This window comes from Erinaceus europaeus, chromosome 1 (genome assembly GCF_950295315.1).
Source record: "Erinaceus europaeus chromosome 1, mEriEur2.1, whole genome shotgun sequence".
Taxonomy (NCBI): domain Eukaryota; kingdom Metazoa; phylum Chordata; class Mammalia; order Eulipotyphla; family Erinaceidae; genus Erinaceus; species Erinaceus europaeus.
In genome coordinates this window covers 210304610-210376698 of record NC_080162.1, presented here as the reverse complement: position 1 = coordinate 210376698, position 72089 = coordinate 210304610, and the positions used below count along the sequence as shown (strand labels likewise).

Here is a 72089-nt window from a genome sequence, read left to right as displayed (position 1 = left end):
TGACCATAATTGACCAGAGGTGCCCAAAGGAGACCATAGGTGACCAGAGGAGACCAGAAGTGACCAGAGGTGACCAGAGAAAACCAGAGGAGACCAGAAGTGACCAGAGGAGACCAGAAGTGACCAGAGGTGACTAGAGGCGACTAGAGGAGACCAATGGTTGCCAGAGGAGACCAGAAGTGACCATAATTGACCAGAGGTGCCCAAAGGAGACCATAGGTGACCAGAGGAGACCAGAAGTGACCAGAGGTGACCAGAGAAAACCAGAGGAGACCAGAAGTGACCAGAGGAGACCAGAAGTGACCAGAGGTGACTAGAGGCGACTAGAGGAGACCAATGGTTGCCAGAGGAGACCAGAAGTGACCAGAGGTGACCAGAGGTAACCAGAGGTGACCAGAGGAGACTAGAGGTGACCAGAGGAGACCAGAAGTGACCAGAGGAGATTAGAGGAAACCAGAGGAGACCAATGGTGGCCAGAGGAGACCAGTGGAGACCAATGGTGGCCAGAGGAGACCAGAAGTGACTAGAGGAGACTAGAGGAGACCAATGGTGACCAGAGGAGTCCAGAGGTGACCAGAGGTGACCAGAGGAGACCAGAGGAGTCCAGTGGTGACCAGAGGAGACCAGAGGAGACCAGTGGTGACCAGAGGAGACTAGAGGAGACCAGTGGTGACCAGAGGAGTCCAGAGGTGACCAGAGGAGACCAGAGGAGTCCAGTGGTGACCAGAGGAGACCAGAGGAGACCAGTGGTGACCAGAGGAGACTAGAGGAGACCAGAAGTGACCAGAGGAGACTAGAGGAGACCAATGGTGGCCAGAGGAGACCAGTGGTGACCAGAGGAGACTAGAGGAGACCAGTGGTGACCAGAGGAGACCAGAAGTGACTAGAGGAGACTAGAGGAGACCAGTGGTGACCAGAGGAGACCAGAGGTGACTAGAGGTGACCAGAGGAGACCAGAGGTGACCAGAGGAGACCAAGATGCACACACAGACTCTGACAAAGAGCAGATTCCAGGCATCAAAGTGTGAGCTCTCCTTGGGGGTCACTCCACGTGTGCACATAACTTGCAGAAACGATTTTCAACAGCACCTTTCACAGAGAGGCAGAATGCACTTGCCCAGCCCGTGATACCAGGGCCTCCTTCTCTCTGTGGAAGTAGACATGGTAGATGTGGCACTTGGTGGGTCCTGAGCTTCAGCTGCCAGACGTCCTACAGGCTCTACTCTGTTGTCTACAGAGCCCTGGATTGCTTCTGACTGCTCCCATCTCCCCCAGTGGATGGTCCGAGACTCTGCCCCACCTGGTCACACGGTCCTGGGATTCCATAGATGGGCCCAGACCTCTCACAGACCCCTCTCTCCACCATCGCTGGTCACTTCCACCAGGAACATCAGCACAAGCCCTCCTGGGGCCTCCCCAGGCCCTGCCCTCACTGCAGAGCAGCCATGGGGGGGACTCCCCACTCTCTGAAGGGAGGCTGATCAGCCTGCTCTGGCCCTCGAGGAAGACGGGTCCTGCCGGGCTGAGCTTCATTGACGGGAGACAGACGACCCGGGACTCATGGTTGAGCTGTACGCAGTATCTCTTTATTCATGCAGGACACAGCACCATCTAAGCTGAGCTAAGCTAAACTAAAACTAAACTAAAACGAACAATGTTGTCTTTATATATACTTCCCAAGTAGGGTGTGAACAGGATGTGACATAGAGAGGGTGGAGAGAAAAGTGACTGGTGAAAATCAGGGTGTGACAAGGAGAGGGGGTGGAGCAGGTGAGAATTCTACTACTGAACCACCAATGCCCTGGAGGGAAGGTGGTGCTTTATGTAAATGTAAAAGTGATTTATGTAAATAGACCGCAGCTTTGAGTGGGATCAAACTAATCTCATACAGACATACTGGTGTTTAAGCTGGGGGGAGCTGGCATACTATCCAACAGGGTCCTGACATGGTGCAGCCTAGAACGTTCCAGCTGTGACCATGGACTGTGAGCTCAGACTGACAGGGACTCAGAGGCCACACAGGCTCCTGTGGTGAATGTGAACAGACATGGCCCTGGGTCAGGTGGAAGTAAATAGTTAAATATGTATATATGTATTTGAGAGAACTATAGTGGCTATCACGGGGGTAGGAGTTGGGACACAGACCTTTGGTGATGGGAGTGGTGAAAAAAAACTAATTAAAAAGAAGAGCTTGTTGGTGGGTGCGGTGTGGAGGTATAGATTTGCTCTTACATTCCCCACCCCAAAATGGAAGCCACTCTGCCCTAACCCAGCTCTCAAGTTCCACTGTGCTCTCTGACAGCATCCTCCCAGACAGTGTTTCCAGGCCACTTTCATATTTTCTACTAAGTCCAAACAAAGATGGCAGAAGCCCTGGGCTCCTAGGAACATAGCTTAACAGATTTTCTAGCTTCTTCCCCCCACAGGGTTCCTACTCTCACTGGCCCTAATTCTACATTTTGGCTCCTGTTTACTAAACATTTTGTCCTGCTTTATATATTTTTTTGTTCTGCTTTATATCTTACTGTCCTTCAGCCACCAAGTTGCAGGTGTTACCATGACGCCATCCTGACTTCCCTGGGCAGACAGACGCCCTCACCCCTGTGTCCTGGAGCCTCCCCTCCCCAGATCCCTGCCCCACTAGGGAAAGAGAGAGACAGGCTGGGGGTGTGGGTCCACCTGCCAACACCCATGTCCAGTGGAGAAGCAGTGACAGAAGCCACAACTCCTGCCTTCTGCTCCCCATAAAGAATTTGGGTCCCTGCTCCCAGAAGGGGAGAAATGTCAGGGGAAGATGACCAGAGGGCTCTGAGCTCCAATTCCACCAGGATCCAGGAAACTGTGTGATCAGGAACCTTTGTTTTTGCCCCATCACTGAAAGGGAAGAAAATTTGGATAACACTTGAGGATGCCAGGCCTTTCCCTCCCCTGAGAAGGCAGAAGAAAAAGGAAGCACACCCAGAAGTCATCATAAGTGCAGGCGTTACAGAAAGGACGTGGGGTGGAGCCTTGAAAGTGAGGAATAACAGCTTCCACACGGCTCAGCCGGCTTTGCTGAAGGGACCACGTACTCTTCTGGAGTGCTGGTGTGTGCCTTTTCATTTCCTTGATTAAAAGCTCAAAATATCTTTAAAGGAGAGAAAGAAAAAAAAAAGATAGAAACACCCTACGAGGGATACTTAGAGTTGGAGCAAAAGTTCTTTAAAATATTTATTTATTTATTCCCTTTTGTTGCCCTTGTTGTTTTATTGTTGTAGTTATTGTTGTTGTCGTCGTTGTTGGATAGGACAGAGTGAAATGGAGAGAGGAGGGGAAGACAGAGAGGGGGAGAGAAAGACAGACACCTGCAGACCTGCTTCACCGCCTGTGAAGTGACTCCCCTACAGGCGGGGAGCCGGGGGCTCGAACCCGGATCCTTATGCTGCCGGTCCCTGCGCTTTGTGTCGCGTGTGATTAGCCTGCTGTGCTACGGCCCAACTCCCTAAAGTTTTAAAAAGCCTTCAACAATAGAATGAAAATCACCCATCTGAGTCTTATAGATACAAAAAGGGGAAGAAGCCATGGAACTTATACTCAGTGGGGTGCTACTCAGCAGTACCAGAAGACCAGTTGTGCCTCTTGGGCCAAAATGAATGAAACGGCAGCGAGGAAGAGAGGAGGGAGAGAGCACAGCTGCAGCTGCCTGTGGAGGGAATGGGACAGAGCCTGGGGGTGGGGTGTCGTGGAGTCATCCCTGTGGTCTTGTAATTTTATAAATCTATATTAAGTCACTAATAAAAAGATAAATACATAAAAAGGAAGGAAGGAAGTCAGGGATAGCTACTGGTAGTCACAGAGCTGAAACAAATGGACTTGGCGTGAAAACCTGGAAGCAACCCAGGTGTCCAACAACAGATGAGTGGCTGAGCAAGTTGTGGTCTATATACACAATGGAATACTACTCAGCTATAAAAAATGGTGACTTCACCGTTTTCAGCCGATCTTGGATGGACCTTGAAAAAATCATGTTGAGTGAAATAAGTCAGAAACAGAAGGATGAATATGGGATGATCTCACTCTCAGGCCGAAGATCAGAAACGAAAACACAAGTAGAACCTGAAATGGAATTGGAGTATCGTACCAAAGTAAAAGACTCTGGGGTGGGTGGGTGGGGAGAATACAGGTCCATGAAGGATGATAAATGACATAGTGGGGGTTGTATTGTTAAATGGGAAACTGGGGAATGTTATGCATGTACAAACTATTGTATTTACTGTTGAATGTAAAACATTATTTCCCCAATAAAGAAATAAATAAAAAAAACAACGGACTTGGCATGATCTGGGTGCTCACCGTACCTCTGCACAGTGCAGCACATGCCACACGCAGATACGCTGGCTATGAATGTCAGGAAGGAAGGAAGTCAGGGATAGCTCCTGGTAGTCGCAGAGCTGAAACAAACGGACTTGGAAAGATCTGGGTGCTCACCATACCTCTGCACAGTGTGTGAGTGCAGCACATGCCACACGCAGACACGCTGGCCATGCATGTCAGGAAGGAAGGAAGTCAGGGATAGCTCCTGGTAGTCGCAGAGAGCTGAAACAAACGGACTTGGAAAGATCTGGGTGCTCACCATACCTCTGCACAGTGTGTGAGTGCAGCACATGCCACACGCAGACACGCTGGCCATGCATGTCAGGAAGGAAGGAAGTCAGGGATAGCTCCTGGTAGTCGCAGAGCTGAAACAAATGGACTTGGCATGATCTGGGTGCTCACCATACCTCTGCACAGTGTGTGAGTGCAGCACATGCCACACACAGACATGCTGGCCATGCATGTCAGGAAGGAAGGAAGTCAGGGATAGCTCCTGGTAGTTGCAGAGCTGAAACAAACGGACTTGGCATGATCTGGGTGCTCACCGTACCTCTGCACAGTGCAGCACATGCCACACGCAGGCACGCTGGCCATGCATGTCCCCTCAGCTGTGGCCTTGGGAGGGCTCTGACGCTGAGCTTTGGGGGCTTGGGGCTGGGTGCACAGGACTCTGCTGGTGCAAACAGTGTATAATGACAGCCCTGTCATGATCATGCAAGCCACCATTAGATCACGAATAGAAATAGCATTGAGGAATAAAAGCCTCTACCCCAGCTTCTCAGTCACCCGGCAACACCTAGTTCACACCCTGACTCAGAGCCGCCTAGCCAGCCCTGGGCACAGAAGTCAGCAGAAGGTCCAGGGAGCCCTGCCCAGATGACTGACCCCCTGAATCACTCGGGCAGGGCTCCCTGGGACCTTCTTCTGCTCAAACCCTTGTTGACTGAAGCCACCTGGCTTTGGGCGGGCTTACACGCAGTCAGAACGTCCTTGTGACTGAGGAGGGGAAGCTGAACCTCCCCGGCTAACCAGGCTGAAGTCTGAGCAACCATAGGCCAGGGCTGTCTGTCAGAACAGGAGGTGAGTCATAGGTGTGAGCAGGGCTGAGTGGAGAGCAGCCGCCTAGTCGTTTCTCTATAAAGGAGAAGGAAATGGGGAGGCGAGAGCATTACTCACTTTAGTTTTAGTTACATGAAAGTGTATTCACCCAGGCTTGGGGAGAAGGCTCCCAGCAGAGCCTGTGCTCTGTGTTGGGTCCCCAGCAGTGCTGCAGAGAAAGCTGGAGTGTCCTGCAGCACAGTCCAGCAAGAGGCACTGGGCTGGCTAGCAGGACGACCGGGCACTAGGCCCTGGCACACGTGTGCCAGGGTGACGCTACCATATCCTTCTCCCTCTTAAAATCTGTGCTTAGTCAAGTGGGCTGACAGCCACAGAATCGTGGCAAAGGTGGGTCATGAGACAGAAGACTGGCTTGAATAGCATATTTAGCCCAGTCCAGCACCGGAGCTGGTAACATTTCAACACCTGATCAATACTAAAACTACTAGGCATCTTGTGCTCTGTCTTCCACATAAGTCTTCGAAATTCAGTGTACACGTCATTGCCAGGGCCCCTGACCTCTAGCAGGTCACGGGACAGGAGGAGACTGGCTTGAGTAGCACACTGAATCCCAGCCAGCATGCCCCACAGTGAGCGTGTGGCTCAGCTCAGACGCACGGCATTGCCAGGGCCCTGAAGCCCAGGCCACCTCATCACGGAGTGGGGTCCCCCCACACAGGTGTCCTGCTCTGAGCAAGCACTGCCAGAGTGGGGAGAGCACCTGCCAGTCTGGAACCACGCGTCTCTTCTGCAAACACCACGCACCATCAATGCTCTCAGTCTCTGTCATCTGGAAGGCACCTGCCTCTCAGCCCTGTGTGGCGGCCGTCCGCTTCCCTAGTCCTCTCTCCTGCACCAAAGGAGCAACTTCAAGCTTCTGGGGCTCGGAACGGCCTCACCCTGCTTCCTGGCTTCATCAACCCTGCCATGCGTGGTACGTGGAGAGAGCTGAGGGCCCCCTCTGGGTGCCCCTGGATGCTGGGCACAGGCCCTCTGGCTCCCTTCTGTCTGCTCTCAGCTGGGTGGGGCTCAGCCTCCTGCTACGGGAAAGAGCCCAGGATGTCCCCAGAGCCCCTTGTCCTCAGCTCTGCCAGCTCCACTGGAACTGTTCACACGTGTTCAAGGCAGGAATGGCGACAGTGGGTCCCCGTCAGCCTTGTGTTTCCTGAGCCGGGCCGGGGCCCCCTGAGTCACCTGCAGGGGCAGTTCCAGAGGAGCTGCAGCCACTCCTGTAGTGCACTCAGACCCCACGTCCTGGCTTTGCGGGTGACACTGGCCGCACAGGCCCTAGAGGGGCCCGGACCCCGCGTCCTGGCTTTGTGGGTGACACTGGCTGCACAGGCCCTAGAGGGGCCCGGACCCCGCGTCCTGGCTTTGTGGGTGACACTGGCCGCACAGGCCCTAGAGGGGCCCGGACCCCGCGTCCTGGCTTTGTGGGTGACACTGGCCGCACAGGCCCTAGAGGGGCCCGGACCCCGCGTCCTGGCTTTGTGGGTGACACTGGCCGCACAGGCCCTAGAGGGGCCCAGACCTCTTCTTCTATTCTCCTATCCACATTGCCTCTCAATTTCTGTCGCAGTCAAATAAATAAGTAAATCTTGAGGGAGAGAGGGGAGAGAGAGAGAGAGAGAGAGAAATGACTGATGGGGCCAGGAGGTAGCTTACTGAGTAAAACACACGTTTCGACACCATCGAGATCCAGGGTTCAAGCCCCTGAAATCACAGGGGAACACCACTCACAGCACCAAGGAGAACCCCTCACCTGAACATGCTGTCCGCAGACAACCTTCCAGAGGGCGGGGTTAGGAAGGACCCTTGGTGGGGCACTGGGGTCAGCCCTCACAGGGTCAGAGCTGCTGTCCCTCTGCCGTGTCGTCTCCGGGGCAGTGACTCACAGCAATTACCACACTCTGACCCGTGCGTCTTCATCTTCCTTTCGCCACTGGCCGGGTGCTTCCCGGTTTGAGGTCATGCTTCTTGGGAGTAACTGCTGGAGCTGAGGTGTGGCTCCGTGGAGGCAACACCTTAACTCACAGGAGGGGTCGGAGGGTGGCTGGAGGCCAGGGGCTATTCAGGGCAGCCCTACTCTGCCTCCCTCCTCTCTGCAAAGCCTGCGCAGTCTGTGGAGAGCCTTCTGTACACTGCGGGACGCCCCCAGTCTGGTCTCTGCAGGCCTTTCCTCCTTGTTCTGCCGTTAGCACAGAGATGAGTGACTAGCACACCCCAAGCACTGGCCCTAGCCCAGGCCCACACTGACAGCCTCACCTGCGCCAGACAGCATCCTCCTCACAGCAAGGCGGTAGGCGGTGTTTTAAATAGAACTCTCCATCAAGACGTATAACAATGGGTCTGGGTAACGATTTCAGTAAAAATATTTACTTGCAAGGTTTGTGGGTCAGCGAGAGCTCACAGGTAGGGCACATACCTTGTCTCGTGTGTGGCCTGGGTACGAGTCCCAGCACCACATGCAGCTTACGGCACCAGATGAAACACCAGTGCCGGAGGGTGTGTGCCTCTTTCATTATTATTATTATTATTTTGTGTCCAGGGTTACCACTGGGGCTCGGTGCCAGTACCTTGAATCCACTGCCCCTGGCAGTCATTTACCCCCTTTTATTGGACAGGACAGAGAGACATTGAGAGAGGAGGGGAGGGAGAGAGGGAGAGAGAAAGCTAGACACCTGCAGACCTGCTTCACTGCTTGTGACATGTCCCCCAAGCAGGTGGGGAGCGGAGGCTCGAACACATATCCTTGCATGAGTACTTGTACTTAGTACTCTGTGCATATAACCAGGTGTGGCACTGCCTGCCCCCCTCTCTCTGTCTCTCTCTCTGAATATAAACTCAGTCTGGTGTGGGGAAATAGTGTATGAGTGAGGCCGGGTCTGCAAAAAAACCAAAAAAAGTTAAGAGTATTTTACATGAGTTTATAGGATTAATTTTTATAACAAATGTAGTATTTACTCTCTACTACACGAAGCGAGAGAGAGCCCAGTGCCTCTCCTGCTCGGCCCCCGACAGAGTGTGTCCAGTGCTTGTGTGACAGAGAAGTGAAGGGACCTCCCAGATGCTGCACAACCTTGGTCTGCAGTGGGGTCAGACTAGCCCCAGGCTCCTTCTCTGGTTCTCTCCTCGAAGTCTCTGAGCCCTCTCAGCATCACCCACTCTCCGGACCCAGCTGTGGAAAGACGAGCCTTTGTAAGCAGAGACTTCAGCTGGCCCCTGCAGCCTTGACAAGACTTCAGGATGGGACAGCCAGCCCCCGGGAGGAGTCAGGCCCGTGGCTGGATCTGGTCCTGACTGGGTGCTCAGCCTGCTGGGCCTCGATCTGGCGCTGGGGTGAGTCTGGGCTTCCTGCTGCAGCTGCCAAATCACCACCATCCATCAATTTCTCAGGGATGTGAGGGTTTTGCAATCAATGATTGCGTCAGGAGGCCCTCTGAATGTTCAATCCTGTCCTCCTCCAGGTGCTGGCTCAGGGCACAGGAGACCGTGCGCCGAGAGACTTGGCCCTGGCCCCCTCACCCTCCAGGAAAGCGCTAGGCCTGGGGGTCCTGGAAGCAAAAGGCAGGCTGCGGAGGGGGCTGGGTGTCTGAGCGGATTGGGAACCCTGCTGCAGCACACGTCTGCTGGAACAAGGGTACTCTGCTCTCGCCCTCAGCCTGGGGGCTCTGATCCACCCAGCTCCTGGGGGCCTCACTGTTTCTGGCCTCAGCAAGTCAGCCACAATCTCTGTTGTTATTCCTTGGTGACTCTCCAGCCTATTTGACCCCGAAGAGAGACAGAGATGGAGAGAGACAGAGAGAGACACCAAGAGAGAGGGAGACAGAGTGAGGATGAGGGAGAGGAGGGATAGGTAGTGGGGGAGAGAGAAAGAGGCACCAACAGCCCTGCTCTACCAGTAGTGAAGCTCCCCACCCAGAGCTGGGCTGAGACTTGGACCCGGGTCCTTGTGCTCAGTGACGTGTGCCCAGCTGGCCTCACCGCTCCTGTCCGTGAAAACGAGTGGTGGAGCATGTCTGCAGGTGTCTCTCCTGCTCGATCCATCTCTGTCTCCCCATCCCCTCTCAATTTCTCTCTGTCCTAGCAAAAAAAAAAAAAGGAAAAATGTCTGCTGGGGTTGTGGATTTACAATTAGCCCCAGTGATAACCCTGGAGGCAAAAGAAAGAAAGGAAGAAAGGAAGGGAGGGAGGGAGAGAGGAAGGAAGGAAGGAAGGAAGGAAGGAAGGAAGGAAGGAAGGAAGGAAGGAAGGAAGGAGGAAAGGAACTGTATAGCTGACAAAGTGACTCAGCTGCATACGTCCATCTGCGGCCTTCCACGCCCTACCCGGTTTCAGGTGGTCTTGGTGGGGTCAGCTCATGCCAGGACAATAGTGAAGGGCTGAGCCACGAGAACGGGGGACTCCCCAGAAAAAGGTGGACACAGTGCTTGCTTCCTTCCTGTAGAATTCAGGGTGACGGAGCTGCTGGACACTGTGCACTCGGTCATGGGGTGCGGGCTGGAGGCCTGGTGGCTCTGTGGTGTCCCTGCATGTGAGAGGAGATGTCCCTGCATGTGAGAGGGGGTGTCCCTGCATGTGAGAGGAGATGTCCCTGCATGTGAGAGGGGGTGTCCCTGCATGTGAGAGGGGGTGTCCCTGCATGTGAGAGGGGTGTCCCTGCATGTGAGAGAGGGTGTCCCTTATGTGAGAGGGGGTGCCCCTGCATGTGAGAGGGTTGTCCCTTATGTGAGAGGGGGTGTCCCTACATGTGAGAGGGGGTGTCCCTGCATGTGAGAGAGGCTGTCCCTGCATGTGAGCGGGGTGTCCCTGCATGTGAGAGAGGGTGTCCCTACATGTGAGAGGGGTGTCCCTGCATGTGAGAGGGGTGTCCCTGCATGTGAGAGGGGTGTCCCTGCATGTGAGAAGGGGTGTCCCTGCATGTTAGAGGGGGTGTCCCTGCATGTGAGAGGGTTGTCCCTGCATGTGAGAAGGGGTGTCCCTGCATGTGAGAGGGGGTGTCCCTGCATGTGAGAGAGGGTGTCCCTGCATGTGAGAAGGGGGTGTCCCTGCATGTGAGAGGCGGTGTCCCTGCATGTGACATGGGTGTCCCTGCATGTGAGAGGGGGTGTCCCTGCATGTGAGAGTGGGTGTCCCTGCATGTGAGAGGGGGTGTCCCTGCATGTGAGAGAGGCTGTCCCTGCATGTGAGCGGGGTGTCCCTGCATGTGAGAGAGGGTGTCCCTGCATGTGAGAGGGGTGTCCCTGCATGTGAGAAGGGTGTCCCTGCATGTGAGAGGGGTGTCCCTGCATGTGAGAGGGGTGTCCCTGCATGTGAGAGGGGGTGTCCCTGCATGTGAGAGAGGGTGTCCCTGCATGTGAGAGGGGTGTCCCTGCATGTGAGAGGAGGTGCCCCTGCATGTGAGAGAGGGTGTCCCTGCATGTGAAAGGGGGTGTCCCTGCATGTGAGGGGTTGTCCCTGCATGTGAGAGGGGTTGTCCCTGCATGTGAGAGGGGGTGTCCCTGCATCTTAGAGGGGGTGTCCCTGCATGTGAGAGGGGGTGTCCCTGCATCTTAGATGGGGTGTCCTGCATGTGAGAGGGGTTCGCTGCATGTTAGGGGGGGTGTCCCTGCACGTGAGAGGAGGTGTCCCTGCATGTGAGAGGAGGTGTCCCTGCATGTGAGAGGGGGTGTCCCTGCATCTTAGAGGGGGTGTCCCTGCATGTGAGAGAGGGTGTCCCTGCATGTGAGAAGGGGGTGTCCCTGCATGTGAGAGGCGGTGTCCCTGCATGTGACATGGGTGTCCCTGCATGTGAGAGGGGGTGTCCCTGCATGTGAGAGCGGGTGTCCCTGCATGTGAGAGGGGTGTCCCTGCATGTGAGAGAGGCTGTCCCTGCATGTGAGCGGGGTGTCCCTGCATGTGAGAGAGGGTGTCCCTGCATGTGAGAAGGGGTGTCCCTGCATGTGAGAGGGGGTGTCCCTGCATGTGAGAGGGGGTGTCCCTGCATGTGAGAGGGGGTGTCCCTGCATGTTAGAGGGGTGTCCCTGCATGTGAGAGGGGTGTCCCTGCATGTGAGAGGGGTGTCCCTGCATGTGAGAGGAGGTGTCCCTGCATGTTAGAGGGGGTGTCCCTGCATGTGAGAGGGTTGTCCCTGCATGTGAGAAGGGGTGTCCCTGCATGTGAGAGGGGGTGTCCCTGCATGTGAGAGAGGGTGTCCCTGCATGTGAGAGGGGTGTCCCTGAATGTGAGAGGAGGTGCCCCTGCATGTGAGAGAGGGTGTCCCTGCATGTGAAAGGGGGTGTCCCTGCATGTGAGGGGTTGTCCCTGCATGTGAGAGGAGTTGTCCCTGCATGTGAGAGGGGGTGTCCCTGCATGTGAGAGGGGGTGTCCCTGCATCTTAGAGGGGGCGTCCCTGAATGTGAGAGAGGGTGTCCCTGCATGTGAGAAGGGGGTGTCCCTGCATGTGAGAGAGGGTGTCCCTGCATGTGAGAGAGGGTGTCCCTGCATGTGAGAGCGGGTGTCCCTGCATGTGAGAGGGGGTGTCCCTGCATGTGAGAGGGGTGTCCCTGCATGTGAGAGGGGGTGTCCCTGCATGTGAGAGGGGTGTCCCTGCATGTGAGAGGAGGTGTCCCTGCATGTGAGAGGGGTGTCCCTGCATGTGAGAGGGTTGTCCCTGCATGTGAGAAGGGGTGTCACTGCATGTGAGAGGGGGGTGTCCCTGCATGTGAGAGAGGGTGTCCCTGCATGTGAGAAGGGGTGTCCCTGCATGTGAGAGGGTTGTCCCTGCATGTGAGAGGGGGTGTCCCTGCATGTGAGAGGGTTGTCCCTGCATGTGAGAGAGGGTGTCCCCGCATGTGAGAGGGGGTGCCCCTGCATCTTAGAGGGGGTGTCCCTGCATGTGAGAGGGGTGTCCCTGCATGTGAGAGGGGTGTCCCTGCATGTAAGAGGGAGTGTCCCTGCATGTTAGAGGGGGTGTCCCTGCATGTGAGAGGGGGTGTCCCTGCATGTGAGAGGGGTGTCCCTGCATGTTAGAGGGGGTGTCCCTGCATGTGAGAGGGGTGTCCCTGCATGTGAGAGGGGTGTCCCTGCATGTGAGAGGGGGTGTCCCTGCATCTTAGAAGTGGTGTCCCTGCATGTGAGAGGGGGTGTCCCTGCATGTTAGAGGGGGTGTCCCTGCATGTGAGAGGGGTGTCCCTGCATGTGAGAGGGGGTGTCCCTGCATGTTAGAGGGGTGTCCCTGCATCTTAGAGGGGGTGTCCCTGCATGTGAGAGGGGTGTCCCTGCATGTGAGAGGGGGTGTCCCTGCATGTGAGAGGGGGTGTCCCTGCATGTGAGAGGAGGTGTCCCTGCATGTGAGAGGGGTGTCCCTGCATGTGAGAGGGGTGTCCCTGCATGTGATAGGGGTGTCCCTGCATGTGAGAGGGTGCTCTGGCCATTTTCCTTTGCTTCACTTACTCCAGCTTTGCATAATTAGCAGTGTCTGAGTTCACCTGCTGTCCCACCGTGTCTGGAAAAGTTAATACAGGTTTCCTCATTATATGCTATTTAGGAGGTCTTGTAAGGTAGGAAAAAAATAGATATTTTACTCAATTCAGCATCATGTGGCCTCCATTGTTAGCTGAGCATCATGCTGAGGACACAGCACACACGCGGATGAACACACACTCACTCACACACACTCAGACACACTCAGACACACACTCACACACTCACTCACTCACACACACACACTCAGACACACACACTCACTCACTCAATCACTCACTCACTCACAGACACTCACACATCCACTCACTCACTCACACTCAGACACACTCCCTCACACACACACTCACTACTCACACACACACTCATACACACTCAGACACACACACACTCACACACAATCAGACGCACACACTCACTCACACACTCAGACACGCACATACACACACTCACTCACTCACACTCAGACACACTCACACACACACACACTCACACACACACTCACTCACACCACACTCATACACACACACTCAGACACACACACATTCACACACCCACTCACTCACACAGACACTCAGACACACACACTCACTCACTCACAGACACACTCACACACTCACTCACTTACTCACACTCAGATACACTCCCTCACACACACACTCACTACTCACACACACACTCATACACACTCAGACACACACACACACACAATCAGACGCACACACTCACACACTCAGACACGCACATACACACACTCACTCACTCACACTCAGACACACACACTCAGACACACATACTCACAGACACTCTCACACACTCACACACGCACACACACACTCACATACTCTCACACTCACACACACAGAGACACACACATACACACTCTCACACGTACTCACACACACACTCACATACACTCAGAGACACACACTCACAGACACACACACTCACATACACTCACACACACATACACTCACACACACATACACACACACTTACAGATGCACACACTCACACACAGACACACACACGCACACTCACACACAGACGCACACACTCACACACACACTCACACACTCACAGACACACATTCACACACACACTCACACACACACTCACACACACACTCGCACACACACACTCACAGACACACACACTCATTCTTACACACACACTCACAGACACACACACTCACTCTCACACACTCACACTCTCACACACACACTCACACATACTCACACACACACACTCACACATACTCACACACACACACTCACACACACACACTCATACTCACACACACTCACACTCACACACACTCACATACACATACTCACACACACACACTCACATACACACACTCACATACACACATACTCACACACACACACTCACATACACACACACTCATATACACACACACACTCACATACATACTCAGACACACACACTCACACACACACACACACACACACTCACACTCACAGTTGTGTGTGACCAGCATTGATTGTTTATTTTTAGCAGCCACATGGGAAGTGCACTGTTGGAGTAAACAAGGAATCATATTTACTGAAAGAAAAATACATTATATATATATATATATATATATATATATATATATATATATATATATATTACATTGTGTGTGTGTGTGTGTGATTATTTATTTACTTCTTTTTTCCCCAGAGCACTGCTCAGCTCTGCCTTATTATGGTGATGCTGGGGTTGAACCTGGGAACTGAGTTTTGGGCAGGAAAATCTTTTGGATAAGTCTTATGCCATCTCCCTTGCCCTGCAGAGAACCCTTTAACATGGAGAGTCAATGGTAATGAACACCTTAGTGGGCATCTGCCTGTGTCTTCATGGCTTGCACGGGAGACACCTTCTTCAGTTCTGGCTTACGCAGTGGTTTAAGATCAAGGCGTATCCACGGCTGACTGCCACGTGGCTTCATTTATGTGTTCGCAGAGCGCGGCTCAGCTCTGGGTGCTGAGGACTGAGCCCGGGTGTCTGAAAGTGTGTTGTAGTGCTGGTGGTGCTTCTCCCCAGCCCGAGGAAGCCTCCGCTGTGCTCACGTCACAGGCAAGGCAACAAGCTGCGGCCAGACAGCTGTCCTCAGGCCAGTGCAAGTGGTGTGTGACGCAGCCCACTCCGAGTACTGGAGCCAAGACTACAAAGGAACCGACTTGCCCTCCGTTTCCAGCGTTTTGGAACCGGAGGGGTGCGGGCTCCCACCGCTGCGTGCGTGCAAGGCTCACCACCCAAGTCCGTGCCCTTACAGCAGGGCTGGCACCATAGGTCCCTACCACTGGGGCCGGCAGTGGGGCTTCTGAGGCCATGAAGTCAAGACAGGTTGGGTCAGCTTGCCCCTTTCCTGACCTGCTCTCGGGATCCACCAGGGTGGGAGTCCGCTCTCCTAGGCCTCCAGACTGTGCCCCCGCCAAAGACTGGACCTATTTTTCTCCCCAACAATGCCTTCCAGGCTGGGCCATCAGACTCAAGTCTATGCCCTGCTCCCCCTCTCCCTGCCCGTGCCCCAGCCCCTCTCTCTCCCTGTCTCTCAGCTCAAGTTCCTTCCCAGCGACCCCTGACTCCACGTGCTGAGTCCTTCATAAAAAACTCTGCGGGAGGCACCAGACTCACTGCAGCTAAGTCAGGCCTGCTGTGGAAGCCTTACTTACACACCCAGTCAAGAGCATTGGTTAAGCGCATACAGTACCACACGGAGCCCAGTGAGAGCCCTGGAGGCAAAGAACACCAAGAAAAGCAAAAGATGGCGGGGTGGGCGTGGACAGGCAGTGGCGCATCTGGCTGAGCACTCACAGCACAGTGCACAAGGACCAGGGTTCAAGCACCCTGGCACCCCTGCAGGGGGGAAGCTTCACGAGTGGAGAAGCAGGGCTGCAGGTGTCTCTCTGTCTCTCTCTCCCTTTCTATCTTCCTTTCCCCTCTCAATTTCTCTGTCTCTATCTGATAATAAATAAATAACATATTTTTAAAGGGACATGGCTCCAGCTTTCTGGGAACACATCTGTCTTTATTATTTTTATTCAAAAATTACCGTGATTTAATAGTGGTTCACAAGACTGTAAGATCACAGGAGCTGGGTCCACACCACTGCCGCCATCCGAGTTCTGCGCCCCAGCCCCATAGCAGCAGCTATCCTGTCTGAGATGCTTAGCTGCCCTCCAGCTAAGCATCTCAGATGGACTGCACGGGAGCCAGCGGGACCGCTGCTGGCTGGCACTCACCAGTGGAGTGGAGGTGCAGGGGGGACCCGGGCAGAGTGGAGGTGCAGGGGGGACCCGGGCGGAGTGGGGGTGCAGGGGGGACCCGGGCGGAGTGGGGGTGCAGGGGGGACCCGGGCGGAGTGGGGGTGCAGGGGGGACCGGGGCGGAGTGGAGGTGCAGGGGGGACCCGGGCGGAGTGGAGGTGCAGGGGGGACCCGGGCGGAGTGGGGGTGCAGGGGGGACCCGGGCGGAGTGGGGGTGCAGGGGGGACCCGGGCGGAGTGGAGGTGCAGGGGGGACCCGGGCGGAGTGGAGGTGCAGGGGGGACCCGGGCGGAGTGGAGGTGCAGAGGGGACCCGGGCGGAGTGGGGGTGCAGAGGGGACCCGGGCGGAGTGGAGGTGCAGGGGGGACCCGGGCGGAGTGGAGGTGCAGGGGGGACCCGGGCGGAGTGGAGGTGCAGGGGGGACTCGGGCGGAGTGGGGGTGCAGGGGGGACCCGGGGCGGAGTGGAGGTGCAGAGGGGACCCGGGCGGAGTGGGGGTGCAGGGGGGACCCGGGCGGAGTGGAGGTGCAGGGGGGACCTGGGCGGAGTGGAGGTGCAGGGGGGACCCGGGGCGGAGTGGAGGTGCAGGGGGGACTCGGGCGGAGTGGGGGTGCAGGGGGGACCCGGGCAGAGTGGGGGTGCAGGGGGGTGGGACCCGGGCGGAGTGGAGGTGCAGGGGGGTGGGACCCGGGCGGAGTGGGGGTGCTGGGGGGACCCGGGCGGAGTGGGGGTGCAGGGGGGACCCGGGCAGAGTGGGGGTGCAGGGGGGTGGGACCCGGGCGGAGTGGAGGTGCAGGGGGGTGGGACCCGGGCGGAGTGGGGGTGCAGGGGGGACCCGGGCGGAGTGGAGGTGCAGGGGGGACTCGGGCGGAGTGGGGGTGCAGGGGGGACCCGGGCAGAGTGGGGGTGCAGGGGGGTGGGACCCGGGCGGAGTGGGGGTGCTGGGGGGACCCGGGCGGAGTGGAGGTGCAGGGGGGACCCGGGCGGAGTGGGGGTGCAGGGGGGACCCGGGAGGAGTGGAGGTGCAGGGGGGACCTGGGCGGAGTGGAGGTGCAGGGGGGACCCGGGCGGAGTGGAGGTGCAGGGGGGACCCGGGGCGGAGTGGAGGTGCAGAGGGGACCCGGGCGGAGTGGGGGTGCAGGGGGGACCCGGGGCGGAGTGGAGGTGCAGAGGCGACCCGGGCAGAGTGGAGGTGCAGGGGGGACCCGGGGCGGAGTGGAGGTGCAGGGGGGACTCGGGCGGAGTGGGGGTGCAGGGGGGACCCGGGCGGAGTGGAGGTGCAGAGGGGACCCGGGCGGAGTGGGGGTGCAGAGGGGACCCGGGCGGAGTGGAGGTGCAGGGGGGACCCGGGGCGGAGTGGGGGTGCAGAGGGGACCCGGGCGGAGTGGAGGTGCAGGGGGGACCCGGGCGGAGTGGAGGTGCAGGGGGGACCCGGGCGGAGTGGAGGTGCAGGGGGGACCCGGGGCGGAGTGGGGGTGCAGGGTGGACCCGGGAGGAGTGGGTGTGCAGGGGGGACCCGGGCGGAGTGGGGGTGCAGGGGGGACCCGGGCGGAGTGGAGGTGCAGGGGGGACCCGGGCGGAGTGGAGGTGCAGGGGGGACCCGGGCGGAGTGGAGGTGCAGGGGGGACCCGGGCGGAGTGGAGGTGCAGGGGGGACCCGGGCGGAGTGGGGGTGCAGGGGGGACCCGGGCGGAGTGGGGGTGCAGGGGGGACCCGGGCGGAGTGGAGGTGCAGGGGGGACCCGGGCGGAGTGGGGGTGCAGGGGGGACCCGGGCGGAGTGGGGGTGCAGGGGGGACCCGGGCGGAGTGGAGGTGCAGGGGGGACCCGGGCGGAGTGGGGGTGCAGGGGGGACCCGGGCGGAGTGGGGGTGCAGGGGGGACCCGGGCGGAGTGGGGGTGCAGAGGGGACCCGGGCGGAGTGGGGGTGCAGGGGGGACCCGGGCGGAGTGGGGGTGCAGGGGGGACCCGGGCGGAGTGGGGGTGCAGAGGGGACCCGGGCGGAGTGGGGGTGCAGGGGGGACCCGTGCGGAGTGGGGGTGCAGGGGGGACCCGGGCGGAGTGGGGGTGCAGGGGGGACCCGGGCGGAGTGGAGGTGCAGGGGGGACCCGGGCGGAGTGGGGGTGCAGGGGGGACCCGGGCGGAGTGGGGGTGCAGGGGGGACCCGGGCGGAGTGGAGGTGCAGGGGGGACCCGGGCGGAGTGGGGGTGCAGGGGGCACCCGGGCGGAGTGGGGGTGCAGGGGGGACCCGGGCGGAGTGGGGGTGCAGAGGGGACCCGGGCGGAGTGGGGGTGCAGGGGGGACCCGGGCGGAGTGGAGGTGCAAGGGGGACCCGGGCGGAGTGGGGGTGCAGGGGGGACCCGGGCGGAGTGGGGGTGCAGGGGGGACCCGGGCGGAGTGGAGGTGCAGGGACCCCGCACTGCGGGAGTAGCGGCCGGCTCAGGGCCCAAGCGCGCGCCCGCAGCCCATTGTGCTAGGAGTGAATGGGGAGCGCGCACCAATGGGCGTCCACTATCCCAGCGCACCAATCAGCGCCTGCTACCCGCTCACCAATCAGCGCCTGTGTCCCCGCGCACCAATCATTGCCCGCTTCCAGGCCCCGCCCCGTCTTGACGTCACGACCTTCCCGCCCCGGCTGCGCCGCCCCCCCTCCGGGTGTCCGGGCCCGGCCCGCCCCTCCTTCTCCCGCCCGCCGGGTGCCCGCCCGCCCGGCTCCTCGGCCGCCTCGTTGCACAACCCGCTTCCATGTGTTTACACAGGCGGCCGGCGAGTGAGCGCTCGGCGTGAGTCACCGGGCGGCGGGGCGGGGCGGGGCGGGGCGGGGCGGGGCGGCCGGGTGCTCCGCTCAGTCTCCCCGGGTGGCGCTCGCACCCGGAGCTCCGAGCCTGGGCCGTCCGCGCTGCGGAGAGTCGCTGTGACCTGCCTCCAAGGGGCGCGCTAGCTCGGGTGCCCTCGCCGCCTGGACCCGGAGCCGCCGGGACCCGGAGCCGCCTGGAATTCTTAGCCGCCTGGCCCTGGGGACCCGGAGCCATTGGAACTCTTAGCCGCCTGGAACCCAGTGCCACTTGGAACCCGGGACCCGGTGCCGCCTGGACCCGGAGCCGCCGGGACCCGGAGCCGCCTGGAACCCGGTGCCACTTGGAACCCGGGACCCGGTGCAGCCTGGACCCGGAGCCGCCTGGAATTCTTAGCCGCCTGGACCCGGAGCCGCCTGGAATTCTTAGCCGCCTGGAACCCGGTGTCACTTGGAACCCGGGACCCGGTGCCGCTTGGACCCGGAGCCGCCTGGAATTCTTAGCCGCCTGGAACCCAGTGCCACTTGGAACCCAGGACCCGGTGCCGCCTGGAATTCTTAGCCGCCTGGAACCCGGTGCCACTTGGAACCCGGGACCCGGTGCCGCCTGAAACTCCTAGCCGGCCTGGACCCGAGACCCGGGGCCCGCAGACGTCGTGCCCGCTCCGCCGGCTGCGGCGACCACAGCGGCCGTGCCCGCGGGCACCTGGCCCCGCAGCCCCTCGGACCCCGGCCGGCGAGTCTCCGTGCGGCCCCGGCTCCTGCGACGCGCGCCCCGCGGGACTAGTGGCTCCGGCGCGGACCCGGGGCCGCCCCGCCCCAGGCCGGGATGCGCTCCACCGGGAGCGGCGCCTCGCAGCCCCGCGGCCCTGCCCTGCTGCTCCCGGCCGCCCGGGCCGCCCCGGCCAAGCGCCTGCTGGACCCCGACGACGCGGGGGCGCCGGCGGCCAAGTGCCCGCGCCTGTCCGAGTGCGCCGCGCCCCCCGACTGCCTGAGCCCCCCCGGCTCGCCCTGCGGCCCGCCGCCCCCTCCCGCCGCCCCCGCCGCCCCCGCCGCCGGCCGCGCCTCCGGGAGCGCGCCCGGGCCCTGCCGCCTGGCCGGCTACCTGCTGCTGCCCCTGGCCGAGCGCGACCATGTGTCCCGGGCGCTGTGCATCCACACGGGCCGCGAGCTGCGCTGCAAGGTGGGCGCGGGCGCCGGGGCGGCGGCGGCGGCAGGGGCGCAGGTGCCCCGCACGGCTTTGTCTGCCGAGCTCACCTTGGGGGCACTGGCCGAGCTCACCCTTGGGTGCCGGTGTCTGCCGAGCTCACCTTGGGGGCACTGGCCGAGCTCACCCCTGGGTGCCGGTGTCTGCCGAGCTCACCTTGGGGGCACTGGCCGAGCTCACCCTTGGGTGCTGGTGTCTGCCGAGTTCACCTTGGGGGCACTGGCCGAGCTCACCCCTGGGTGCCGGTGTCTGCGGAGCTCACCTTGGGGGGTTTTCTCTGAGCTCACCCTTGGGTGCCGGTGTCCGACCGAGATCGCCTTTGAGGGATTTGTCTGAACGAGCTCACCTTTGGGTGTGTGACCAAGCTCACCCTTGGGGGGCCAGTCTCTGACCAAGGTCACCCTTGGGGGCTGGTCTCTGATAGGTTTGGGATAGGATGGCCTGGGGGGTTTGGGCCGAGGGACTTGGCGTTCGGCTCACAGGGAAGGCACCTCCTGGAGGCCCACTCCCGTCCCCGGCTCCCCACAGGCTTTGCAGGAGCTTGTCCTGGGCACCCCAAGGCAGGGCCCCCAGCGGACTCCTTGTTTCACCCGGTGGCTGTGTGGCACGTAGGTTGCCTTGGGCCGGGTCCCAGCCCCTGCTCTCTCTTCGCCCCTCCTCTGGTCCCAGAATGGGGCGACCCCTTTGGGCCCTGGAGCAGCTGGCAGACTCGCTGGACTTTCAAGGCTGCGGCTGGGCCCCAGGTGGAGACCCCTGGAGCTGGGATGTCAGGGTGACTGCTGGGACTGGAGCAGGGAGAACCCCGCCAGGGAGGGGGCTCTGTCCGCCGGGGGTGTGGCAGATCCCTTGCTCCATTCTTGCTTTTCCAGCCACTTTCTCCTAAAGCGTGGGGGATTCCACCGGGAGGGGAAGGCGCCTCTTGGAGGCCGACTCCTGTGTCCCCCGGCTTCCCCCAGGCCTCCTAGCAGTCTGTCGGCACCCCAAGGCAGGGCTTCCCGCCCCCCAGGGCTTGGGGTCGCCTTGTGGCCCCGAGCCCCCTCCCAGCCTCCAGCCTGCTGCTGGTTGCTGCCACCTACTGTCCCGTCTGAAGGAGCTAGAGCCCAAGTACTGGCTTTCACAGTTGAGGAGAAAGTCTTTGTCAGGAGTCTGGGAGCTTTGGAGGGAAGAGGTTGTGTGGGTTGTGGAACGGGGTGAGAGGAGGGGACCAGCGGAGAACTTATCTTTTCTGTGTTTGTTTGTTGGGTGCCAGAGCCTCAGAGGTGGGGTGGGTCTGGCCATTGTGCAACCTGGTCCAGTGCCTCCGGCAGATAATAGCTGAATCCAGATGTGACAGCCGTGTGTCACCGTTTCCAGTTGAGTCTAGGATATGAGTAACCGACTAAACAAGAGGTCTTTCAGGAGACCAGCCAGCTTCTTCGAGGTCACAGCACCCATTTCTCAAGCCGGGTGGGGATGGGGGTGGAGGGAGGGTTGAAAAAGAAAGAAAAAAAGACAGAAAGAAAAGCAAGCCCAGAGAGGACCTCAGCCCATCTGTGAGAATGTGAGCTCCAGGCTGCCTCCACCCGAGTCAGGCTTGCAGGTCGCTCAAGTCTGAGCTGTTCCGGCCTCCATCACTAATGCCCCTGACTAATGCCGAGGTCGGCTGCTCTCTGGCCTCTGCCTGGGAATGAGCGTGTCCTGTGTTCTCGCCTGCCAAGCATGCGGGTCTGCGGGAAGTCATGTGCTTCCAGGAGGAGGGGGAACCTTTTACGACAAAGGCGGGGGTGGGGAGCACTTGGGGGCTCAGCTCTGGGGCTGGGGCCCTTGTGGACCCGGGGTATAAATGCACGCCCGGCTCAGTCTGTGCGTGTGAGTGTGTATGTGTGTGTGAGTGTGTGTGTGAGTGTGCATGAGTGTGTGCATGTGTGTGAGTGTGCATCTGTGTGTGAGTGTGTGTGCGTGTGAGAGTGTGTGTGCGTTTGTGTCAGTGCGTGCATATGAGTATATGTGAGTGTGCGTGTGTGAGTGTATGTGAGTGTGTGTGAGTGTGCGTGTATGAGTGTCCATGTGTGCGCATGTGTGAGTGTATATGAGTGTGTGTGTGTGTGTGTGTGTGTGTGTAGACAAGAGGTGAGGAGACCAGAGATGGGGTGGGTGAGCAGCACTTGGCAAACCATTTGTATGTCAACCCTGGGGTACTCATTATCCCAGAGCCCCTGGTGCTGCTGTTCTGGGGTACAGGCGACTGCCAGGATGCATAACGTGGGGCGGCAGAGATAGCAGGGTGGACGGTGGATGAAGGAACTTAGCGGCACGGCGGCTCCGTGGCCCAGAAGCTTAGCCGGTGGGGCGTCTGGGTGGCAGCCTCTGCTCCGGCCGCCTCAACTTGCCTTGTCTCTGCAGGTGTTCCCCATTAAGCACTACCAGGACAGGATCCGGCCCTACGCCCAGCTGCCCTCACACAGGAACATCACTGGCATCGTGGAGGTGATCCTTGGGGACGCCAAGGCCTACGTCTTCTTTGAGAGGGACTTTGGGGACATGCACTCCTATGTGCGAAGCCGCAAGAGGCTGCGTGAGGAAGAGGCTGCCCGGCTCTTCAAGCAGATTGTGTCTGCCGTGGCCCACTGCCACCAGTCGGCCGTGGTGCTGGGGGACCTGAAGCTCAGGAAGTTCGTCTTCTCCACGGAGGAGAGGTGAGCCAGGCCGCCGTCACTGGGCCTCAGTGGCCTCTGCGACCAAAGCAGAGGTGCACATTGAGCAGCTGGGCTCGGTGTGTGGGCGCAAAATGAAACTGGGGCTCATTGCCCAAGACTTGCAGTTTAGACGTCCTGTCCTGGGGGCCACAGCCAAGGTGGCTTTGCTCTTGCATCTCTGCATGTGGCTGGGGACACTGGCCGCACACCATGAGGTGTCCTTTCAAGACAAGTGCAGGAGGTGTCCCTGTCTTCCCTGCTCCCTCCCCTGCGGAGGCCTGTTTCCTGAGGGGTCCTCTCAGAAGGCCTGGCTCTCCAGAGTCTCCCCTGAAGACGCTGCTGGAAGCTGCTGGCGCTCGCTGGGTCTCTGTGCTGTCTGCTTCAGAGGTGCCACGCAGCCTGGACTCAGCAGATTCTCGCCCGCCCCACTGTGCGGAGCTTCTCCCGCACGGGCCTCTTCCCCCTCCACACCCTTCCTCTACATTCCAGTGTGACTTGGGGAGCACATCTTCAGAAAATAGCCACATAATAAATAGAAGTCGGTTGGAGCTGCTTGCTAAATATAGATCCCGGCTTACCTCAGAGGAGAAGATGGGCCTGATAAGAGGCCGAGGGATGAAGACAGTAGCGCTCAGGGCTGAGGTTTCAGAAAAGACCACTCAGAAAGCTGCAGGACAGATAGACCGGGCCTGGTGGAGGCTCTTTAATTGCCACCAGGCATTTCTGGAACTTGGTACCCACAGGACAGATCTGACGGCTCCTTTCCTCTGCTTTTCCTTTCTTGATAGAGACAGTGAAGAACTGAGAGAAGAGAGGGAGGGGGGAGGGGGGAGAGGGGAGGGAGAGGGAGAGGGGGGAAGAGGGGAGAGGGAAAGGGATGGAGAGGGGAGGGAGGGAGGGGGAGAGGGAGGGAGAGGAGAGGGGAAAGGGGGAGGGAGGGAGAGGGGAGAGGGAGGGAGAGAGGAGAGGGCAAGGGAGGGAGAGAGGAGGGGGGAGGGAGGGGGAGGCAGAGACCTGCAACTTTACTGCGCAGCTTGTCAAACAAAGCAGTAGGGGCTTGAACCTGGGTCCTCATGCCTGAGATAAAGTCTGCACATCTGCCGACTGTGCGGCCACTGGGTCCCTCACCTGACCTGAGTTTGCGAGGCTTGAGAGCAGAGCTGGAGTGGCAGGGGCGCCCCAGTGTGTTGTGGGGCTGCATGCAGGGCTACCCCAGCTGTATTTTCGTCACCTCCCCAGTTCTGTGAGAGCGGGTGGGATCAGCCTGTGACAGAGCAGGCTCTGCGTCTGATCGCGCAACGGCTGTTGGAACACACTGATTAGCAAAGACAATGTTTGCAATGAAGAGGTTTCCAATTCCTGGAACATGCTTCTCTGCTGGGTGTTGTGTTTTCTGAAACACGCCTTACACACCCCTGCGAGCTTTTGAAACGTGCGTTGCACAGGAGAGTCTCGTGTGCGTGGAGTTTGGCAACCCAGGGGTTAAGTAAGCAGTGGCTGGCTGACGCATCAGTCGTCCAGGCACAGGTGCAGGGTTTTAGTGCCTCAGTGGCCAATCGGGTTGGTCGTGTGGGTTGAGTCATATTTTCCGTTTACAGAACCAATGGGCATTTTACATAACGACAGGGAGGTCACGCTGAGGACATACTGAAGTTAGCACATGCATCCTACACTCCCGGGGACAGGAAGGCAGGAGGAGGGGTGGAGGGGAGGAGGCAGCAGCAGGCAGACCTCTGGGGCAGTGGCTGAGCAGGGAGGGGTGCTCGCAGCTGCTGGGGGCTGGAGTGCTGGGTTCTGAGCTATCCTGGTGACTGAAGATTGGGCCTCGGTGGAGCACTTGCCCTCCACTGAGGAGACTAGACTTGTAACCTGAGGAAACGTGCGCAGGTGTCACTGGCTCCCCCCCCAATAGCTGCTGCTGTGGCCTCACCCAGTCTCTCTCTCCCCCAGGCTGAGGGTTCTCCGTGGCCAGAGGGATGGACGTCTCTCAGCCCTCTCCCACCTGGGTTCCACTGCCAGGGCCCATGCAGACGGCTCCCTCTGTGCCGTCACAGTGACGCCGGGTCCATATTGCATGACTGTGTGGGTTCAAAGGGGCCAGGAGACCCATGTATGAGGATCTGGGTCCCGCCCCCGCCCTCACCTGCAGGGGTGCTTCATGAGCTGTCTTTCTCCCTCCCTATCTCCCCCTTCTTTCTTGATTCCTCTCTGTCCTGTCAAAAAAAATAAAGTAGAAAGAAAAAGAATATGGGTTCCGGTAGCCCAGAGAGCTACTGCCAGAGGCTGGGCTTCACTTGCAGGGCGACAAGCCTGTCCTGACAGCTTTCACGGACGCGACCACAGGTCCCTGGAGACAGGCTCCCACTTCTGCAATGTGCACGTTGTCAGTTGTGTAATTCTTGTTGGGCTCTTTCTCATGAGTTGTGTTTGGAGCTTTGCATCATACCCTCCACCCCAGATGTGCTCCTGATGCTTTGCAAATGCTGATTACAGTTTGTGAAATGCCCAGAGCTGGGAGGGGACAGGGCACTGCTCAGCGGACCGCGGGGTAGCCAACCTTCCCTGCCTTGGCTGTCCCTGCCACAGCTGCCACTTCCGGGACGGCCTCACGCCGCTCACCACAGCTGCTCCGAAGTTACTGAAGTAACGAAGTAACGGTGGCTTCCCTCCCTCCCTCTCTCTCTCTCTCCTGCGCAGGAACCAGCTGCGGCTGGAGAGTCTGGAAGACACACACATTGTCAAGGGGGAGGACGACGCCCTATCGGACAAGCATGGCTGCCCAGCCTACGTGAGCCCCGAGATCCTCAACACCACGGGCTCCTACTCGGGGAGGGCGGCGGACGTCTGGAGCCTGGGGGTCATGCTGTACACCCTCTTGGTGGGGCGCTACCCTTTCCATGACTCGGACCCTAGCACCCTCTTCTCCAAAATCCGGCGCGGACAGTTCTGTGTCCCTGACCACGTGTCCCCCAAAGCCAGGTGCCTGATCCGCAGCCTCCTGAGGCGGGAACCTGCCGAGAGGCTCACAGCCCCGGAGATCTTGCTGCATCCCTGGTTTGAGTCTGTCCTGGAACCTGGCTACAGCGACTCAGAAATAGGGACTTTTGACCAGGTTGTTCCAGAGTACCGGGAGGACGGTGACGTCAGTTCCTTCTTCTGCTGATCCCAGAACCTCAGGAACCTCATCTTTCTCACACAGGCACTGCTGTTTCTGAAGGGCAGGCTGTTGTGTGGCACCAGCCACGGGGGCGGCGTGAAGGCTGTCACTGGGGAGCTCAGCACGGTGCCCCTCCTGCTTGTTGTGAAGACCGGCCTTCTCGGTCTCAACGGCCTGGAATCCTTGGCAGGTGGCAGTCTGGACCCCCCAATGCACACAGCCAGGAGCAGCGAGCTGGAATGTTCTGAAGGGTAGAGGAAGGGAACCATACCGTGGCATTGTGGGCAGTGACCCTGCTTATTGGCCCTGAATAACCCAGGCCGTAAACCTGCCCTTACCAGACTCCTCTTGGGCAGCTGGCTTCTGCCGGTTCAGCTTCCCTGACCAGGAAGTCCTTCCATCCCCCGGTTTGGTTTAAGCCTCAGCCGGTCTTCACACCCACATCTGCCAATGATTCTGCCCCGTCTGTGCAGCAGTAGTCTGGGAGCAGACGCCCGCGTAAACCCAGAACTTCTTCCTTTGCCTGCCAAGCTCTCATGGACTGACGGCTTCTTTCTGACCTTGGAATGTTCCCCAGCTCCTTAACGTAAAAAGCGTTCACCATGGAACAGTGTGGGGCGATTCTCACAGAGGAGCTGAACTCTTGGGCCTTGCAGAGCTCAGAGAACTCAAGGGCCCCCCTGCCCCCCGTGTCAGTGTTCACCCTCTTCACTCCTTTCCTCCTCCGAGACCTTCTCAGGGTGAAGCCTTCTGTCTAGGAGGAGAAAGGTGAAGAGACCCTCCCCTCTGCCAGGAGCAGGTGTGCTTGAGGAGTGGGGGCCTGTGGACGTCTGCAGGACTCCCAGACCGGCTTCCCAGGCGTTAGTTGTCGGTCTGGCTAGTCTGTGTGTCTGCAGTTTTGCATGATGGCTTGTTTGTTTTACAAATGCGTTGCTTAGGAATCCACCTGGGCCATCAGCACCTGGAGTGAATGGCCCCAGGTCTCTGCAGCCAGAGGGGACTCTGAAAGCTGCCTATCCCAAGTCTCCCCATCTGCCCCTCCCAAGGCAGAGTCATGCCCCCCTCCAGTCTCCTTCACAAGTGGGATTCCAGCCTCTGCTTGAATGTCCCAGAGATGGGAGCTCGCTACCTACGAGAGATGGGGCTTGTCAGAGAAACCACTATCTCCAAACAAAACAAGCAGGGATGGAAATCCCGGTGAATGTCGTGGACAGCACTGAAACCAGGTGGTCAGACGGGTAAACCAAAATGCTGTATTTTTGAGAAACGGCACAAAACCAGGCACTCATCCTCAAGGGTTACGCCTTGGCACACTGCTGGCGCACGTGAGAACGCCGTGGATACCTCATGGACTGTGGACCTTGTACATAGATTTACCTTTTCTACTGATGTCTGATGTTTTCTTGTTTTTGGCTTGGAGGCTTGCTGTGTTGTCTGTGTCTGTCTGTCTGAATAACCTGCATGTCTGAGACCACGTGAATGTGAATGACTGTCGGCAGTCTTTTGGATGGAGTCACGGGACCCGCTCGTGGAGAGGGAGGACAAGAAGCTATGGCTGCCGGCGACCGTATCTGTGAGACACTACCCAGCTGGGGCTCTGGCGGGAAATCTCGGGACACTTCCCGTACATGTGTGAGCATGTGAACAGCGGGACGGCTGTTTGTGGCTTGTAGAGACATTTTAATAAATCTGGTTTTGTAAATAGGCACAGTGAACTTCTTTCCAGCCCAGTGGCTGGAGATGCAGAGGTCTCGGGCCTGGGCCCTTGGCGTCTCCCGGGACGGGGGTCAGCAGCGTGGTCAGCACGTGACCTGTGGCAGGTCGCAGCCCTTGACGTTTCCCACTGAAGTGGGCACGTAGTTCTGATGGGTGAGGTCAGCTTGGCAGCGTCAAGCTGAAGAAGAGGTAACGTGTGGAGGAATATGAGTGAGCAGGACAGGGGTCCGGGAATCTCTCTAGCCCTGGGTGCTTTGGGGCCCCCATGGAGACAGTGCAGGGAAAACACGCACGAGCCTCTTGTACCTGGAGGGGCCCAGGCGTTCCTGTCAGAGCTGCCACCCTCCACTGGGCCTGATTCCGATGACTGACTGAGGCATTTCCTTTCTTCCTGTAAGTGTGAAAACGGAGATGAAGGAAAAGCCTAAGTGACAGAGGAAGCTAGTGGTTTTGATTTAATTAGGCCTGGAGATTCTCGCAGCAGAATCTTCTGCATGAAGTGAGGAGCTACTGTTGAAAACACCCGTCCCTAGAACTGCTGGTGGCTCCCCAGCAGTCTCACGTCAGCTCACACAGGCACCTGCGTCCACGCCTCTGACTCCCACCCAGAGCAGGGAAGCTTCACAGTGGTGGAGCAGTGTCGCCCACGACTGTCCCCTCTGTCAAAAATGGATTCCAGGAACGGTGGAGTCGTGCAGGTAGCTCTGGCAAGCGATAGCAGCAACAACCAGAAAGACCCCTTATTTTGTGAGTATAACAACAGCAGAAACGTGTGCAGACTGGCGTGTAGCTCGGGATTTTCAGAAATGAAACACTTGTGTAGCCAACAGCCAGGCCAAGAAACCCAAGCTTGGCCAGGACTCGGTGTCTCATGGGTGGCCCTGTATGGCGACACCACGGGACGGAACCTGTAACTCGTCATGGTTGGGGTTAGTATAGTGACTAGGCCATGAACTCCAGGCTAGCATGAAGAGCCATGTAGACTTTGCAGGGGCCGGGCGGTGGCCACCTGGCTAAGCACATCACAGTGCACAAGGATCCGGGTTTAAGCCTCCCTGTTCCCCACCTGCAGGGGGAAAGCTTCAGGAGTGGTGAAGCAGGGCTGCAGGTATCTCTCTCTGTCTCTTCCTCTATATCTCTCTTTTCCTCTCAATTTCTGGTTGTCTCTGTTAAATAAATAAAGATAATGAAAAACATTTTTTAAAAGGGCTAAAAAAAAATTGGAATTGCAGATGACACAATTGGCTTTTTCTACAACCCAGGCTGAGGCCGTTCAGGAAAACGGACCTCTAGCACCAAAGCCAGTGCCGCTGAGGCCGTGGCCCTGGAATTAAGCAAAGAGACGGAGAAAGCACATTGGCGGCTTTGTGGCTGGAGGCCAGGTGCCCAGGCTGCTTAGGAGCGCAGGGTTATTAGGCTGTCCCCTGAGTAGTGTCTCTGCGGCCTCAGAACGTTGGACTTTCTCTGGACTCTGAGGAGCTCAGAGAGGTTCAGCATGCCTCCCAGGGCATTATAGTAAGGGTAATACTTTGGACAAGCCATTAATCTGAGGATTTCAAAATGTCACGAGCAATTAGTGTTACAACACCTCTTTGTACTGTTGTTACATGCACCAGGCAAAGAGAAATGTGGGTCAGGATTGGCTGGGCAGCATGTGATACCACAATTCCATGCGTTTAGTCTCTTTGGAGGTGGGACAGATCTGGGGCAGCTGCGCCTGGTGGCGTTCTGAGCTCTGGAGCGGAGTGGGTCACTTGTTTGCCTTTGTTTCCCATGTGGCTTCATTTGGAGAAGTCGTCGCCGGCTGTAACATCTCAGGGACCTCTTACTCCTGATGCTCGAGGAGCCAGACTCTTCTTCTTCCTCCCTCTTCAGTATCTTACACACACCTCCTCTCCTTTGACATTTAGACTAGTCAAGTGAAAAACAAGACAAGACAAATCCTGTTTGCTCCCTGTCACACAGGAGAAAACAGGTTCAAGTGTCCTTCTGCGGCCTCTCGGGAATAAGCACTTCAGAGCTGGGCCATGAACTTGGGTCTCTGGACTGTGATGTTGTTGTCAGCACAGAGACACACCAAGTCCTCTGGCAAGCATAGTAATTTAAGATGATCAGGACAGATACAAGGACTGATTCTCTCATCTCCTCGATCACTGTGAAACAAAACCGGTTATCAGTTCATGAAGGTGGGAACATCACTGAAGGACACAGACGCATTGCCTAACCACCTCTACTGTGTGCCGACTACCGTGTGCCTGGCGCTGGGCAGCAGGCGGCTGAAAGCCAGTGGGAGCTCAGTGTAGGGCGCTCCATGAGGCCAGAGTCCGTGAGCAGCTGTTATTCCTCCCCCCGGCCCAGCACTCGGGACAGAGCCTACAGCAAGGACAGGGCCCTGTGCCGACGTGGGTGCGTGGATGGATGGGTGTGTCTGGGCGGTAGGGGAGTGTGGCCATGGACGCAAGGACGGCTGACTGTGGGGCACGACGGGTGGTGTGAGGGGCTGGCTGGCTGAAGACCCTCTAGAGGCTGCGGCCCTAAGATTCCCGCGGTCAGAGAGCCACGAGCACAGGCGTGGAGATGTTGCGCCTGGCACGAACAAGCACGCCTGCCCCGGGGCCTCTGATCACCTCGGGACGGAGCGATGCTGTTGACCCCCGTGTCTGCAGACAGCAGCTCCGACGACCGGCTTTGTCAGGCTAACTACAGTAGTGACTCTGTGTTTCCTGTGAAAACTGGGCTCAGGCCACTGACCAGCTGCCTTGGTCATCCTCCTTGTAAAAGGCATTGTGGCGGAGGCCGGGCGGTGGCACAGCGGGTTAAGTGCACCTAGTACTAAGCACAAGGACCGGCGCGAGGATCCCGGTTCGAGCCCCTGCTCCTCACCTGTGAGAGGGTTGCTTCACAAGTGGTGAAGCAGGTCTGCAGGTGTCTGTCTTTCTCTCCCTCTGTCTGTCTTCCCCTCCTCTCCGATTTCTCTCTGTCCTGTCCAACAACAATAGCAGCAGCAACAACAACAATGGGAAAAGATACCCTCCAGGAGCAGTGGATTGGTAGTGCAGGTCCTGAGCCCCAGCCATAACCCTGGAGGCAGAAAACAAAGGCTCTGTGGTAGCAGGTGATGGGCCGGTCTTGCAACATGACTTGGGCTCGGTGAAGGTAGGCAGGTTTGTAGTGAGTCATCAGCCTTCCTCCTTGAAAAACAGAAAGGTGCCGTATCTTCACCAGCCCGTCTGGCTCCCCAGGAGAGAGGTGAGAGAAGAGAGAGATGTAGTGATTGATTTTATTTTATTGCCACCAGGGTTGTCATTGGGGCACTACTATTTATCCACTGCTCCGGGCAGCCACTTTTTCCTCTTTTTTTTTCCTGTTTAATCTTTATTAGGACAGAGAGAACTTGAGAGAGGAGGGGGAGGTAGAGAGGGAGAGAGAAAGAGAGACACCTGCAGACCTGCTTCACTGCCTGCAGGTGGGGAGCCAGGGCTTGAACTGGGGTCCTTATGCTTGGTGGTATGTGCGCTTAACTGGTCGCGCCACCGCCTGGCCCCAGCACATCTTCATTGTGCCTGTCATGCTGGAACCGCAGGGTTCTCACTGGGGCTTGGTGCCAGCATCATGAATCCACTGCTCCTGTGGCCATTTTTCCTATTTTCTGGACAGGAAGGAGAGATATTGAGAGGGGAGGGGGAGACAGAGAGACATCTGCAGCCCTGCTTCACCACTTGTGAAGCGACCCCCCTATAGGTGAGGAGTGGGGGCTCGAACCTGGGTCCCTTTGTGGTTTCTCGTGCGTAGTGCTACATGGGTTTGACTAGGTGCCCCACCGCCCGGCCCCCGTTGGGTTCTTGGCAGGTCTGCGTGGTGGGCGGTGTCCCTGTCTCTCAGGTGAGGATGCTCAGGCAGGATGACCACCTGCTCAGTGACGCGGGGAGAGTGACGGCATCCCTCATGGCGTGGTTCTCCTCGTTGTCTCCCTGTCTGTGCTCTCACTCTGGTCAGACGCAGACCATGGAGGCTTCTTTCTGCAGTCGCTCTTGTTGGGAGGCCCCTTGCTGTGTGTCTGTGTTTGCCAGGAAGCCTATGATTGCTGGTTACCCGAGGTTTCAGCCCATGGTTTCCACAGCCTAAACTTGCCAGCGAAGTGTTGTGGGCACTGAGTCTGTTGTGGGCACTGAGCCTGTGCCCATCTCCGATGGTGTAGCCTGTGTCTGTCTCTGTGGTGTGGCCTGTGCCCGTCTCTGATGGTGTAGCCAGTGCCCGTCTCTGTGGTGTGGCCTGTGCCCATATCTGATGGTGTAGCCTGTGTCTGTCTCTGTGGTGTGGCCTGTGCCCGTCTCTGATGGTGTGAGAGGGAGAAAGGGAGAGAGAGGGAGAGGGAGAGAGGCCTGCACATTGCTCCACCACTCAGGGAGCTCCCCTGCAGGTGGGGAGTTTGATCCTAGCCCCTTGTGTGGTGTTGTGTGCACTCTGCCAGCTGTGCCACTGTCTGACTTGTTTATATCTTTAAAATAAACCCTATCTAATAGTTTTTTCTCCCTTTATAGTTCAGGTATTTTTCTGTTATAAAAAAATTTTGGTCTAACCCAGGGTGACAGGCTATGTCCTATATGCATTTTCTTAATCTTTTAGGCTTTTTAGTCAGTGGTCTATTTTAAGAATTTAACTTGGCGTGGAGGTAGATGGCATAATGGTTATGCAAAGAGACTCTCATGCCTGAGTCTCCAGTGTCCTGGGTTCAATCATCTGTGCCAACATCAGCCAGAACAGTGCTCTGGTAAAAAAAAAAAAAAAAAAGAAAGAAAAGAACAGAAAAATGAAAGAAATAAAGAAAGAGAGGAAGGAAGGAAGGAAGGAAGGAAGGAAGGAAGGAAGGAAGGAAGGAAATCAGCTCTGAAATGTGATCTGAGTAATAGTCAAGGTTGCTTGGAGTCGATCATCATTCTGGTACCATTTGTTGCCAAATTCTGCTTCCTGATTGCAAGACAGGACAGCGGGGACCTTCCCCACCCACTCCACGCAGAATAGAATGTCTAGTTCAGCCTGATCAATGGCGGAGAACCGGGGGACTGTTCCCAGGAGGGGCACCCCATGACCCCCACAAGGGGCCTGTATGGTAACGAGCAGTGCACACCTCCTCCAAGAAGCCTGCCCGGCTGTGGGTGCAGGGTGCACGCAGGTGGCCAGGGAGGTGCCTGCCAGGGGCGTTTCTCCTGGTGTGCACAGGTTGGACCTCACCTGGCATAATCCGCAGGTGAGAAAAACATTAGGGCAGGAGAGGGTGGCTGCAGAGTATTACTCAGGGCCTGGCGCTGGCCCCGGAATGCAGCCTGCGGGGTTGGTCTTGCCCAGCAAGTCCCATGAGCTGCAGCCAGGATGCCCCCCCAGCAGCCAGAGGGGCGATTCTGTAACCCAGCCGGCCCTGCCGCCTCCCCAGTGTCTCAGCCCTGCAGGTGCAGAAGCAGGTGCAGTCCTGGTGCCCAGAGAGGAGGCAACAGCGAGATACTCCTCACACCTGTGAGAATGCCAGAAAAGACTGAAACAGCCATGCTGGCGAGGCCATGGGGACAGAGGAACCTCCTCACTGCTGGGGGGAATGCCAGTGGGTTCACCTCCTGTGGAGAGCAGTCTGGAGAACTCTCAGAGGCTAGAAGTGGACCTGCCCTGTGACCCTGTAATTCCTCTCCTGGGGACAGATCCGAAGGAACCCAACACACCCATCCAAAAAGATCTGTGGTCATATATGTTCTTAGCAGCACAATTTGTAATAGCCACAACCTGGAAGCAACCCAGGTGTCCAACAACAGACAAGTGGCTGAGCAAGTTGTGGTCTGTATACAGAGTGGAACACTATGCAGCTGTTAAAAATGGTGAGGTCACCTCCTTTGCTACGTCTTGGGCAGAACTGAAAGGAATCACACCGAATGCGACAAGTCTGAGAGAGCAGGACCAGTAGTGAGTGGCCTCACTCATAGGTGGTAGTTAAGCACAGGCAGCAGGGAAGCATGAGATAAAAAGTGGACAGTGTGGGGTATGGCACTGAAGCAAAGGCCTCTGGGGAAGGAGGGAGAGAGAGAGAGGGGTGGGGTGGAGGGGTGGTAGGGCACGAGGGTGGGAAAGGACCCAGGCTGGGGGAAGGGGAGGTGAGAGGCCGCACTTGTGTGTCGACAACTATACTGTGAACTAGCACCCCCATAGGATGGGGGTGTGACAGAGTTGGGTCCAGAGAAAAGTTATCAGTAATATGAATTGATTCTGGGCCTCATGCTGGCCTCAGTCTCTGAGCTGGGGCCATGTCTTCTCCACACCCTCCCCACCCTGAGCCAGGGGTCCGGCATGAGCCTGCAGATGCCCTCTCCTTACAAAGCAGCCCTGTTGTGGCTCAGTTACAGAAGCCAGAACTTCCACCTTCCGCATCCCACAAGGAATTCGTCTATACTCCCGGAGGGGAAAATGTTAGGGGAAGATGAGGAGAGGGCTCTGAACTCCAGCTCCATCAGGACCGGAGAGAGGAGAGGAGAAACGAGGGACACTGGGGAGTAGTAACAGGTGTGGGTGTGGCTGGGAAAGGAGAGCAGGTGGGGCCGTAGCAAAGAGGGCGCCCTAGACAGATCCAGACAGATCGCCAGAGAGAGGCCAGTCACCCCACCTTTGTGACCTCGGGAGAAGCACTGGAGCTTCTGCAGGGTGGGGACACAGGCTCTGGTGGTGAGAACGGGCAGAGTTATAGCCCTGTTACCTCATGATTTATTTATTTATTTATTTATTTATTTTTGCCTCTGGGGTTATTGCCGGGGCTCTCTGCCTACACCACGAATCCACTGCTCCTGGAGACCATTTTTTCCCCTTTTGTTGGCCTTGTTGTTCCATCATTGTTGTTATTATTATTATTTATGTTATTATTATTATATAGTTATTATTATTATTGTTGTTGCTGTCGTTGGATGGCACAGAGAGAAATGGAGAGAGGAGGGGAAGACAGAGAGGGGGAGAGAAAGCCAGACACCTGCAGACCCGCTTCACCGCCTGTGAAGTGACTCCCCTGCAGGTGGGGAGCCGGGGGCTCGAACCAGTATCCTTACGCCAGTCCTTGCACTTTGCACCACATGAGCTTAATCCATTGCGCTACCACCCAACTCCCTAAAACTTACTTATTAATTTAAAAAAATATTTATTTTCTCTTTTGTTGCCCTTGTTGTTTTATTGTTGTGGTTATTATTACTATTGTTGTTGCTGTTGTTGGATAGGACAGAGAGAAATGGAGAGAGGAGGGGAAGACAGAGGGGGAGAGACAGACACCTGCAGACCTGCTTCTCCGCCTGTGAAGCGACTCCCCTGCAGGTGGGAGCCAGGGGCTCGAACCGGGATCCTGACTCTGGTCCTTGCGCTTTGCGCCACCTGCGCTTAATCGGCTGCACTACCGCCTGGCCCCCTACCTCATGAGTTTGAGGGTCGCTGATAATTCACTAATACAGTGAAGGCCAACAGATACCCACTGAGTGCCTGCTATACCCTGCAGGGTCTCGCTGGGTCTGTCCCTGCAGCTCCTTTGTGCTCACGCTGGGGAGGATGAGGGTAAGAGGTGGGCAGGAAGCTGCGTTCGACTGGGCCTCTCCTGGGCTGCAGAGGGTGACAGGGGCCATGGCGGTGGGTCCACGTCCTCACTCCCAAGGTGGCATGGCCTGAACTTGCACTGTTGGGCAGGGGCCCGGCGGGGGCGGGGCTCAGGTGGACCTTTACTGCCTGCCCTGGAGCGAGAACTCTCTTGGGGCTGGCGGGTGGAGTGGTCACAGAGGGGCGTGGGGCCACAGGGTCTCACCACAGCTTCTGGCACCTGCTGCAGGGTGGCCAGAAAGGCCCAGAATTCCCAGGTGCTGCAGGGGCCACTCTGCAAATGTGGGGGCTGGGGGCTGAAACAGGACAGCCCGCTGGTGGTGTGCGGGGGGCCACACTGCTCTGCAGACAAGGCTCACTGCACCCTGACAGCAGCCCTAGGGAGATGGGTCATCACCGTCGCCATCTAGACAGAGACAGAGAGGAAGGGAGACGCTGAGAGAGAAGGAGAGAAGGAGGGAGGTGGAGAGAGAGAGATTGAGACACTGAGAGAAGGATTGAGAGAAAGGAGAGGGAAACAGAGATTTGGAAAGACTGAGAGATATTGAACGTGACTGAGACAGAGAGAGATCGAGGCCACAGAGCTGAGGCTTTCTCAGTGTGGTAGGGACCCGGCTTGAACCTGGGTGTCACCCATGACAGAGCAGCACCCACCCAGTGAGAGCAGCTCCCCAGAAAGCCCCATATGGAGGCGGGGGTGACGTCACCTGCCCAGACCCCATGACTGGCAGGCTAGTCAGTGGCTGCCGGAGTTGTGGGGGTGGGCAGCAGGGAGGGGCCGAGATGAGGAGGCGCCTGGTGTTTCTCACTGAGAGGCACACGCCAGGCTGGGAGCCCAGCCTCGGTCTGGTGGTGAAGAGAGAGCGGCTTTGAGAAGACATGTGGCCCCAGCCCGGGACCCTGCGCCCTGACCCCAGTCTGCAGCGTGCATGCAGGCTTTCCGAGGTGGGCCAGGGTGGGTCACAGGAGCTGGCTCTGGCCGGGGGAGGAGGCCAGAAGGCTCGACCCAGAGGTGCCGTCTGCCCATGAAGATGCCCGGGAGAGTCAGGGAGTGTGCACCGCTGCCCTGAGCAGCACCCAGGTGCCCCCACCCCACTGGGTGCTGCGTTCCATCACTTCCCTGTCCCCGTCTGTCTTCCTCAGTCTTCAGACAGACAGACAGACAGACAGACGGGAGTCAGCTGAGCCCTCCAGGACAAGCACAGAGTTTAAAGGAATGGAAATGCACTGTGCAGGAACACAGATGTTTGTTCAGTGCAAAGCAGGTGGCTGGAGGCCAGGAGGCGCACAGCCGGACCAGGACACACAGCACTAAGTGCAGGGACCTCCCCAAGATCTGGGTTTGAGCCCCCGTCCCCCACCTGCAGGGGGGTGCACGTCACAAGCCGTGGAGCAGATCTCACGTCTCCCTCCCTCCCTCTGCTCTTTCAATTTCTGTCTGTCCTATACAGCACCAAACAGTAGATTCATAGTGCCAGCACCGAGCCCAGCGATAATCCCAGAAGGAAAAACAAGCAGCTCTCTCATGCACAGGCCGGTGAGGGTGCTGAGAAGAAGAGCCTCTGCCAGATCTCCCCTGCCTCTGCCCCTCACCTAATCCCAGCTGGACAGGACTCACACCCTCTCCTGGTATTTCCGGACTCTGTCCTGCTGGGCCCCAGTGCCCAAGGAGCTTGCTCTTTTTAAAAGTCCTCCCACTTTTATCCCTTAATACTTATTTCCTTCTTAGGAACTCCTCCTTCCCTATCCCCTTGTGCTGAAACCAGAAACAAAAAGACCCCAGTCCCATGGCCTTCCTGTGGCTGCCATGAGGGGATCACATGCCTGAACCCTTGCAGGCATCCCTGCCCTAAAATCTCCCCAGCAAGGGATTGAGGATAATCACACAACAGGAAAATACAAATACGAGTAGGAAATTCTCACAAATAATTAAACAGCTCACGAATGATTACACAGCTACGTCCTGACACATTTTGTGAGCTAAGACCTGCATAATTAGCACAGGACATCAGAATGGGAAGCCAGACTGCAGCAGGGCAGAGAGCAGGTCCCAGACACGAGAAGAACACAGACACCATGACTGTGAACCCCACATACCAGGAGAGCACAGAATACATGACTGTGAACCCCACACACCAGGAGGAGAGCACGGACACCATGACTGTGAACCCCACACAAGAGGAGAGCACAGACACCATGACTGTGAACCCCACACACCAGGAGAGCACAGAATCCAAGACTGTGAACCCCACAAACCAGGAGAGCACAGAATCCAAGACTGTGAACCCCACACACCAGGAGAGCACAGACACCATGACTGTGAACCCCACACACCAGGAGAGCACAGACACCATGACTGTGAACCCCACAAACCAGGAGGAGAGCACAGACACCATGACTGTGAACCCCACACACCAGGAGAGCACAGACTCCATGACTGTGAACCCCACACACCAGGAGAGCACAGACACCATGACTGTGAACCCCACACACCAGGAGAGCACAGACACCATGACTGTGAACCCCACACACCAGGAGGAGAGCACAGACTCCATGACTGTGAACCCCACACACCAGGAGAGCACAGACACAATGACTGTGAACCCCACACACCAGGAGAGCACAGACTCCATGACTGTGAACCCCACACACCAGGAGGAGAGCACAGACTCCATGACTGTGAACCCCACACACCGGGAGAGCACAGACTCCATGACTGTGAACCCCACACACCAGGAGGAGAGCACAGACACCATGACTGTGAACCCCACACACCAGGAAAGCACAGACACCATGACTGTGAACCCCACACACCAGGAGGAGAGCACAGACTCCATGACTGTGAACCCCACACACCAGGAGAGCACAGACACAATGACTGTGAACCGCACACACCAGGAGAGCACAGACTCCATGACTGTGAACCCCATGCACCAGAAGGAGAGCACAGACACCATGACTGTGAACCTGACACACCAGGAGAGCACAGACACCATGACTGTGAACCTCACACACCAGGAGAGCACAGACACCATGACTGTGAACACCACACACCAGGAGAGCACAGACTCCATGAATGTGAACCCCACGCACCAGGAGGAGAGCACAGACTCCATGACTGTGAACCCCACACACCAGGAGAGCACAGACACCATGACTGTGAACCCCACAGACCAGGAGAGCACAGACACCATGACTGTGAACCCCACACACCAGGAGAGCACAGAATCCATGACTATGAACCCCACACACCAGGAGGAGAGCACAGACACCATGACTGTGAACCCCACACTCCAGGGGGAGAGCACAGACACCATGACTGTGAAACCCCACACACCAGGGGAGCACAGACACCTTGACTGTGAACCTCACACACCAGGAGAGCACAGAATCCATGACTGTGAACCCCACACACCAGGAGAGCACAGACTCCATGACTGTGAACCCCACACACCATGAGGAGAGCACAGACACCATGACTGTGAACCCCACACACCAGGAGAGCACAGACACCATGACTGTGAACCCCACACACCAGGAGGAGAGCACAGACACCATGACTGTGAACCCCACACACAGGGAGGAGAGCACAGACTCCATGACTGTGAACCCCACACACCAGGAGAGCACAGACACCATGACTGTGAACCCCACACACCAGGAGAGCACAGACACCATGACTGTGAACCCCACACACCAGGAGAGCACAGACACCATGACTGTGAACCCCACACACCATGAGGAGAGCACAGACACCATGACTGTGAACCCCACACACCAGGAGGAGAGCACAGACACCATGACTGTGAACCCCACACACCAGGAGGAGAGCACAGACTCCATGACTGTGAACCCCACACACCAGGAGAGCACAGACACAATGACTGTGAACCCCACACACCAGGAGAGCACAGACTCCATGACTGTGAACCCCACACACCAGGAGGAGAGCACAGACTCCATGACTGTGAACCCCACACACCGGGAGAGCACAGACTCCATGACTGTGAACCCCACACACCAGGAGGAGAGCACAGACACCATGACTGTGAACCCCACACACCAGGAAAGCACAGACACCATGACTGTGAACCCCACACACCAGGAGGAGAGCACAGACTCCATGACTGTGAACCCCACACACCAGGAGAGCACAGACACAATGACTGTGAACCGCACACACCAGGAGAGCACAGACTCCATGACTGTGAACCCCATGCACCAGAAGGAGAGCACAGACACCATGACTGTGAACCTGACACACCAGGAGAGCACAGACACCATGACTGTGAACCTCACACACCAGGAGAGCACAGACACCATGACTGTGAACACCACACACCAGGAGAGCACAGACTCCATGAATGTGAACCCCACGCACCAGGAGGAGAGCACAGACTCCATGACTGTGAACCCCACACACCAGGAGAGCACAGACACCATGACTGTGAACCCCACAGACCAGGAGAGCACAGACACCATGACTGTGAACCCCACACACCAGGAGAGCACAGAATCCATGACTATGAACCCCACACACCAGGAGGAGAGCACAGACACCATGACTGTGAACCCCACACTCCAGGGGGAGAGCACAGACACCATGACTGTGAAACCCCACACACCAGGGGAGCACAGACACCTTGACTGTGAACCTCACACACCAGGAGAGCACAGAATCCATGACTGTGAACCCCACACACCAGGAGAGCACAGACTCCATGACTGTGAACCCCACACACCATGAGGAGAGCACAGACACCATGACTGTGAACCCCACACACCAGGAGAGCACAGACACCATGACTGTGAACCCCACACACCAGGAGGAGAGCACAGACACCATGACTGTGAACCCCACACACAGGGAGGAGAGCACAGACTCCATGACTGTGAACCCCACACACCAGGAGAGCACAGACACCATGACTGTGAACCCCACACACCAGGAGAGCACAGACACCATGACTGTGAACCCCACACACCATGAGGAGAGCACAGACACCATGACTGTGAACCCCACACACCAGGAGGAGAGCACAGACACCATGACTGTGAACCCCACACACCAGGAGAGCATAGACTCCATGACTGTGAACCCCATGCACCAGAAGGAGAGCACAGACACCATGACTGTGAACCCCACACACCAGGAGAGCACAGACACCATGACTGTGAAACCCCACACACCAGGAGGAGAGCACAGACACCTTGACTGTGAACCCCACACACCATGAGGAGAGCACAGACACCATGACTGTGAAACCCACACACCAGGAGGAGAGCACAGACACCATGACTGTGAACCCCACACACCGGGAGAGCACAGACTCCATGACTGTGAACCCACACACACCAGGAGGAGAGCACAGACACCATGACTGTGAACCCCACACACCAGGAGGAGAGCACAGACACCATGACTGTGAACCCCACACACCAGGAGGAGAGCACAGACACCATGACTGTGAACCCCACACACCGGGAGAGCACAGACTCCATGACTGTGAACCCCACACACCAGGAGGAGAGCACAGACACCATGACTGTGAACCCCACACACCAGGAGGAGAGCACAGACACCATGACTGTGAACCCCACACACCAGGAGGAGAGCACAGACACCATGACTGTGAAACCCCACACACCAGGGGAGCACAGACACCTTGACTGTGAACCTCACACACCAGGAGAATACAGAATCCATGACTGTGAACCCCACACACCAGGAGAGCACAGACTCCATGATGTGAACCCCACACACCATGAGGAGAGCACAGACACCATGACTGTGAACCCTACACACCAGGAGGAGAGCACAGACACCATGACTGTGAACCCCACACACCAGGAGAGAACAGACACCATGACTGTGAACCCCACACACCAGGAGGAGAGCACAGACACCATGACTGTGAACCCCACACACCAGGAGGAGAGCACAGACACCATGACTGTGAACCCCACACACCGGGAGAGCACAGACTCCATGACTGTGAACCCCACACACCAGGAGGAGAGCACAGACACCATGACTGTGAACCCCACACACTGGGAGAGCACAGACTCCATGACTGTGAACCCCACACACCAGGAGGAGAGCACAGACACCATGACTGTGAACCCCACACACCAGGAAAGCACAGACACCATGACTGTGAACCCCACACACCAGGAGGAGAGCACAGACACCATGACTGTGAACCCCACACACCAGGAGGAGAGCACAGACACCATGACTGTGAAACCCCACACACCAGGGGAGCACAGACACCTTGACTGTGAAGCTCACACACCAGGAGAATACAGAATCCATGACTGTGAACCCCACACACCAGGAGAGCACAGACACCATGACTGTGAACCCCACACACCAGGAGAGCACAGACACCATGACTGTGAACCCCACACACCAGGAGGAGAGCACAGACACCATGACTGTGAAACCCCACACACCAGGGGAGCACAGACACCTTGACTGTGAACCTCACACACCAGGAGAATACAGAATCCATGACTGTGAACCCCACACACCAGGAGAGCACAGACACCATGACTGTGAACCCCACACACCAGGAGAGAACAGACACCATGACTGTGAACCCCACACACCAGGAGGAGAGCACAGACACCATGACTGTGAACCCCACACACCAGGAGGAGAGCACAGACACCATGACTGTGAACCCCACACACCGGGAGAGCACAGACTCCATGACTGTGAACCCCACACACCATGAGGAGAGCACAGACACCATGACTGTGAACCCCACACACCAGGAGGAGAGCACAGACACCATGACTGTGAACCCCACACACCAGGAGGAGAGCACAGACACCATGACTGTGAACCCCACACACGAGGAGGAGAGCAAAGACTCCATGACTGTGAACCCCACACACCAGGAGAGCACAGACACAATGACTGTGAACCCCACACACCAGGAGAGCACAGACACCATGACTGTGAACCCCACACACCAGGAGAGCACAGACACCATGACTGTGAACCCCACACACCAGGAGGAGAGCACAGACTCCATGACTGTGAACCCCACACACCAGGAGGAGAGCACAGACACCATGACTGTGAACCCCACACACCAGGAGAGCACAGACACCATGACTGTGAAACCCACACACCAGGAGGAGAGCACAGACACCATGACTGTGAACCCCACACACCAGGAAAGCACAGACACCATGACTGTGAACCCCACACACGGGGAGAGCACAGACTCCATGACTGTGAACCCCACGCACCAGGAGGAGAGCACAGACACCATGACTGTGAACCCCACACACCAGGAAAGCACAGACTCCATGACTGTGAACCCCACACACCAGGAGGAGAGCACAGACACCATGACTGTGAACCCCACACACCAGGAGAAGAGCACAGACACCATGACTGTGAAACCCCACACACCAGGGGAGCACAGACACCTTGACTGTGAACCTCACACACCAGGAGACCACAGAATCCATGACTGTGAAACCCACACACCAGGAGAGCACAGACTCCATGACTGTGAACCCCACACACCATGAGGAGAGCACAGACACCATGACTGTGAACCCCACACACCAGGAGAGCACAGACACCATGACTGTGAACCCCACACACCAGGAGGAGAGCACAGACACCATGACTGTGAACCCCACACACCAGGAGGAGAGCACAGACACCATGACTGTGTACCCCACACAGAGGGAGGAGAGCACAGACACCATGACAGTGAACCCCACACACCAGGAGAGCACAGACACAATGACTGTGAACCCCACACACCAGGAGAGCACAGACACCATGACTGTGAACCCCACACACCAGGAGAGCACAGAATCCATGACTGTGAACCCCACACACCAGGAGGAGAGCACAGAATCCATGACTGTGAACCCCACACACCAGGGGGAGAGCACAGACACCATGACTGTGAAACCCCACACACCAGGGAAGCACAGACACCTTGACTGTGAACCTCACACACCAGGAGAGCACAGAATCCATGACTGTGAAACCCACACACCAGGAGAGCACAGACTCCATGACTGTGAACCCCACACACCAGGAGAGCACAGAATCCATGACTGTGAACCCCACACACCATGAGGAGAGCACAGACACTATGACTGTGAACCCCACACACCAGGAGAGCACAGACACCATGAGTGTGAACCCCACACACCAGGAGGAGAGCACAGACACCATGACTGTGAACCCCACACACCAGGAGAGCACAGACACCATGACTGTGAACCCCACACACCAGGAGGAGAACACGGACACCATGACTGTGAACCCCACACACCGGGAGAGCACAGATTCCATGACTGTGAACCCCACACACCAGGAGGAGAGCACAGACACCATGACTGTGAACCCCACACACCAGGAGAGCACAGACACCATGACTGTGAACCCCACACACCAGGAGAGCACAGACACCATGACTGTGAACCCCACACACCAGTAGGAGAGCACAGACACCATGACTGTGAACCCCACACACCAGGAGGAGAGCACAGACACCATGACTGTGAACCCCACACACCAGGAGGAGAGCACAGACACCATGACTGTGAAACCCCACACACCAGGGGAGCACAGACACCTTGCCTGTGAACCTCACTCACCAGGAGAGCACAGAATCCATGACTGTGAAACCCACACAGCAGGAGAGCACAGACTCCATGATGTGAACCCCACACACCATGAGGAGAGCACAGACACCATGACTGTGAACCCCACACACCAGGAGAGCACAGACACCATGACTGTGAACCCCACACACCAGGAGGAGAGCACAGACACCATGACTGTGAACCCCACACACCGGGAGAGCACAGACTCCATGACTGTGAACCCCACACACCAGGAGGAGAGCACAGACACCATGACTGTGAACCCCACACACCAGGAGAGCACAGACACCATGACTGTGAACCACACACACCTGGAGGAGAGCACAGAACCATGACTGTGAACCCCACACACCAGGAGGAGAGCACAGACACCGTGACTGTGAACCCCACACACCATGAGGAGAGCACAGACACCATGACTGTGAACCCCACACACCAGGAGAGCATAGACTCCATGACTGTGAACCCCATGCACCAGAAGGAGAGCACAGACACCATGACTGTGAACCCCACACACCAGGAGAGCACAGACACCATGACTGTGAAACCCCACACACCAGGAGAGCACAGACACCTTGACTGTGAACCCCACACACCATGAGGAGAGCACAGACACCATGACTGTGAACCCCACACACCAGGAGGAGAGCACAGACACCATGACTGTGAACCCCACACACCAGGAGGAGAGCACAGACACCATGACTGTGAACCCCACACACCGGGAGAGCACAGACTCCATGACTGTGAACCCACACACACCAGGAGGAGAGCACAGACACCATGACTGTGAACCCCACACACCAGGAGGAGAGCACAGACACCATGACTGTGAACCCCACACACCAGGAGGAGAGCACAGACACCATGACTGTGAACCCCACACACCGGGAGAGCACAGACTCCATGACTGTGAACCCCACACACCAGGAGGAGAGCACAGACACCATGACTGTGAACCCCACACACCAGGAGGAGAGCACAGACACCATGACTGTGAACCCCACACACCAGGAGGAGAGCACAGACACCATGACTGTGAAACCCCACACACCAGGGGAGCACAGACACCTTGACTGTGAACCTCACACACCAGGAGAATACAGAATCCATGACTGTGAAACCCACACACCAGGAGAGCACAGACTCCATGATGTGAACCCCACACACCATGAGGAGAGCACAGACACCATGACTGTGAACCCTACACACCAGGAGGAGAGCACAGACACCATGACTGTGAACCCCACACACCAGGAGAGAACAGACACCATGACTGTGAACCCCACACACCAGGAGGAGAGCACAGACACCATGACTGTGAACCCCACACACCAGGAGGAGAGCACAGACACCATGACTGTGAACCCCACACACCGGGAGAGCACAGACTCCATGACTGTGAACCCCACACACCAGGAGGAGAGCACAGACACCATGACTGTGAACCCCACACACCGGGAGAGCACAGACTCCATGACTGTGAACCCCACATACCATGAGGAGAGCACAGACACCATGACTGTGAACCCCACACACCAGGAGGAGAGCACAGACACCATGACTGTGAACCCCACACACGAGGAGGAGAGCAAAGACTCCATGACTGTGAACCCCACACACCAGGAGAGCACAGACACAATGACTGTGAACCCCACACACCAGGAGAGCACAGACACCATGACTGTGAACCCCACACACCAGGAGAGCACAGACACCATGACTGTGAACCCCACACACCAGGAGGAGAGCACAGACTCCATGACTGTGAACCCCACACACCAGGAGGAGAGCACAGACACCATGACTGTGAACCCCACACACCAGGAGAGCACAGACACCATGACTGTGAAACCCACACACCAGGAGGAGAGCACAGACACCATGACTGTGAACCCCACACACCAGGAAAGCACAGACACCATGACTGTGAACCCCACACACGGGGAGAGCACAGACTCCATGACTGTGAACCCCACACACCAGGAGGAGAGCACAGACACCATGACTGTGAACCCCACACACCAGGAAAGCACAGACTCCATGACTGTGAACCCCACACACCAGGAGGAGAGCACAGACACCATGACTGTGAACCCCACACACCAGGAGAAGAGCACAGACACCATGACTGTGAAACCCCACACACCAGGGGAGCACAGACACCTTGACTGTGAACCTCACACACCAGGAGACCACAGAATCCATGACTGTGAAACCCACACACCAGGAGAGCACAGACTCCATGACTGTGAACCCCACACACCATGAGGAGAGCACAGACACCATGACTGTGAACCCCACACACCAGGAGAGCACAGACACCATGACTGTGAACCCCACACACCAGGAGGAGAGCACAGACACCATGACTGTGAACCCCACACACCAGGAGGAGATCACAGACACCATGACTGTGAACCCCACACACCAGGAGAGCACAGAATCCATGACTGTGAACCCCACACACCAGGAGGAGAGCACAGACACCATGACTGTGAACCCCACACACAGGGAGGAGAGCACAGACACCATGACAGTGAACCCCACACACCAGGAGAGCACAGACACAATGACTGTGAACCCCACACACCAGGAGAGCACAGACACCATGACTGTGAACCCCACACACCAGGAGAGCACAGAATCCATGACTGTGAACCCCACACACCAGGAGGAGAGCACAGAATCCATGACTGTGAAACCCCACACACCAGGGAAGCACAGACACCTTGACTGTGAACCTCACACACCAGGAGAGCACAGAATCCATGACTGTGAAACCCACACACCAGGAGAGCACAGACTCCATGACTGTGAACCCCACACACCAGGAGAGCACAGACACCATGACTGTGAACCCCACACACCAGGAGGAGAACACGGACACCATGACTGTGAACCCCACACACCGGGAGAGCACAGATTCCATGACTGTGAACCCCACACACCAGGAGGAGAGCACAGACACCATGACTGTGAACCCCACACACCAGGAGAGCACAGACACCATGACTGTGAACCCCACACACCAGTAGGAGAGCACAGACACCATGACTGTGAACCCCACACACCAGGAGGAGAGCACAGACACCATGACTGTGAACCCCACACACCAGGAGGAGAGCACAGACACCATGACTGTGAAACCCCACACACCAGGGGAGCACAGACACCTTGCCTGTGAACCTCACTCACCAGGAGAGCACAGAATCCATGACTGTGAAACCCACACAGCAGGAGAGCACAGACTCCATGATGTGAACCCCACACACCATGAGGAGAGCACAGACACCATGACTGTGAACCCCACACACCAGGAGAGCACAGACACCATGACTGTGAACCCCACACACCAGGAGGAGAGCACAGACACCATGACTGTGAACCCCACACACCGGGAGAGCACAGACTCCATGACTGTGAACCCCACACACCAGGAGGAGAGCACAGACACCATGACTGTGAACCACACACACCAGGAGAGCACAGACACCATGACTGTGAACCACACACACCTGGAGGAGAGCACAGAACCATGACTGTGAACCCCACACACCAGGAGGAGAGCACAGACACCATGACTGTGAACCCCACACACCAGGAGGAGAGCACAGACACCATGACTGTGAACCCCACACACCAGGAGAGCACAGACACAATGACTGTGAACCCCACACACCAGGAGGAGAGCACAGACACCATGACTGTGAACCCCACACACCATGAGGAGAGTACAGACACCATGACTGTGAACCCCACACACCAGGAGAGAACAGACACCATGACTGTGAACCCCACACACCAGGAGGAGAGCACAGACACCATGACTGTGAACCCCACACACCAGGAGGAGAGCACAGACACCGTGACTGTGAACCCCACACACCAGGGGAGCACAGACACCTTGACTGTGAACCTCACACACCAGGAGAGCACAGACACCATGACTGTGAACCCCACACACCAGGAGAGCACAGACTCCATGACGGTGAACCCCACACACCAGGAGAGCACAGACACCATGACTGTGAACCCCACACACCAGGAGGAGAGCACAGACACCATGACTGTGAACCCCACACACCAGGAGAGCACAGACACCATGACTGTGAACCCCACACACCAGGAGGAGAGCACAGACTCCATGACTGTGAACCCCACACACCAGGAGAGCACAGACACCATGACTGTGAACCCCACACACCAGGAGGAGAGCACAGACTCCATGACTGTGAACCCCACACACCAGGAGAGCACAGACACCATGACTGTGAACCCCACACACCAGGAGGAGAGCACAGACTCCATGACTGTGAACCCACCACCAGGGAGAGCACAGACACCATGACTGTGAACCCCACACACCAGGAGAGCACAGACACCATGACTGTGAACACCACACACCAGGAGAGCACAGAATCCATGACTGTGAACCCCACACACCAGGAGGAGAGCACTGACACCATGACTGTGAACCTCACACACCAGGAGAGCACAGACACCATGACTGTGAACCCCACACACCAGGAGAGCACAGACACCATGACTGTGAACCCCACACACCAGGAGAGCACAGACACCATGACTGTGAACCCCACACACCAGGAGAGCACAGACTCCATGACTGTGAAACCCACACACCAGGAGGAGAGTACAGACACCATGACTGTGAACCCCACACACCATGAGGAGAGCACAGACACCATGACTGTGAACCCCACACACCAGGAGAGCACAGACACCATGATTGTGAACCCCACACACCAGGAGAGCACAGAATCCATGACTGTGAACCCCACACACCAGGAGGAGAGCACAGACACCATGACTGTGAAACCCCACACACCAGGGGAGCACAGACACCTTGACTGTGAACCCCACACACCAGGAGGAGAGCACAGAATCCATGACTGTGAACCCCACACCAGGGAGAGCACAGACTCCATGACTGTGAACCCCACACACCAGGAGGAGAGCACAGACACCATGACTGTGAACCCCACACACCAGGAGAGAACAGACTCCATGACTATGAACCACACACACCAGGAGAGCACAGACACCATGACTGTCAACCCCAACACCAGGAAAGCACAGAATCCATAACTGTGAACCCCACACACCAGGAGAGCACAGACACCATGACTGTGAACCTCACACACCAGGAGGAGAGCACAGACACCATGACTGTGAACCCCACACACCAGGAGAGCACAGACACCATGACTGTGAACCCCACACACCAGGAGGAGAACACGGACACCATGACTGTGAACCCCACACACCGGGAGAGCACAGATTCCATGACTGTGAACCCCACACACCAGGAGGAGAGCACAGACACCATGACTGTGAACCCCACACACCAGGAGAGCACAGACACCATGACTGTGAACCCCACACACCAGTAGGAGAGCACAGACACCATGACTGTGAACCCCACACACCAGGAGGAGAGCACAGACACCATGACTGTGAACCCCACACACCAGGAGGAGAGCACAGACACCATGACTGTGAAACCCCACACACCAGGGGAGCACAGACACCTTGCCTGTGAACCTCACTCACCAGGAGAGCACAGAATCCATGACTGTGAAACCCACACAGCAGGAGAGCACAGACTCCATGATGTGAACCCCACACACCATGAGGAGAGCACAGACACCATGACTGTGAACCCCACACACCAGGAGAGCACAGACACCATGACTGTGAACCCCACACACCAGGAGGAGAGCACAGACACCATGACTGTGAACCCCACACACCGGGAGAGCACAGACTCCATGACTGTGAACCCCACACACCAGGAGGAGAGCACAGACACCATGACTGTGAACCCCACACACCAGGAGAGCACAGACACCATGACTGTGCACCACACACACCTGGAGGAGAGCACAGAACCATGACTGTGAACCCCACACACCAGGAGGAGAGCACAGACACCATGACTGTGAACCCCACACACCAGGAGGAGAGCACAGACACCATGACTGTGAACCCCACACACCAGGAGAGCACAGACACCATGACTGTGAACCCCACACACCAGGAGGAGAGCAAAGACACCATGACTGTGAACCCCACACACAGGGAGGAGAGCACAGACTCCATGACTGTGAACCCCACACACCAGGAGAGCACAGACACCATGACTGTGAACCCCACACACCAGGAGAGCACAGACACCTTGACTGTGAACCTCACACACCAGGAGAGCACAGAATCCATGACTGTGAACCCCACACACCAGGAGAGCACAGACTCCATGACTGTGAACCCCACACACCATGAGGAGAGCACAGACACCATGACTGTGAACCCCACACACCAGGAGGAGAGCACAGACACCATGACTGTGAACCCCACACACCAGGAGGAGAGCACAGACACCATGACTGTGAACCCCACACACAGGGAGGAGAGCACAGACTCCATGACTGTGAACCCCACACACCGGGAGAGCACAGACACCATGACTGTGAACCCCACACACCAGGAGAGCACAGACACCATGACTGTGAACCCCACACACCAGGAGAGCACAGACACCATGACTGTGAACCCCACACACCAGGAGGAGAGCACAGACACCATGACTGTGAACCCCACACACCAGGAGAGCATAGACTCCATGACTGTGAACCCCATGCACCAGAAGGAGAGCACAGACACCATGACTGTGAACCCCACACACCAGGAGAGCACAGACACCATGACTGTGAAACCCCACACACCAGGAGAGCACAGACACCTTGACTGTGAACCCCACACACCATGAGGAGAGCACAGACACCATGACTGTGAACCCCACACACCAGGAGGAGAGCACAGACACCATGACTGTGAACCCCACACACCAGGAGGAGAGCACAGACACCATGACTGTGAACCCCACACACCGGGAGAGCACAGACTCCATGACTGTGAACCCACACACACCAGGAGGAGAGCACAGACACCATGACTGTGAACCCCACACACCAGGAGGAGAGCACAGACACCATGACTGTGAACCCCACACACCAGGAGGAGAGCACAGACACCATGACTGTGAACCCCACACACCGGGAGAGCACAGACTCCATGACTGTGAACCCCACACACCAGGAGGAGAGCACAGACACCATGACTGTGAACCCCACACACCAGGAGGAGAGCACAGACACCATGACTGTGAACCCCACACACCAGGAGGAGAGCACAGACACCATGACTGTGAAACCCCACACACCAGGGGAGCACAGACACCTTGACTGTGAACCTCACACACCAGGAGAATACAGAATCCATGACTGTGAAACCCACACACCAGGAGAGCACAGACTCCATGATGTGAACCCCACACACCATGAGGAGAGCACAGACACCATGACTGTGAACCCTACACACCAGGAGGAGAGCACAGACACCATGACTGTGAACCCCACACACCAGGAGAGAACAGACACCATGACTGTGAACCCCACACACCAGGAGGAGAGCACAGACACCATGACTGTGAACCCCACACACCAGGAGGAGAGCACAGACACCATGACTGTGAACCCCACACACCGGGAGAGCACAGACTCCATGACTGTGAACCCCACACACCAGGAGGAGAGCACAGACACCATGACTGTGAACCCCACACACTGGGAGAGCACAGACTCCATGACTGTGAACCCCACACACCAGGAGGAGAGCACAGACACCATGACTGTGAACCCCACACACCATGAGGAGAGCACAGACACCATGACTGTGAACCCCACACACCAGGAGGAGAGCACAGACACCATGACTGTGAACCCCACACACCAGGAGGAGAGCACAGACACCATGACTGTGAAACCCCACACACCAGGGGAGCACAGACACCTTGATTGTGAACCTCACACACCAGGAGAATACAGAATCCATGACTGTGAACCCCACACACCAGGAGAGCACAGACACCATGACTGTGAACCCCACACACCAGGAGAGCACAGACACCATGACTGTGAACCCCACACACCAGGAGGAGAGCACAGACACCATGACTGTGAAACCCCACACACCAGGGGAGCACAGACACCTTGACTGTGAACCTCACACACCAGGAGAATACAGAATCCATGACTGTGAACCCCACACACCAGGAGAGCACAGACACCATGACTGTGAACCCCACACACCAGGAGAGAACAGACACCATGACTGTGAACCCCACACACCAGGAGGAGAGCACAGACACCATGACTGTGAACCCCACACACCAGGAGGAGAGCACAGACACCATGACTGTGAACCCCACACACCGGGAGAGCACAGACTCCATGACTGTGAACCCCACACACCAGGAGGAGAGCACAGACACCATGACTGTGAACCCCACACACCGGGAGAGCACAGACTCCATGACTGTGAACCCCACACACCATGAGGAGAGCACAGACACCATGACTGTGAACCCCACACACCAGGAGGAGAGCACAGACACCATGACTGTGAACCCCACACACCAGGAGGAGAGCACAGACACCATGACTGTGAACCCCACACACGAGGAGGAGAGCAAAGACTCCATGACTGTGAACCCCACACACCAGGAGAGCACAGACACCATGACTGTGAACCCCACACACCAGGAGAGCACAGACACCATGACTGTGAACCCCACACACCAGGAGGAGAGCACAGACACCATGACTGTGAAACCCCACACACCAGGGGAGCACAGACACCTTGACTGTGAACCTCACACACCAGGAGAATACAGAATCCATGACTGTGAACCCCACACACCAGGAGAGCACAGACACCATGACTGTGAACCCCACACACCAGGAGAGAACAGACACCATGACTGTGAACCCCACACACCAGGAGGAGAGCACAGACACCATGACTGTGAACCCCACACACCAGGAGGAGAGCACAGACACCATGACTGTGAACCCCACACACCGGGAGAGCACAGACTCCATGACTGTGAACCCCACACACCAGGAGGAGAGCACAGACACCATGACTGTGAACCCCACACACCGGGAGAGCACAGACTCCATGACTGTGAACCCCACACACCATGAGGAGAGCACAGACACCATGACTGTGAACCCCACACACCAGGAGGAGAGCACAGACACCATGACTGTGAACCCCACACACGAGGAGGAGAGCAAAGACTCCATGACTGTGAACCCCACACACCAGGAGAGCACAGACACAATGACTGTGAACCCCACACACCAGGAGAGCACAGACACCATGACTGTGAACCCCACACACCAGGAGAGCACAGACACCATGACTGTGAACCCCACACACCAGGAGAGGACAGAATCCATGACTGTGAACCCCACACACCAGGAGGAGAGCACTGACACCATGACTGTGAACCTCACACACCAGGAGAGCACAGACACTATGACTGTGAACCCCACACACCAGGAGAGCACAGACTCCATGACTGTGAAACCCACACACCAGGAGGAGAGTACAGACACCATTACTGTGAACCCCACACACCATGAGGAGAGCACAGACACCATGACTTTGAACCCCACACACCAGGAGAGCACAGACACCATGATTGTGAACCCCACACACCAGTAGAGCACAGAATCCATGACTGTGAACCCCACACACCAGGAGGAGAGCACAGACACCATGACTGTGAAACCCCACACACCAGGGGAGCACAGACACCTTGACTGTGAACCCCACACACCAGGAGGAGAGCACAGAATCCATGACTGTGAACCCCACACCAGGGAGAGCACAGACTCCATGACTGTGAACCCCACACACCAGGAGGAGAGCACAGACACCATGACTGTGAACCCCACACACCAGGAAAGCACAGACACCATGACTGTGAACCCCACACACCAGGAGAGAACAGACTCCATGACTATGAACCACACACACCAGGAGAGCACAGACACCATGACTGTCAACCCCAACACCAGGAAAGCACAGAATCCATAACTGTGAACCCCACACACCAGGAGAGCACAGACACCATGACTGTGAACCCCACACACCAGGAGGAGAGCACAGACACCATGACTGTGAACCCCACACACCAGGAGAGCACAGACTCCATGACTGTGAACCCCACACACCAGGAGGAGAGCACAGACACCATGACTGTGAACCCCACACACCAGGAGAGCACAGACACCATGACTGTGAACCCCACACACCAGGAGGAGAGCACAGACTCCATGACTGTGAACCCCACACACCAGGAGACCACAGAATCCATGACTGTGAAACCCACACAGCAGGAGAGCACAGACTCCATGATGTGAACCCCACACACCATGAGGAGAGCACAGACACCATGACTGTGAACCCCACAACCAGGAGGAGAGCACAGACACCATGACTGTGAACCCCACACACCGGGAGAGCAAAGACTCCATGACTGTGAACCCCACACACCAGGAGGAGAGCACAGACACCAAGACTGTGAACCCCACACACCAGGAGGAGAGCACAGACACCATGACTGTGAAACCCACACACCAGGAGGAGAGCACAGACACCATGACTGTGAACCCCACACACCAGGAGAGCACAGACACCATGACTGTGAACCCCACACACCATGAGGAGAGCACAGACACCATGACTGTGAACCCCACACACCAGGAGAGCACAGACACCATGACTGTGAACCCCACACACCAGGAGAGCACAGACACCATGACTGTGAACCCCACACACCAGGAGGAGAGCACAGACACCATGACTGTGAACCCCACACACCAGGAGAGCACAGACACCATGACTGTGAACCCCACACACCATGAGGAGAGCACAGACACCATGACTGTGAACCCCACACACCAGGAGAGCACAGACACCATGACTGTGAACCCCACACACCAGGAGGAGAGCACAGACACCATGACTGTGAACCCCACACACCATGAGGAGAGCACAGACACCATGACTGTGAACCCCACACACCAGGAGGAGATCACAGACACCATGACTGTGAACCCCACACACCAGGAGAGCACAGACTCCATGACTGTGAACCTCACACACCAGGAGAGAACAGACACCTTGACTGTGAACCCCACACCAGGGGAGCACAGACTCCATGACTGTGAACCTCACATACCAGGAGGGAACAGACACCATGACTGTGAACCCCACACACCAGGAGGAGAGCACAGACACCATGACTGTGAACCCCACACACCAGGAGGAGAGCACAAACACCATGACTGTGAACCCCACACACCATGAGGAGAGCACAGACACCATGACTGTGAACCCCACACACCAGGAGAGCATAGACTCCATGACTGTGAACCCCACACCAGGGAGAGCACAGACTCCATGACTGTGAACCCCACACACCAGGAGAGCACAGACACCATGACTGTGAACCCCACACACCAGGAGAGCACAGAATCCATGACTGTGAACCCCACACACCAGGAGGAGAGCACAGACACTTTGACTGTGAACCCCACACAGCAGGAGGAGAGCACAGACACCATGACTGTGAACCCCACACACCGGGAGAGCACAGACTCCATGACTGTGAACCCCACACACCAGGAGAGCACAGAATCCATGACTGTGAACCCCACACACCAGGAGGAGAGCACTGACACCATGACTGTGAACCTCACACACCAGGAGAGCACAGACACTATGACTGTGAACCCCACACACCAGGAGAGCACAGACTCCATGACTGTGAAACCCACACACCAGGAGGAGAGTACAGACACCATTACTGTGAACCCCACACACCATGAGGAGAGCACAGACACCATGACTTTGAACCCCACACACCAGGAGAGCACAGACACCATGATTGTGAACCCCACACACCAGTAGAGCACAGAATCCATGACTGTGAACCCCACACACCAGGAGGAGAGCACAGACACCATGACTGTGAAACCCCACACACCAGGGGAGCACAGACACCTTGACTGTGAACCCCACACACCAGGAGGAGAGCACAGAATCCATGACTGTGAACCCCACACCAGGGAGAGCACAGACTCCATGACTGTGAACCCCACACAACAGGAGGAGAGCACAGACACCATGACTGTGAACCCCACACACCAGGAAAGCACAGACACCATGACTGTGAACCCCACACACCAGGAGAGAACAGACTCCATGACTATGAACCACACACACCAGGAGAGCACAGACACCATGACTGTCAACCGCACACCAGGAAAGCACAGAATCCATAACTGTGAACCCCACACACCAGGAGAGCACAGACACCATGACTGTGAACCCCACACACCAGGAGGAGAGCACAGACACCATGACTGTGAACTCCACACACCAGGAGAGCACAGACTCCATGACTGTGAACCCCACACACCAGGAGAGCACAGACACCATGACTGTGAACCCCACACACCAGGAGAGCACAGACACCATGACTGTGAACCCCACACACCATGAGAGCACAGACACCATGACTGTGAACCCCACACACCAGGAGAGCACAGACACAATGACTGTGAACCCCACACACCATGAGGAGAGCACAGACACCATGACTGTGAACCCCACACACCAGGAGAGCACAGACACCATGACTGTGTACCCCACACACCAGGAGAGCACAGACACCATGACTGTGAACCCCACACACCAGGAGGAGAGCACAGACACCATGACTGTGAACCCCACACACCAGGAGGAGAGCACAGACACCATGACTGTGAACCCCACACACCAGGAGGAGAGCACAGACTCCATGACTGTGAACCCCACACACCAGGAGAGCACAGACACCATGACTGTGAAACCCCACACACCAGGAGAGCACAGACACCATGACTGTGAACCCCACACACCAGGAGGAGAGCACAGACTCCATGACTGTGAACCCCACACACCAGGGGAGCACAGACACCTTGACTGTGAACCTCACACACCAGGAGAGCACAGACACCATGACTGTGAACCCCACACACCAGGGGAGCACAGACACCATGACTGTGAACCCCACACACCAGGAGGAGAGCACAGACTCCATGACTGTGAACCTCACACACCAGGAGAGCACAGACACCATGACTGTGAACACCACACACCAGGAGAGCACAGACTCCATGACTGTGAACCTCACACACCAGGAGAGAACAGACACCTTGACTGTGAACCCCACAACAGGGGAGCACAGACTCCATGACTGTGAACCTCACATACCAGGAGGGAACAGACACCATGACTGTGAACCCCACACACCAGGAGGAGAGCACAGACACCATGACTGTGAACCCCACACACCAGGAGGAGAGCACAGACACCATGACTGTGAACCCCACACACCAGGAGAGCATAGACTCCATGACTGTGAACCCCACACACCAGGAGAGCACAGACACAATGACTGTGAACCCCACACACCAGGAGAGCACAGACTCCATGACTGTGAACCCCACACACCAGGAGAGCACAGACACCATGACTGTGAACTCCACACACCAGGAGAGCACAGACACCATGACTGTGAACCCCACACACCAGGAGAGCACAGACACCATGACTGTGAACCCCACACACCAGGAGAGCACAGAATCCATGACTGTGAACCCCACATACCAGGAGGAGAGCACAGACACCATGACTGTGAACCCCACACACCAGGAGGAGAGCACAGACACCATGACTGTGAAACCCCACACACCAGGGGAGCACAGACTCCATGACTGTGAACCCCACACACCAGGAGGAGAGCACAGACACCATGACTGTGAACCCCACACACCAGGAGAGCACAGACACCATGACTGTGAACCCCAAACACCAGGAGAGCACAGACACCATGACTGTGAACCCCACACACCAGGAGAGCACAGACACCATGACTGTGAACCCCACACACCAGGAGAGCACAGAATCCATGACTGTGAACCCCACATACCAGGAGGAGAGCACAGACACCATGACTGTGAACCCCACACACCAGGAGGAGAGCACAGACACCATGACTGTGAAACCCCACACACCAGTGGAGCACAGACTCCATGACTGTGAACCCCACACACCAGGAGGAGAGCACAGACACCATGACTGTGAACCCTAAACACCAGGAGAGCACAGACACCATGACTGTGAACCCCACACACCAGGAGGAGAGCACAGACACCATGACTGTGAACCCCACACACCGGGAGAGCACAGACACCATGACTGTGAACCCCACACACCAGGAGGAGAGCACAGACACCATGACTGTGAACCCCACACACCGGGAGAGCACAGACTCTATGACTGTGAACCTCACACACCAGGAGGAGAGCACAGACACCATGACTGTGAACCCCACACACCAGGAAAGCACAGACACCATGACTGTGAACCCCACACACCAGGAGGAGAGCACAGACACCATGACTGTGAACCCCACACACCAGGAGGAGAGCACAGACACCATGACTGTGAACCCCACACACCAGGGGAGCACAGACACCATGACTGTGAACCCCACACACCAGGAGGAGAGCACAGACACCATGACTGTGAAACCCCACACACCAGGGGAGCACAGACACCTTGACTGTGAACCCCACACACCAGGAGAGCACAGAATCCATGACTGTGAAACCCACACACCAGGAGAGCACAGACTCCATGATGTGAACCCCACACACCATGAGGAGAGCACAGACACCATGACTGTGAACCCCACACACCAGGAGAGCACAGACACCATGACTGTGAACCCCACACACCAGGAGGAGAGCACAGACACCATGACTATGAACCCCACACACCGGGAGAGCACAGACTCCATGACTGTGAACCCCAAACACCAGGAGAGCACAGACACCATGACTGTGAACCCCACACACCAGGAGGAGAGCACAGACACCATGACTGTGAACCCCACACACCAGGAGAGCACAGACACCATGACTGTGAACCCCACACACGAGGAGGAGAGCACAGACTCCATGACTGTGAACCCCACACACCAGGAGAGCACAGACACAATGACTGTGAACCCCACACACCAGGAGAGCACAGACTCCATGACTGTGAACCCCACACACCAGGAGAGCACAGACACCTTGACTGTGAACCCCACACACCATGAGGAGAGCACAGACACCATGACTGTGAACCCCACACACCAGGAGGAGAGCACAGACACCATGACTGTGAACCCCACACACTGGGAGAGCACAGACTCCATGACTGTGAACCCCACACACCAGGAGGAGAGCACAGACACCATGACTGTGAACCCCACACACCAGGAGGAGAGCACAGACTCCATGACTGTGAACCCCACACACCAGGAGGAGAGCACAGACACCATGACTGTGAACCCCACACACCAGGAGAGCACAGACACCATGACTGTGAACCCCACACACCAGGAGGAGAGCACAGACACCATGACTGTGAACCCCACACACCAGGAGGAGAGCACAGACACCATGACTGTGAACCCCACACACCGGGAGAGCACAGACTCCATGACTGTGACCCCCACACACCAGGAGGAGAGCACAGACACCATGACTGTGAACCCCACACACCAGGAAAGCACAGACACCATGACTGTGAACCCCACACACCAGGAGAGCACAGACTCCATGATGTGAACCCCACACACCATGAGGAGAGCACAGACACCATGACTGTGAACCCCACACACCAGGAGAGCACAGACACCATGACTGTGAACCCCACACACCAGGAGGAGAGCACAGACGCCATGACAGTGAACCCCACACACCAGGGGAGCACAGACACCTTGACTGTGAACCTCACACACCAGGAGAGCACAGAATCCATGACTGTGAACCCCACACACCAGGAGGAGAGCACAGACACCATGACTGTGAACCCCACACACAGGGAGGAGAGCACAGACTCCATGACTGTGAACCCCACACAACAGGAGAGCACAGACACAATGACTGTGAACCCCACACACCAGGAGAGCATAGACTCCATGACTGTGAACCCCATGCACCAGAAGGAGAGCACAGACACCATGACTGTGAACCCCACACACCAGGAGAGCACAGACACCATGACTGTGAACCCCACACACCAGGAGAGCACAGACACCTTGACTGTGAACCCCACACACCATGAGGAGAGCACAGACACCATGACTGTGAACCCCACACACCAGGAGGAGAGCACAGACACCATGACTGTGAACCGCACACACCAGGAGAGCACAGACTCCATGACTGTGAACCCCATGTACCAGAAGGAGAGCACAGACACCATGACTGTGAACCCCACACACCAGGAGAGCACAGACACCATGACTGTGAACCTGACACACCAGGAGAGCACAGACACCATGACTGTGAACCACACACACCAGGAGAGCACAGACTCCATGACTGTGAACCCCACACACCAGGAGAGCACAGACTCCATGACTGTGAACCCCACGCACCAGGAGGAGAGCACAGACTCCATGACTGTGAACCCCACACACCAGGAGAGCACAGACACCATGACTGTGAACCCCACACACTGGGAGAGCGCAGACTCCATGACTGTAAACCCCACACACCAGGAGGAGAGCACAGACACCATGACTGTGAACCCCACACACCAGGAGAGCACAGACACCATGACTGTGAACCCCACACACCAGGAGGAGAGCACAGACACCATGACTGTGAACCCCACACACCAGGAGAGCACAGACACCATGACTGTGAACCTCACACACCAGGAGAGCACAGACTCCATGACTGTGAACCCCACACACCAGGAGAGCACAGACACCATGACTGTGAACCTCACACACCAGGAGAGCACAGACACCATGACTGTGAACCTCACACACCAGGAGGAGAGCACAGACTCCATGACTGTGAACCCCACACACCAGGAGAGCACAGACACCTTGACTGTGAACCTCACACACCAGGTGAGCACAGACTCCATGACTGTGAACCCCACACACCAGGAGGAGAGCACAGACACCATGACTGTGAACCCCACACACCAGGGGAGCACAGACACCATTACTGTGAACCCCACACACCAGGAGAGAACAGACTCCATGACTGTGAACCCCACACACCAGGAGAGCACAGACACCATGACTGTCAACCCCACACACCAGGAGAGCACAGACTCCATGACTGTGAACCCCACACACCAGGAGAGCACAGACACCATGATTGTGAACCCCACACACCAGGAGGAGAGCACAGACACCATGACTGTGAACCCCACACACCATGAGGAGAGCACAGACACCATGACTGTGAACCCCACACACCAGGAGAGCACAGAATCCTTAACTGTGAACCCCACACACCAGGAGAGCACAGACACCATGACTGTGAACCCCACACACCAGGAGGAGAGCACAGACACCATGACTGTAAACCCCACACACCAGGAGAGCACAGACACCATGACTGTGAACGTCACACACCAGGAGGAGAGCACAGACACCATGACTGTGAACCCCACACACCAGGAGAGCACAGACACCATGACTGTGAACCCCACACACCAGGAGAGCACAGACTCCATGACTGTGAACGTCACACACCAGGAGGAGAGCACAGACACCATGACTGTAAACCCCACACACCAGGAGAGCACAGACACCATGACTGTGAATGTCACACACCAGGAGGAGAGCACAGACACCATGACTGTGAACCCCACACACCAGGAGGAGAGCACAGACTCCATGACTGTGAACCCCACGCACCAGGAGAGCACAGACACCATGACTGTGAACCCCACACACCAGGAGGAGAGCACAGACACCATGACTGTGAACCCCACACACCAGGAGAGCACAGACACCATGACTGTGAACCCCACACACCAGGAGGAGAGCACAGAATCCATGACTGTGAACCCCACACACCAGGAGGAGAGCACAGACTCTATGACTGTGAACCCCACACACCAGGAGAGCACAGACACCATGACTGTGAACCCCACACACCAGGCGAGAACAGACTCCATGACTGTGAACCCCACACACCAGGAGGAGAGCACAGACACCATGACTGTGAACCCGAGACACCAGGAAGCGCAGACACCATGACTGAACTCCACACACCAGCAGAGCACTGACACCTCACTGTGAACCCCACAGACCTCACCACCTACCTGCATTTAGCACAGGTATAATTCACTGACTTTTATGAAATCACATCAAGTTGATTTTTACAAAAGTTTCTAGCTGAAGGGCCCAGCTCTGCGGAGACTTGAGGAGCTGGTGCTGCTGAGGGTCCCCTGTCTAGGGGTTGACTGCTGCAGGAGCCTTGGCAGGGAGAACTGAGCTGGGAGTGGATCTCTGAGTGAGAGAGTGTGTGGGGGGGAGGTAAAAGAAGAAGATATATATATATATTCTTTCTTTGAAAATAATCTGCACCTCTCCAGAGCCCTGCTCCACTAGGGAAAGACAGAAATTGGCTGGAGGTGTGGGTCCACCTGCCAACACCCATGTCCAGTGGAGAAGCAATGTCAGAAGCCAGAACTCCCACCTTCTGCTCCCCATAAAGAATTTGGGTCCCTGCTCCCAGAGGATAAAGAACAGGGCTGCTTCCAGTGGAGGGGAGGGTCAGGGACCTCCTGTGGGGGAGCTGTGTGGGACTGTCCCCCTGCTACCTCACAATCCTGTCAGTCACTATTAAATCACTAATAAAGCAAGCAGGCAAGCCAGCAGAGAGGCTGGAGGCCCAGGCTTGGAGGCTGGAGACTGTGCAGGATAGCCCCTCCTGAAGACTGGCCTGGGTCATGTTGCTGGGTGGCGGTGGGGTGGGCTCCCTGGCGGGGCTCTTCTGGGCTGGTTTGCGCCTTGCCACCAGAGGTGACCGGGCGGTGAGGAAGATGAGGATCCAGGTTAGAGTCCCTGTGAACCGGATTCCTTGCCAGGACCCCGGCTGCAGGGGACTCTGGGTAACCACAAGTGCTCGTCCCTGCCAGGTCCTGCCTGTGCTGCAGCAAAGGACTTCTCTTGTACCGGCCCCATCTGTCCACCCAGGTGCTGGACTCGTTGTGCACCAAGCCCTCGTCTCAGCCTGGCTCTCTCCCACGGACCTCGTGTTGAGCCAGCCCTTAGGATCGAGAGCAGGACAGGGCTCTGCAGCCAGCTCTGAGGCTGGGCTGGAGGAGTATGGGCCCCGTCAGCATTTGTGGGATGCCTGTGTGTGGGGTAAAGACGGCTCTGCCCACCCCCCCCCCCCGGGGTACTGAGCACTTCCCACGTGCCCCTGAGCACTAACCACTGAGCTCTCCCCTCAGAGCACTGCCAGGTGCCAGGCCTCTAGAAAGACCTGCTCTATCGCCACAGTGACTGTCTCTGTGCTTGGGCAGCTTTGACCCGGCTCACTGCCTGGACTCCAGCGCGTCTGCTGCAAGTGCCCAGCTGCCTGCCAGTCTCTGCCACACACGCTGTCACCTCAGAGGCACTGGGCCCAGGAGTGAGGGGCTCCTTATCCTTCCTCACGGCTCATTTCTGATGCACAGCGGCCACAATGAGTGAGCCACCAGAGCTGTGTCCCCACCTCCATGGCCGGGAACCCTGAGTTCTCATACAGCCTGGCCCCTGCTTCTGCTTCACCATTGACTGTCTCTGTTCAGCTGAAAATCAAAGAAGAAAGTGAGGCATTTGGCATGAATGCAGTGTGGCGTGCCCACCACTTTCTCCCCCCGAGGAGACCCGTGTGCCGATTCATGAAGACATGCGCTTTTCCCTGCTCAGCTCTGCTTTATGTGGTGCAGGGGACTGAACCTGGGGTGTGGGAGCCTCAGGCAGGAGGGTCTGTTTGCAGAACCATCCAGCTGGCAGCCCCACCCTCATTAAGACATTTTCTTTCTTTTCTTGCCTCCGGTGCGACACTAGGAATCCGCGGCTCCTGGCGGCCATTTTTTCCATTTTATTGGACAGGACAGAGAGAAACTGAGAGAGGAGGGGAGATGGGGGGAGACCTGCAGACCTGCTTCACCACCCATGAAGCATCTCTTCTGTGGGTGGGGAGTCCAGGGCTTGAACCTGGGTCCTTGTGCTTCGTACTAAGTGCACTTAACTGGGCCACCATCTGGCCCATTAATAAGACATGTCTCTAACTGAAGTAGCATTATAGACCTTGCCTGCAGGCGGACCGTCTCTGAGCATCAAACACTTGAGCCCTGTGTTGAGACTCTGAAGGGCCACCAGAAAAAATCCCTCCCTCCCTGTTGGATAGTATGCCAGCTCCCCCCCGGCTTAAACACCAGTATGTCTGTCTGTATGAGATTAGTTTGATCCCACTCAAAGCTGCGGTCCATTTACATAAATCACTTTTACATTTACATAAAGCACCACCCTCCCTCCAGGGCATTGGTGGTTCAGTGGTAGAATTCTCACCTGCTCCACCCCCTCTCCTTGTCACACCCTGATCTTCACCAGTCACTTTTCTCTCCACCCTCTCTATGTCACATCCTGTTCACACCCTACTTGGGAAGTATATATAAAGACAGCATTGTTTGTTTTAGTTTAGTTGAGCTTGGTTTAGATTGTGCTGCCACCAGCATGAATAAAGAGATACTGCCTACAGCTCAACCATGAGTCCCGGGTCATCTGTCTCCCGCCTGTGAAGCCAGCCCGACACCTCCCTCCCTCTCTCCTCACTTCCTCCCTCCCCTTCTCCCCCCTCCCTCCTCCCTCTCCTCTCTCTTCCCTCCCTCCCCTCCACTCTCTCCCCTCCTTCCTCCCTCCTTCCCCTCTCTCTCTCTCCTCCCTCCCTCCCCTCCTGCTTCAGAGCATTGAAATGTATCAAAAACTTCATCTTTGGGCTAACCACATAGCTCACCTGGGCAGTGCACCTGCTTTGTGAGGCAGGAGCTCAGACTGGTGCTCAGCCCAGTGCACTAGAGGACTTTTGCGGCCTCCCTCTCTATCTCTCTTGATGTGTGTGTGTGTGTGTGTGTCTGTCTGTCTGAGGAGTCAGCTTGGAGCCCTGACTGCAAGGATGGCAGCACAACCTTGATGCTATTCCCCGTGTGGCCCCAGACACACAGCCATCAGTTCTGTCAGCTCTTCTGCCTCAGGAACGGTAGGAAGTCACCTCCTGCTTCCATGAGGCTCTTCTGTGTCAGGAACGGTAGGAAGTCACCTCCTGCTTCCATGAGGCTCTTCTGCCTCAGGAACGGTAGGAAGTCACCTCCTGCTTCCATGAGGCTCTTCTGTGTCAGGAACGGTAGGAAGTCACCTCCTGCTTCCATGAGGCTCTTCTGTGTCAGGATTGGTAGGAAGTCACCTCCTGCTTCCATGAGGCTCTTCTGTGTCAGGAACGGTAGGAAGTCACCTCCTGCTTCCATGAGGCTCTTCTGTGTCAGGAACGGTAGGAAGTCACCTCCTGCTTCCATGAGGCTCTTCTGCGTCAGAAATGGTAGGAAGTCACCATCCTGCTTCCATGAGGCTCTTCTGTGTCAGGATTGGTAGGAAGTCACCTCCTGCTTCCATGAGGCTCTTCTGCATCAGAAATGGTAGGAAGTCACCATCCTGCTTCCATGAGGCTCTTCTGTGTCAGGATTGGTAGGAAGTCACCTCCTGCTTCCATGAGGCTCTTCTGCGTCAGAAATGGTAGGAAGTCACCATCCTGCTTCCATGAGGCTCTTCTGCGTCAGAAATGGTAGGAAGTCACCATCCTGCTTCCATGAGGCCCTCTACCTGCTGGGTATACTGGCAGGACACGGCCTCACTGCAGCCAACTTGGGGGTGGCTGGCAGGGCTGGGGCCTCTCTCTGAGGCCCCTGTTGTGTGTGACCCACTTTAGAGGCGGAGTGATGGCAGAGAGGATGTTCGGGGGCCGCCGGTGGCACCCGGTGAAGCACAAGTGTGACCAGGCACAGGCAGGAGGCTCCAGCTCCCGGTGGGTCCCCACCTGCAGGAGGAAGCAGGTGGTGGAGCAGGGCTGCAGTGTCTCTGTTTCCCTCCTTCCCTCCTCTCTCAGTTACTCTCTGTTCTACCGAAAAGAACGATAAGATCTTTTTAGAGAGAGAGAGAGAGCGCACGAGAGAGTGAGTGTTCCGTCTTTGCTCAGCCTGCTGGTGGGTGCTGGAGTGCTAGTCCTTGGCTCAGCGGCTGGGCCCTTGCTTCCGACAGTCTGGCAGTGGAGGGAAGGCCCTTCGAGTGGAGTGGTTGGGCTGCGATCACCACAGAGCCAGCCGTCCTTCTGCCAGAAGCTGCCGAGCCCTGAGGCACTTGCCTGTGAATGACGTGGTTCTCAATTGCCTGTCCTAGGGCCCTAGGTCCTAGTAAAACCTCAGGAACTGGCCCGTGGGCTGGGGGAGGCTCGGCGGAGAGCTGGTGTGAGCCCCATGGGCCCGGAGAGCACAGGTCTCAGGCGATGGTGAGCTCTGTGCCTATGTGGGGGTTTGGGCAGCTGGCACTGCTTGGAGCGGGGTGGGGTGTAGGGTGGGGTGCGGGGTGGGGTGCGGGCTGGGCCGTGCGAACCCCATCCTCTCTCTTCTCTGAGTGTTTGGAGAGCTTTGTGTGCGCTGTGCTTGCTCTACCCAGAGACCATCATGACAAACACTTTGAATCCGGAGCCCCTGCGTTCAACGAAGTCCACCCGGATCACTCCGTTCTGACCTGCGGCCACATGTGTGTGATCTAAGCCTGGCTGGCAGGCTGAGGCCCCAGTGTGGCCATTTGCTAAGAGTTCTGTCGGTTGAGAAATTGGCTAGGAGAAAAATAACATTTAAAAGGGTCAAGGGACAGCTTACTGGTTCTGCAAAAAGACCATCTTGCCCGAGGCTCTGAGGTGCCAGTTTCAAGCCCCAGCATCACCATCAACCAGAACTGTGCAGGGCTGCGGTCTCTCTCTCTCTCTCTCTCTCTCTCTCTCTCTCTCTCTCTCTCTCATTAAATAAATAAATGAAAAGGTCAAGTGAGTGGAGCTGGGAGGGTGCGCTTGCCCCTGCGGGGCTGGTCCTGGTTTGTGCAGGGCTAGCAAGCTCACTGTCACCATGTTGCAGAAAGTGGACTCGACGCTTCGGTTCTCTGGAGGGACGTGGAGCCTGTGCCCTCTCCGCTGGTACAATGCCGGCTGCACGGCTTTCCCACGGCTGCCAGGCACCTGGGCAGCTCGGCCTGCCCTGCTTTCTCCAGCCCGTCTGTGAGTCACTGGGGAGGTCAGCCTCATCGCTCAGCCCGCCACTCTCTGAACCATCTCTTTCCTCACGGCTTCTAGGGGCAAAAGAAAAGAATGTTCCGGAGGCCCTGCTGGCTCAGGGATGACTTGTTAGAGCAATTTCCTGGATTACGACCTCTTCCCCATCAGCAGGTCATGTCAGCAGACGCTGTCAGCCAGAACCCCTAAATGTGGGAGAAAGTGCTGACACACGGTTGGTTCTCAGCAAGCTGACATTTCTCATGGGCAGCAGATTCCTGAGCGCGGCAGTTGACCAGATCCAGGAATTCTCATTAGCTGGTGCTGACCAGGCATGACCCTGAGGGCAGGGAGGCAGCCAGGAGGGCGCAGTGCTGGCCACGAGCAGGCCGCCCCACACGGCAATGCTCACCTGCTTCCTCTGCATGAGACACCCTTCCTTCAAGCCCCCACCCTCCCTGCGAGACCCGACCCACTCCCACAGCCCAGCAGCAAAAGGGCTGGTGCTGACCGCAAGGTCATTCTGGATGAGGTCCGCTTGCTGGCCCTCCCTGCACCCCCTCTGTCCGGGCAGAGCCAGGACTCTGGCTCAGGACTCTGCCTTCCTCCTGCTTCCTGAGACCCGAGCTCTGGGCCCACTTCTGTGGCTCTGAGGCCATGTGGGAATGAGCGAGGCTCATGTCCGCTCAGAATTCCCGGCTCACCCACTCACATCCACTCACTGGCTCAGCACCCCTTTGTAGCACTCCCTGCTTTTCCCAGAAGGTGAGTCACTTCCCTCTGTGTTCCCATAATATTTAGCGGTCTCTGTGGCCCTTCTTTACTTTGTCATGCTGCCATTTCCTCTCAGGCATAGGGAAACTTGAAAAGATTTTTTTTTATTTAATTTTTTTCCCCAGACCCCTGCTGAGCTCTGGCTTATGGTGGTGTGGGGGACTGAACCTGGGACTTTGGAGGCATGAGAGTCTCTTTGCATCACCATTATGCTGTCTACCCTTGCTGAAAAGATTTCTTTGTATTTTATTAATTTAGGGTAGAGACAGAGAAAAGTTGATAGAGAAGGGGGACATAGAGAAGACAGACAGACAAACAGACAGAAGACAACTGCAGGGGGGCAGGTGGTGGGACCTGGCTGAGAGCTCACGTCACAGGGCACAAAGACCTGATTCAAGTCCCCAGGCCCCACCTGCAGGGGGAGGCTTCACGAGTGGTGAAGCAGGGCTGCAGGGGTCTCTCTGTCTCTCTCCTTCTCTATCACCCTTCCTTCTCAATTTCTGGCTGTCTATATTAGATAAATAAAGATAGTTCAACTTATTTTTAAAAAATTAAAGAGAGAGAGAGAAAGAGAGAGAGAGAGAAAAAGAGAGAGAGAGAAAGAGAGAGAGAGAAAGAGAGAGAGAGAGATAGAGAGAACTATTTCACAGCTCATGAGGCTCCCACGCAGGTGGGCACTGGGGCCTTGAACCCAGGTCCTCGTGCCCTCACTGGGGCCTTGAACCCAGGTCACGTGCGCTCCAGCAGGTGTGCTGCTGTCTGGCCCCAGGAAAGATGTCTTTTTAGAGACATCTACTGACTGTCCTGTGTCTGTGTGAGAGGACTGGGACATGAGTGTCAGCGCAGGACAAGGCTGCAGTCTCGCTCACCCTGGCCTGGAGCCGGCTCCCAGGCTGCCCATCACCCCTCCTCTTCGTCCCTTCGCTTTGGCTCACGAGCCCCCGCCCCATCTGTAATTCCCTGCAGCCCTGCTCCAAAGTGATTGATGGTGCTCTGTGAATGGCCCCCGTGGTGACGGGGTGGGGAGCCTGGTGTTACCCCAGCTACACTAGATTAAAAATTACTTTGTCTTATTTTGGAAGAGACAGAGAAATTGGGAGTGAAGGGAGAAGAGAGGGAGAGAGACAGAGAGACACTGCAGCCCTGCTCCACATCCCATGAAGTGTCCTGCTACAGGAGGGGAAGGGGGCTTGAACCCAGGTCCTTTTGCACGGTGATGTGTGCTCTCAACTAGCTGCAGCACCATGGGTCCCTGTATCAATTACTCTTCCCACCAGGCTTATTCTGGGGCTCAGGGCAGGCTCTACGAATCCATGGCTCCTGGTGGCAATTTTGTCCTTCCCACTTTTTTCTTTCTATTTTTATTGGACAGGACAGAGAAATTGAGAGGAAGGGGGCCATAGGGAGGGAGAGAGACAGAGACCCCTGCAGCCCTGCCTCACCACTCGTGAAGCTTTCCCCCTGCAGGTGGGGAGCGGAGGCTCAAACCCGGGTTCTTGCATATGGTGGTATTTGCGCTTAACCAGGTGCGCCACTGCCCTGCCCCTCGGCTCTTTAAAATCAGTTTCACAATTGATAGTTAATGTTATCATCACATTACTTGTTAATTGGGTTAACTTTGAAAAGTCCTTTTGTTATGGTCTGCTGTACAGTACCCAGTATCTTGTATATAGCTGTGCTATTGGATGTTTCTAATCTACTTGGTCTAGGCTTTTGAGAGAGTCCGCATATCAAATACATAGCCTATATATTAAAAAGATTCGGTTTGTGTTTTGAAAAACTTTGAGACATACAATTGATTTTCCCCCCTCTCATATTAATTAAATAGTGATTTATATGTCTACATTTTGCTAGGAATGTACATAAACACCATTCCCACCACCAAAAGACTGTGACCCAAGCCTCCCACCCACTCCCACCCCCCACTGTTGAACAAATAATGTGATGATAACATTAACTATCGATTGTCTTTTTGAACCCTAAGACAGCAGGAACCTCACATCTCCACTATAGAGTCCCTACTTCCCCCAGTCCTGGAACCCTTGGATAGGGCCCACTTTCCTGTATGCATCTCCCAATCCAAACCAAATAATATTGCATCCGCCGATCACAACCTAACCAACGCAACGATTGCCACCTCAACATGCTTCACCTCAGACTGTGTCCAGAGACTTCACGTGTGGAATGACAACCCTTCAGCTTCATTACTCGGGTGAGACCTTTCCTTTCATAGTACACTTTAATTTCATCTCATGTGGTTCACTTTCTAACAAAGTCCCATAACCTAGATATAGACCAGTTTCTGTGAGAGAGAGCATATGTTCACACGTATCCATAAACTACTGCAAAATATATGCCTGAAAGCAGAAGTACACTAGAGTTTGCAGTGAGTACCTCCCTAACACTTCCTCTCCACTATTCCAAGCTTGGGATCCATGATTGCTCAACAAATTGTTTGGCTTCGTATGTTAACTCTCTTTTCAATCACCAGGTTCCAGATGCCACCAGGATGCTGGCCAGGCTTCCCTGGATTGAAGACCCCACCAATGTGTCCTGGAGCTCAGCTTCCCCAGAGTCACACCCTACTAGGGAAAGAGAGAGGCAGGCTGGGAGTATGGATAGACCTGTCAACGCCCATGTTCAGCGGGGAAGCAATTACAGAAGCCAGACCTTCTACCTTCTGCAACCCTCAACGACCCTGGGTCCATGCTCCCAGAGAGCTAGAGAATGGGAAAGCTATCAGGGGAGGGGGTGGGATATGGAGATTGGGTGGAGGGAACTGTGTGGAGTTGTACCCCTCCTACCCTATAGTTTTGTTAATTAATCCTTTCTTAAATAAAAAAAAAATCAGTTTTACACCAATGGCCCCACACAGTCTGCCATCTTACGTGACTGGTTTTCTTCACTTTTCATGGAGCTTCTGAGATGCACTGTGGTTTTGTGTGAACCAGCCCTGGCTCCTTTTTACGGCTTAGTAGCACTCGCTGGTATGGCTGTCTCCCAGCTTGTCCCTGTATTTCCCTGCCAACGGCCACAAGAGTTCCTTCTACTTAGGAGGCCCATGAGTAAAGCTTCTCTCTGCACTCATATGCAAATCAGTGTGTAGGAAAAAGAAGTCAAACAGATTTTATTGATTATGGAAGAAGAGGAAGAGAGGGAACCAAAAAATCGCCCAGCTTGAGCATATGACAGAGCCGGGGGTTGAACCTGTGACCTGGGGGTCTCAGGCCTGTATGCCAGTGCTATAACAGCTCCCCTACCACCTTGACCTTTAAAAGAGTTCTTTTTTAAAAAGTTATTTATTGGGGGGTCAGGTGGTAGTGCAGTGGGTAAAGCGCAGGTGGCGCAAAGCACAAGGACCGGCATAAGAAGCCCGGTTCGAGCCCCCAGCTCCCCACCTGCAGGGGAGTCGCTTCACATTGGGTGAAACAGGTCAGCAAGTGTCTGTCTTTCTCTCCTCCTCTCTGTCTTCCCCTCCTCTCTCCATTTCTCTCTGTCCTGTCCAACAACGATGACATCAATAACAACAAAAATAATAACCACAACAATAAAACAAGGGCAGCAAAAGGGGAAAAAAAGCAAATTAAAAAAATTAAAAGAAAAAGTAGAAAAGAAAGGTTTATTATTGGTTAGAGACAGAGAGAAATTGAAAGGGAAGGAGATAGAGAGGGAGAGCTGGTGGGGCTTGAACCCGGATCCTTGTGCACTGTAACATGTGCGCTCAACCAGGTTTGCCACCACCATGTCCTGAAAGTTATTTTTAAGGCCAGTTTATACTTTTTGCCAGGGATCCCCAGAGAAGTGCCTGTCCCTGCTGCAGAGGCGGCCTAGGCTGAGGCGGCTGCAGCCACTCTGGTCGTGAAGCTGGTGGGTAGTGCCCGGGCTCTGCGTTCAGGCATCTTGATGCACAGTTCAGGCCTGCTCCTCTGTCATCACATTGTCTCTCTGAAGATGAGCCTTAGACGGAGGGCCTTTTAGATCCAGTGAAGTCCAACCACAGGGGCCTCCTGGGGCAGGGCCTGACGGGCACAGTGGCTCCTGGGGCAGGGCCTGACGGGCACAGTGGCTCCTGGGGCAGAGTCTGACGGGCACAGTGGCTCCTGGGGCAGAGTCTGACGGGCACAGTGGTTCCTGGGGCAGAGTCTGACGGGAACAGTGGCTCCTGGGGCAGAGTCTGACGGGCACAGTGACTCCTGGGGCAGGGCCTGACGGGCACAGTGGTTC

General features: G+C 56.5%; 1 protein-coding gene across 1 annotated transcript; it reads left to right on the top strand.

Annotated features, from left to right (window-relative positions):
* Window positions 1-19622: 19622 nt before the first annotated feature.
* TRIB1 (tribbles pseudokinase 1) lies at window positions 19623-27722 on the top strand. The gene is made up of 3 exons (XM_060201559.1): window positions 19623-20160; window positions 22567-22859; window positions 25557-27722. The coding sequence occupies exons 1-3, from the start codon at window positions 19807-19809 to the stop codon at window positions 26020-26022; spliced, it is 1113 nt and encodes a 370-aa protein (XP_060057542.1). The 5' UTR covers window positions 19623-19806; the 3' UTR covers window positions 26023-27722.
* The last annotated feature ends 44367 nt before the right edge of the window (window positions 27723-72089 follow it).

Coding starts and splice junctions, on each gene's coding strand:
- TRIB1 (XM_060201559.1), top strand. CDS start 19,807: ATGCGCTCCACCGGGAGCGGCGCCTCGCAGCCCCGCGGCCCTGCCCTG. Junction 20,161..22,566: donor GCCGCGAGCTGCGCTGCAAG/GTGGGCGCGGGC, acceptor TTGTCTCTGCAG/GTGTTCCCCATTAAGCACTA. Junction 22,860..25,556: donor GTCTTCTCCACGGAGGAGAG/GTGAGCCAGGCC, acceptor TCTCCTGCGCAG/GAACCAGCTGCGGCTGGAGA.